The sequence below is a fragment of the Nicotiana sylvestris genome, chromosome 6 (assembly GCF_000393655.2).
Source record: "Nicotiana sylvestris chromosome 6, ASM39365v2, whole genome shotgun sequence".
In the NCBI taxonomy this organism is placed as follows: Eukaryota; Viridiplantae; Streptophyta; class Magnoliopsida; order Solanales; family Solanaceae; genus Nicotiana; species Nicotiana sylvestris.
Window position 1 is genome coordinate 203,503,634 of NC_091062.1, and position 72,089 is coordinate 203,575,722.

Here is a 72,089-nt window from a genome sequence, read left to right on the forward strand (position 1 = left end):
CCTAGTTATCAATGCGCACACCCAGATTGCATAACCAAGAGTAAGTGTAGTGTGGAAGGACCAGCTCTTATGTGTCCAGGTTCAGAGGGAGCTCAAGGGTCCCAAAGCAAGGCTCACACAAAAGGGGCAGAACCTAGTAGTCTAAGAGTATGTGTGATAGTGCTTGACATATAAGGAGTTGAGTTGGAAAACAGTTTTGAAAATAGTCATGTTTGAAGTGAGTTTGCAAAAAACAACATAACAGTTTCTTAGGGAAACCAGTTTTGAAAGGGGAAGGGGATAAGAGCAACAACAACACATATAGAACAAGTTCAAAGAGCAGTACAACTTCAGAAGTTAAAAACAGGGAAGTCGGGTTGGGGACACAGAGGGTCCAAATTAGAAACACATAGACATGGCTGAGAGATGCATATAGACCAGTAAATACAAACAACAAGTAGGGATTGATTGGTCTTCAGAACACAAACAATTACTTCAAAGAGTTAACAAGGGAATCTTGCTTGAAATTATAATGGTAATAAGGCATGGGACAAGGTATGGGAGTAGTCATGCAGGGGTCTATTACTCCTAATTAGTCATGACTTGGCATTAATCAAGTACATTGGGGGACATACTAGATGAGGGACATAACCAAAAACTCACGTAGACATGTTGGTTACATTTTGAACAAGAGAGGGCAGAACTTAAACATGCTGAGTAAAGCAGTAAACAAGAAGTGCAACTAAACAACATGAGTCATTAAGTTAATACAGAAAGAGACAGGGATTAACAAAACAATGGAACACATAGAGTTGAGTTTTAGAATTGAACTAGGAACATACCAGTTAAGGAAGTAAAGTGCAGAAAAAGTAAAGCAATCAGAGTTCCACAGTCTAGCCCTGGCTTTCAGCCGGCTAGACAAAGCAGTAGCACAAGTATTAGAGAAAGAAAAGAGAGTTTGAGTGTGTATGTATGTGTTCTGAACTATTGTTCGTGTGTTATGCTAAGAGAGGGTAGAATATTTATAGTTTTTGAAAACAGGCATGAAAATAAGGTAATAAGTACTGACTTAGTATAATTATATAAATAATACAAATCAGAATCAATTAAAGATCCTGACTTCCTTCAATTAGGGAGTGGGTACAAGTTATATTAAATAAGGAAAAGAATTGCTTGTAAGACTGATTTTACCATAATAGAAATAGTAAAAGCATGTAGCATGTAATAAGGTCTAAGTACAGAATAGTTTCAACATAAGAAAAGTGCACGTTAATTAATAGCACATAAACAAGGTAGAGTACAATTTGATTCTGAAAATCAATTCAAAGAATCACGAGTGAGATTGAAAATCATAGGGAATCGGCACCAACTAAGGAAAGTATCACAAAAGCGAGGAAGCAACTTCAAAAAATCAGTACAGAATTACACGGAAAATACACAAAACCAAAGATGCAGGTTTAAGGAGATTGCACAGAATCAACATAAATTATGTGAACGATTAATAAGACAAATGGTCGGACCCATAAATACCACGGGTTTTGACAAAATCAAAGAAACCTTAAGAACAAATTAAAACAGGAAGCACAAGAGCATATAGAACACACATAAAGCCCAGAATGTTCATGATAATTGTAAACACATCGCAAACAAATTCAAACTTCGAATCAAAACCAAAGGTATTAGGGTTTCTTGACAAAAAATGAATCGAGCAAAAAGGAAAGACTCAGGTAATGATTAAACATGCTAAAAATCAAAGTAATTGCTAAAATCAGAAAGAAATCGTTTTTACAAAAAGGGTTTTGAAACCCTAGTTTGGAAAATTAAGAAACCGTTTGAAATCGGAGAAATATATTGAGGAAAACAAGTGAAAACCTTGAGAAACCCATATATCCATCACAGATCTAAAAGATCGGAGGATTTATAGCTAGGTTGTTTTCAAAAAAAATAATAGAGACAAAGAAAAGATTGGTTAAAACCCATGGATACACCTAGATCGAAGACAAATCTGAAGAAAAGTAAAAATAATCTTAAGAGCTAGGGTTTCAAAGAACCCAAAGAGGATGAGAAAACATTAGATCGTTATCGGTTTTAGCTGGAAAAGCCATGGATCTGACTCGAACAGCCATGGATGGCTGGAAAGTAGCATAAAAGACCATGGATAGAAGTTGAGCAAAGTCTGGACTAGATCTCTTCGAGATCTTTCCACGAAATCATGAAAACGGGCAACCAAAAGACGTAGGAGACAAGTATACGTCTCAAACAGTCATAGGAGTCCATGGATTTAGTGAGGATTGAAGGGATTAGGGTTAGTTTGGGTGGCGACAGCTAGGGTTAGCTTTAGGTTTCAGAGAGAGTTGGAGAGGAGAGGGGATTCAAGGGAAGCAGATTGTGAGAATGAGAGGGTTTGGGGGGTCGTTTGGGATTAATTATGTAAGAGTGAATGGTGGCCATTGATCTCTGTGATCAACGGCTTGGGGTCGAGTTATAAAATTAGGTTTGGGCTTGGGTCCGGTGAATTTTAATTGGGTTGGGAATTGGGGTCTTGATTTGGCTATAATTAAAAGCCAAATTTGGCTATAATTTAAATAGTCATTTTTCTCTATTTAAATTATAAAAAATAGTAAATAGTTTTTGAAAACTAATTTAAAAGGATAAAATTATTTATAATACATAATTAATAATTTAAAAATACAAGATCTAATTTTATGCGTATAAAGCATAATTAAACCTTAAAATGGCTAATATTGAATTATGTGCAATTTAGCTTTAAAAATACTAAATAAAATTGTAAAAATAAATTTAGCCATATTTTGGCATAAGTATAAAAATACCATAAATGAATTATCAAAACAATAATTTTAGAAATAATTATTGAGGATTTTATGGATAAAAAGGAAGGAAATAAATCAATTTGAACCTTTAAAATTATGAAAAAAATAATAAAAACTTTGGACATGCTTATATATGCTATTTTGCATACTAAAAAATATACATAAAAAAAATAGGTATCAACACCTACAGGGCTTTCAGTGAGAGAAAATCGGAGGTGTTTTCAGTCATGTGCTTTGAGCATCCACTGTCCATGATCCATTGCAACCCGCTTCATCTCATTGTTCCCTGTGCATATAAATAATAGGTTAGATTTAGGAACCCAAACTAGTTTGGGTACCTTGTAATGAGGAAAATGGTGGATAAGAGTTTTTTTAGTCCATGCAAGCAATGTGCGATTTTTGCGAGTGGTACCTGGTCCCTCTTTAGTAGTCACTTTTTCAGCAAACACTTTATTTTTTCAAACAGATTGAACCCTGGCCTAGCAATTTTCTTTAAATTGTCCATTGTTCCCACAGTGGGTACAAAGCTAGTTATCAGGTTCAGTGACGTACTTGTTGTGAGGGTTGTAAGGAGTTTTATCCTTTCGGAACCCGATTCCCTGCCTGTTTCCACTATTGTTGAAGTACATGGCAGTGACATCGTCTGAGGACCAGTTTTAATTAAGAGATTTTTCAAGATCAATTTTTACTTTCTCCAATTCAGCTTGAAGTTGCCTATTTTTCTCGAGTTCACCACATAAACTAGTTTTCACATCATTTAATTCCTTTTCAAGCTTGATGTGTGACTCACTAGCTACTTCCTTACCTTTCTCAATACTTACAGGCCTATGTTCTGATTTGTCCCTCAGTTGTTTCCTCTAGGTCTGTGATTATCACCAAAAAATCATCCTTTTCTTGCTTAGTAACTGCAATTTTCTCTATTAGAGAATTCTTTTCTTTGCTAAGGTTCTCTATGGTTTCCTTCAAGTCAACAACCACTACCATCAAAACATCTCTCTCATTTACTACACTATCTATTTTTTCATTTACAACTTCTTTTTCTTTTTCAAGATTGCCTATGGTCTCATTTAAATCAACCATACAGATTACCAGATCATCTCTACATTTTTCAGCATTTCCTAGCTCTATGATTAGGGCATCTTTATCATTAACAAAACTATAAAACGTATCAAAACATTTTACAATGACATCTATTTCTTCGAAGAGTAGGACTTCAGATTTCTCTGAACATCCCTGAAATTTACCTCATCATTGTCATCCTCTTCATCCGTATCGGACTGAGCCATCAGTGCAAACGATGAATCATATTCCTTTGCTTCATTTTCCACTGCCATCATGGAGCTACTTCCTGCATCTGGTTCCTCTTCTGATTCACTTGAGGAGTATCCCCATGCAGCAAGAGCTTACTTCACAACATTGTCAGGTGCACCTTTTTGACTGAATCGTTTGTCAGGAACCGGATTCCTTTTTGATACTTTGTCAGAGTTGTGTTTGTAATGCTCTTGTTTTAGAAGTGGGCAGTCTTTGATGAAATGCCCTGGTCCGCACTTGAGACAACAATCATATCCTTTAGTGTTTCTGGTAGAACTACACTTCTTGGGAGTGCCTCCATTTCTACGAACCATTTTCTGAAATCTTTATGGTCTATTGGTTGATTGACTGTCACACCTCCTTTTTGCGCGCCCCCGCCCCGAAGGGTAAAAATGCGCGAGGGGAGTTTTTCCAATTTAAGTGACAATATTCGAAATGGGATTATTTATTTAATTCAGAGTCGTCACTTGGGAAAGGTTTGGCTTTTGGTGTCCCAAGTCACCGGTTTATCTTGAATCCCAAATCGAGGAAAATATTCGACTTTCCAAATGAAAGTCTGCGAACTAGAAATTCTAAATAAGGAATTCTGTTGACCCGAGGGAAGGTGTTAGGCACCCTCGAATCCCGTGGTTCTAGCACGGTCGCCTAAATTGTTATAATGGCTAAATATCTGATTTAAATACATGTTGTGACTTACGTGCTTTTGTTAAGTTTAAACCGCTTTTATTATCATTTATTTTTATAGAATTGCAACGTCGTGAAAATGCATCTCGAACCACGTCACAATCAATGCACCCGTAGTTGTTAACACATTTCGACTCCGTTGAGATTTGGATTTGAGTCACATAAATGTGCACCCTAATTTTAGGAAAGTAATATTATTAAAAACGTGCCTAAAGAGACTAACACGTTATTATCTTTGAGGAAGGCCATGAAATTCGCTTGAATGGCCCTTCCCGAATTCTAAGTATTTTTAATATATATACATTTATGAGGGCCCCGCAATTTGCATTTTTTATTTGGCGAGGCTCGTCTTGTTATTTTAGAAGGAATATCCTAAAGTGACTACATTTCTATTATGTTCGTCTCTAAAAAAATAGAAGAAAGAAAGTGTATGCTAATTGAATTGCATGCTTAGCTAATCCCGGCCTCTTATTAGTTATCTAATTGATTATTTACAAGGTGAAGAATGATGTACCTCATGGAACATACTTTAATTTGACAAAAGGAATTACATACGAGATTGACGAAATACTACACTTACTCCAAACACTCCTTAAGCTAAATTCAAATTAACTCACTTAAACAGGATTAATAGAATTCCTTATTAAAGGATGTTACTAACGGTGTTCAAAACTCGTCCTATAAACTGCCTAATGAAGTTGAAACTCGAGAATCTAAAACTGTATTGTATTTGGCGAGATTTAAAAGCCGTTCCCCCTTACATATTCAAAGCATGCTGAAGAACGAGTTTGAATTAACAATCATATTAAATGGTTGCATATTCCATGAATTATAGTTACATCCTGTATACCACTAAACGAATCACATATCGCGGTTTTAGATCAGCATAAGCTTCAATTAAGTACAAACTTACTAGTGTATTCTCTATTGAACTGCAAACTAAAATTTACACAACTTAACAACATTTATAAAAAGCTGTAAGTAAAACAACAGATGATTATAATTCCTTCAGATCTTTCAATTCATGCTTTTCATTGTTACATTAGTTACACCAATGTGGGACTCGAAATGTGTACCTGGGAAATGCTTACAATGAAGAAGCAGGAGAGTCAGTTGAGCAGCAGTGTAAACAAACAACAGCAGTAACAGATAAGTAACAGCAGAACAAGTTCCAGTGCAAGATGCAGTTATGGCCGATGGAAAAGGTAGCAAAATGACAGCAGCAAGCAGTGGAGTAGAATCAGAACTCCAGACAGACCAAATGCAGAAATAAACCAATGAAAAACACTCAACCAGTAAACTCAGTTGGGACTTGGAAAGATCAGTATTGGTTAAAACAAGTCGAAACAAGTGAAATCAAGACAAACAATGGGAAAAATAGTTTCTGATTTTTGTCTCTGTGATTCCTATCTCTCCTCCTCTATCTATTTGTATATGTCTTTTCTCAATATGTGTCTGTGTTATGCCTGTTTTTGTGGTCTCTCTCTGTTATGTGTGTATATGCCTCTCTCTCTCTTTTCTGAATCTATATCTGGTCCCCCTTGTTCCTTTCCTGGATCCCCCTATTTATGGCCTAACATCAGGCCATTTAACAGCCTGTTAAGAAATCAGAAACCCCTCCCATGTGGTCTGCTGTCTTTCCACTCAACTACTTAAAATAAGAAAAAGAAACCCCTCCCATGATATTCCCTGACAGCCCCTTTTAATCCACTTATTAAACTAAACAAAGGTATGGGCAAACTGAAAATGGCCTGACAGCACATGCTATCAGGTTATTTTAATTTCTAAGAAGCCTTAATGTACATCCTGTCCACAAATGCACATGCTATCAATTCAGACTGCAGCTAAACAAACCAATCCTTAGATTTTTCTGATTCAAATACATCAATTATAAGTAGCTATACTCAATTCCTAATTTGATTTAAGTAGGACTTCAGCAGAAAAACCAATCAAATTATTATCATTCAAAGCTGAACTTATGACGACGTATATCGACTCGACTATACTAATTGTAACACATACAATCGAAGCCCATGATCAGAAATCTAACAGTATCAACATGCGATTCAAATTGTACTGACTAAGTAAAAGTTGTACTGGGGGATTAATTAATCAGTCAAATTAAAGTTTGATTGATTGTACAGCTTATACATATACACATGATCAGCAAATGGAGAAAACTTGGCCAAATACAGAGGTCCGGGCAAGGTGGACAACACAGTCGATAAAAATTCAAAACATAAATTAAACAAAACATTTAGACATATGAACAGACATTCAATTACAACAATAACTCATGAACTGATAAAAAAAAAAGAAAAGCAAAAATACCTTAAAATCTTGAAAAATCAGCAAACCCTAGCTCGGATTTGAATCGACCTTTCTTGGGGTTGAACGGACTTTAATCGAAGTGTTCTCAACTGAGAACACTTCGATTAAGGTCCATTAGACGCTAATCATTTGGCTCAAACGGACACAGATCAGACATGAGGACTCCTAGGGCTCCTAAAGGCAGATTTGGGATTTATGTTTCCCTGGTTAGATTCGGACCAAACCAAGCATGGTTTGGTCACGAGGGAGGTCAGAGGGAGTGCATGGTATGAATCCGGGGGGGTTTGGTGTAAGCGAGGTCCGACTCGAATCTTCAAATGAAGATTCGAGAAGGTGGGAGGGGATTCGAGACAAAGGGACAACAGATCTATGTTCAGGGTGGTGAGGCGGTTCTATGGTGTTAAGGTGGGGGTCACCGGCGTCCATGCCGCCGGGATTAATGGTGAGGGGAAAGGGGCGGCTAGGGTTCTAAAGGGTTTGGGTCTGTGGTAAGGACGATGAAGGGTAGAGGGGTGTTTGGATGGGGCGTAGGGTAAGGTTATAGGCTTATATAGTTAGTGAGTGAATAGATCCTGGTCGTCGAATGAGATGAGATGAAGGGCCAGGATCTTTCAGCTGGTGGGGAACGGTGTCGTTTCAAGCGCAAAGAGGTTGGGTTGGTTCGGGGTTGAACGGGTCGGGTTTGCTTGTGGATATGGGGGATGTGATCTTGGCCGTTGATCATTCTGAGATCAACGGCCCAGATCAGGCATGACTCAAACGACGTCGTTGGGATACACCTGGGGCCGGACTGATCTGGACCGGATAATTTGGTTTGGGCTTGTTTTTATTTGATTTGGACTGGCCCAATCCGAAAATCCCTTTTCCTCTTTAATCTCTTAATCAAATTAAACAAATACTAATAAAAATATTAAACAACAATCAATCACACAATTAACAAAAAATAACATCACTTTATATTTTTTACACACGACACATATTTTTTATGTTTTGTTTGATAAAAATACAAAAGGGGAAGATCACAAATAACTACCAAAAATGCCACGTAAAATCCAAAACTTGTACAGCAAGACCATTTGCCATTATTTTTATTTCTTTTGGAGTGATTGTCATGTAAACAAAAATCACGTGCTCACAGCTGCCCCTCTTTGTTCGGAAACACGAAGAGTTTTCGTGCAAAGATAAAGTGAGCGGATATGAGCGAGTTTTGCCTATCGGAATACTCCGCGTGAAGCACTTTTTTTTTGGAAGATTTGACCGAATCTTCGCTTCAAAGATTTCCTACATATCCTGGGCTAAACAGGAATCAGGTCAATGTAGTTCGGGAAGCTTTGGTAGCTGGAACTACCATGGGATTGCAATGCTTGCCGTTACTGCTGTTGCCGTTGCCGCTGCTGCTTACCGACTCCCTTATTACAACCAAAGGAAAATTGAAATTGGACTAACTAAGTGTGCTTGTCAATTTCTAGTTACAAGATTCCTATCTATGATTCTTTTGCAACTTGATCTTGGGTCTTAGCTGATTTTGCTTGTAGACTTCGATCTGAATCTTGATGCTTGCAAGTTGTAGGTGCCTGTTTATTTCTGCGATATTGAGTGAGACAGGGTTGGTAGAATTCGGGACCCTGATTGAATCTTTGAGCGGTCCGCCCTTCGTCTCCCGGAACATCCTTTTTTCTTTTTCTTTCTTTTCTCTATTCTGGGTTGAGACTCATCTTGTGGGTCGCCCTGATCCATGCGTCTCGAGGTCAGACCTGCGGGGAAAAACAAACGGACAAAATTTTCTGCCCCAGTTCTACTAGGAAAATTTCGTGAGTCAGTTGCCAGGAAATTTATAGAATTGATGAAGGGATTGGAAAATTCTGGTCTACAAAATGCAACTCCGGGATTGGATCCCTAATATTGCCATAAGGTAAAAAATGCTCAGTTCAGGGTCGGAGCCCTAATGCTGGCTAAATGGACAAAGTTCAGTTCAGGGTTGGAGCCCTAATGCTGACTAAATGGAAAAAGTTCAGTTCAGGGTTGGAGCCCTGATGCTGACTGAATGGAAAGAGTTCAGTTCAGGGTTGGAGCCCTGATGCTGACTAAATGGAAAAGTTCAGTTCAGGGTTGGAACCCTAATGCTGACTAAAGGGAAAGTTCAGTTTAGGGTTGGAGCCCTAATGCTGACTAACAGACAATGCTCAGTTCAGGGTTGGAGCCCCAATGCTGGCGGAATGGAAAAAATTCAGTTCAGGGTTGGAGCCCTAATGCTGAATAAAGGGGAAAGTTCAGTTTAGGGTTGGAGCCCTAATGCTGACTAGAGGAAAAAGTTCAGTTTAGGGTTGGAGCTCTAATGCTGACTAGAGGGAAAAGTTCAGTTTATGGTTGGAGCCCTAATGCTGACTAAATGGAAAAGTTCAGTTTAGGGTTGGAGCCCTAATGTTGACTAAATGGAAAAGTTTAGTTTAGGGTCGGAGCCCTAATGCTGACTAACAGACAATGCTCAGTTCAGGGTTGGAACCCTAATGCTGGCGGAAATGAAAAAGTTCAGTTCAGGGTTGGAACCCTAATGCAGACTAAACGGAAAAGCTCGGTTTAGGGTTGGAGCCCTAATGCTGATTAAATGGAAAAAGTTCAGTTCAGGGTTGGAGCCCTGATGCTGACTAAATGAAAAAGTTCAGTTTAGGGTTGGAGCCCTAATGCTGACTAAATGGAAAAGTTCAGTTTAGGGTCGGAGCCCTAATGCTGACTAATAGACAGATTCTCAGTTCAGGGTTGGAGCCCTAATGCTGGCAGAAATGAAAAAGTTCAGTTCAGGGTTGGAGCCCTAATGCTGACTAAACGGAAAAGTTCAGTTTAGGGTTGGAGCCCTAATGCTGACTAAATGAAAAAAGTTCAGTTTAGGGTCGGAGCCCTAATGCTGACTAACAGACAATGCTCAGTTCAGGGTTGAAGCCCTAATGCTGGCTAAATGGAAAGAGTTCAGTTCAGGGTTGAAGCCCTGATGCTGACTGAATGGAAAAGTTCAGTTCAGGGTTGGAACCCTAATGCTGACTAACAGACAATGCTCAGTTCAGGGTTGGAGCCCTAATGCTGGCGGAAATGAAAAAGTTCAGTTCAGGGTTGGAGCCCTAATGCTGACTAAACGGAAAAGTTCAGTTTAGGGTCGGAGCCCTAATGCTGACTAAATGGAAAAGGTTCAGTTCAGGGTTGGAGCCCCAATTCTGACTAAACGGAAAAGTTCAGTTTAGGGTTGAGCTCTAATGCTGACTAACTGGGAAAGTTCAGTTTAGGGTTGGAGCCCTAATGCTGACTAAACGGAAAAGTTCAGTCTAGGGTTAGAGCCCTAATGCTGATTGACTGGGGAAAGTTCAGTTTAGGGTTGGAGCCCTAATGCTGACTAAAGGGAAAAGTTCAGTTTAGGGTTGGATCCCTAATGCTGACTAACTGGAAAAAGTTCAGTTTAGGGTTGGAGCCCTAATGCTGACTAAAGGAAAAAATTCAGTTTAGGGTTGGAGCCTAATGCTGACTAAATGAAAAATGCTCTGGGGATACTAACTGAACCGTTTTTTTTGAGTTTTCCTTGTTTTAGTAAAAATGTAAAAGAGAATTTTGTGGAAACTTCCCTTTCGAGTGGATTCCTTATTGCCAAACTGCTTCTTGCACTCATGTGTTTCTTTTCTTCTTTGGGTGACACCTGCTTCTTGCACGGTTGTCTTGGATCATACCTGTTTCAACTTTTCAAACAAAGAACAATCGTTAGCTCGGAAATGGCGGTTGGTTCGGTGACCTTGATTATTCCAGTTGCTTTGTTGCGATCTTATTTCTGTTGAGAAACTCTGTCATTGATTGGATTCAAATGGCAAAACCCTTTAGACTGCTCAGGCCTGCGTTTCCAGATTCTGTGATGATTTGCCTTGTAAGGCTTTGGTTTTTCCATCCGGTTTTGCTTGGGGATTTTTCAACGGGGATTTTATTGGGGATACCCTATGGGGGTTTGTACAAGGGGAAGCTCTGTGGGGATTTGTACAAGGCGGACTTGTTGGGGATTTGTTGCAAAACGGACTTGCCATGATTTGTTGGGGCAAGCTCGCTGGGGAATTTTTACAAAGGGAGGCTCTGTGGGGATTTGTACAAAGGGAAGTTCTGTGGGGATTTGTACAAGGAGGACTTGCTGGGGAAATTTCTCTTTTTTTTACTGTACTTTAAACGTAGTCAAACATCATGATTCATCAGGTTTGGACAAATGTACCAACGAAACGAGGTGTTTTCCTTCGTGAAACAGAATTCCGTGAAACCAAACCTACCACCTGTCCTTTCCGGTATATTTGGAACTTAGGGTTAAAAATGAAAGGGATTCGAAGAAAAACAAAGAAAGGAGAAAGCAAACTTCAGAAAAGAAGTGTCCCTTTCGGGACGAGAAAGACTTATCTGAGGAAGACAATGCTGACTTTAAATGGACATGACATGCTCTTTGGACTGGACGCCTGACCTTCAATGAACTTGCATTTCCTCCCGATCAAAAATGGATCTGTATTTTCCAAACCGGTGGAACTTTGCCGAGACCTCTTTGGGTGGAGTCGTTCTTTCGGCCAACAGCGTCCTTTGCGGGTTTTCGCTAGCTGACCTCTCTCATTTCTCTCTTTGTTGTCGCTTGATAGCACTCTTTGCGAGTTTCTACTACACAAGCTCTCTCATTTTGGTTTCTCTACTCCCGTCGCCTCGCGGTGCCCGGAGGTTTTCACCGACGAGACTCTCTCATTTTATTTCTCTCAATTTACAGTGTACCGGTCTCCATTCGTGATGCTTCTTGGCTTCCCGCTACCTTTGGTAATTGATTTGAAAAGCTTGTGCTTGGCAAAGAAAAGTAGATGATACTACGACTTCTAAGCCACTTGACGTGCCCCGGTTTCAATTTCAGGGTAAATGGGATTTTATTGTTGGTGTGACTGAACCTCAGAGAGAGGCTGCCTACGTATCTTTTCGGAATCAAGTCAAACGTAGTTCAGGCCTCGATCAATGTTTTGTTTTGTTTTTTTTCAATGTTTCAATGTATCCTTGCGAGTTTTTTTTTTTTTTTGTAACCAAAGAACTGTAACCGGCTCAAAGGCTTGTAGAGAGAGTTGATAGTGTTTGGGGTAGTGGGAATAAAACCTCCATCATTTCAAATGCGTCAGGATCGCTGGGGTGTCACTCAGACGTAGTATCTTTTGACTGCATCCGCATTCACTGCTGTTTTGGGATCATTTCCTTCAATATCACCCAGGTACAATTCTCCTTTCGGCAAGATCTTCCTGATGATGTATGGGCCTTTCCAGTTTGGAGCAAATTTCCCTTTTGCTTCTTGGTGATGTGGCAGAATGCGCCTCAGTACCAGTTGACCCACTTCGAAATTCCTGGGTCGGACTTTCTTGTTGTAAGCACGAGCCATTCTTCGTTGGTACAATTGCCCATGACAAACTGCAGCCATTCGTTTCTCGTCAATCAAAGTCAACTGCTCCAATCGAGTCTTAACCCACTCGTTGTCTTCGATCTCTGCTTCAACAATGGTTCGAAGCGAAGGAATTTCTACCTCTGCTGGTATCACAGCTTCGGTCCCATAAACCAAGAGATAAGGGGTTGCCCCTACTGACGTGCGTACCGTAGTGCGATATCCCAATAATGCAAAGGGTAGCTGTTCGTGCCACTGCCGGGAACCCTGGATCGTCTTCCTCAAAATCTTCTTGATGTTCTTGTTTGCTGCTTCTACAGCGCCATTGGCCTTGGGCCGATAAGGAGTGGAATTCCTATGCGTTATTTTGAATTGCTCGCATACATCTCCCATCAAGTGACTATTCAGGTTTGCTGCGTTATCTGTGATGATAGTTGCAGGAATACCGAAACGACAAATAAGATTTGAATGTACAAAATCCACTACAGCTTTTTTGGTGACCGACTTGAGAGTGACAGTCTCTACCCATTTGGTGAAGTAGTCGATGGCAACCAGTATAAATCTATGTCCATTTGAAGCCTTTGTCTCGATCGGACCGATGATGTCCATTCCCCAGGCAACAAATGGCCAAGGTGCAGACGTGGGATGCAATTCCGTGGGAGGTGCATGAATCAAATCACCATGCACCTGACACTGATGACACTTCCAAACGAAGCTAAAGCAGTCCTTTTCCATGGTCATCCAGTAATAACCTGCTCGAAGGATTTTCTTTGCCAAGACGTACTCGTTCATGTGGGGTCCGCACACTCCTGCGTGTACTTCGTGCATGATCTTTCTTGCCTCCTCGGTGTCAACACATCTTAGTAGATTGAGGTCCGGGGTCCTCTTATACAACAACTCACCGCTCAAAAAGAAACCATTTGCATGTCGCCTAATGGTTCTCTTTTAATCTCCAGTAGCATGCTCGGGGTATTCTTGTGTTTTCAAGAACCTCTTGATATCATGGTACCATGGCTGTATACTCGATCTTGTCTCGATTGCGTTGCAGTAGCCATGTATTTCCCTGATTTGGATTTCCAAGGGATTGACGTGGGCGTTGCCTGGGTAAGGTAGCATTGAAGCCAAAGTAGCAAGTGCATCCGCTAGTTCATTGTGACACCGCGGGATATACCTGAACTCTATTGATTTAAAACGCTTGCCGAGGTCCTCCACGTGCTGTCGGTAAGGGATAAGCTTGACATCCCGAGTTTCCCATTCACCTTGGGCTTGCCGGATAATCAGGTCAGAATCTCCCATAATCAGTAAGTCTTCGACATCCTGATCGATCGCCATATGCATGCCCATGATGCAGGCTTCATACTCAGCTGTATTGTTCATGCAAAAGAAACGCAGTCTAGCTGTGGCGGGATAATGCTGACCGGAAGGCGAAATCAAAATTGCCCCGATTCCTACACCTTTGGCGTTTACGGCTCCATCAAAGAACATCTTCCAAACATGAGCGTTCTCCGAGACCACTTCTACGGTGTTTATTTCTTCATCTGGTAAATAGGTACTCAATGGCTGATATTCCTCATCGATTGGATTTTCGGCCAAATGATCTGCTAGCGCCTGGGTTTTCATTGCCGTGCGAGTGACATAGACTATGTCGAATTTAGTAAGCAAGATTTGCCACTTGGCCAGTCTTCCGGTAGGCATCGGTTTCTGAAATATATACTTCAAAGGATCCAGCCTGCTTATGAGGAAAGTAGTGTGAGCTTGGAGATAGTGTCTCAGCTTTTGAGCAACCCATGTCAGAGCGCAACATGTTCTTTCTAGCAGAGTGTACTTGGCCTCGTAGCCGGTGAATTTCTTGCTCAAGTAGTAGATTGCTTGTTCTTTCTTTCCGGTTATGTCATGTTGCCCGAGGACGCAACTGAAAGAATTTTCCAAGACTGTCAGATACAAGAACAGTGGTCTTTCTGGCTCTGGTGGGACCAAAACTGGGGGATTTGAAAGATATCCTTTAATTTTGTCAAAAGCTTCTTGACACTCAGCCGTCCATTTGATCGCCGCATATTTCCTCAATAGCTTAAATATGGGCTCACACGTGCTAGTTAGTTGGGCAATGAATCGACTGATATAGTTCAACCTGCCCAACAAACTCATCACGTCTTTCTTCGTTCTTGGGGGAGGTAGATCCCTGATAGATCTTATCTTTGTTGGATCTAATTCGATACCTCTCATGCTCACTATGAAGCCCAAAAGCTTGCCCGATGGGACTCTGAAAGCACATTTGGCTGGGTTAAGCTTCAAGTCGTACTTCCTTAGTCTCTCGAAGAACTTCCTCAAGTCTTGGATGTGATTATCCTGCGTCCTGGATTTGATTATCACATCGTCCACGTACACCTCTATTTCTTGATGCATCATGTCATGAAAAATGGCAGTCATGGCTCTCATGTAAGTTGCCCCAGCATTCTTCAGACCAAATGGCATAACCCGATAACAGTAAGTGCCCCAAGGCGTGGTGAAGGCAGTCTTCTCGGCGTCTCCTTCATCCATCAATACCTGATGATACCCAGCGTAACAATATACGAAAGACTGGATCTCATGTTTGGCGCAATTATCAACAAGGATATGGATGTTGGGTAATGGGAAATTATCTTTGGGACTCGCTCTATTCAGGTCTCGATAGTCCACACATACCCGAGTCTTCCCATCTTTTTTCGGCACTGGAACCACATTTGCCAACCATGTTGTATACTGGACTACCCAAATCACTCCCGTTTTCAGCTGCTTGGTGATCTCCTCTTTAATCTTGTCACTGACCTCAGTTTTGAACTTTCATTGCTTTTGTTGAACTGGAGGACAATCAGGGTGAATTGGCAATTTATGAACCACTAGATCAACACCTAGTCCTGGCATGTCATCGTATGACCAAGCAAACACATCTTTAAACTCAAAAAGGAGTTGAATTATTGCGTCCCGCGTTTTCTTGTCCATGTGAATGCTTATTTTGGTCTCCCGAATTTCTTCAGGAGTTCCTAAATTAACCAGTTCGGTGTCATTCAGATTTGGCTTAGGTTTATTCTCAAAATGTTCCAATTCTCGGTTTATTTCCCTAAAAGCCTCTTCTCCATCATATTTTGGTTCTGGGTTCATTATTTCACAATTAAATAGCTCGTTGTGATCTGGGCGTGAAGTCCGCAAGCATGTCATATTTAAAGTCGCATTATTATAACTGAAAGAAAAGATAAAGGAAAAATAACAAAATCAGAACAAAGGGAAAATGGGAAAACAATGATGATTTTTTTTATTTTTCTTCTTGAAATTTGGAAGACAACAATGTTTACAAACTCAGGAATTCAAAACAACAATTAAAAGAAGAAAACATCCAAGTTATATCCTGGAGATAACTTGTGATGCAGGAAAGGTGGCAGGACAGGTCTACCCGGACTTCCGCCTAGTCGGGAATGGCGTGGCCTCCCAGTTTCGGAGTTTGGCGTTTTGCCCCATATATAGTATTTCGGCGGTGCTGGTGCCCTCTCCTGGTTGAACCATGTGAGCCTCGTAGAGCATTTCTCTCATTGCCCCACATATCTCCTCTATTTCCTCAGTCGTGAAAACCTCATCGTCTTCTTCTTCAGTGTATTTTGGTTCGACGAAAGTTTCATATAAATCCGGCAGTGGCCGAGGCAGTTTCCACCCCCCAATTCTTCCTTTTCTTTGCCCATTCTTCATCTTCTAGAGTGGGTTGAAAACCTATCCCAAAAAGTTTTTTGGCGGAAGGCAGGGTGATGGGTTCCGTTATTCCCTGCAATGTTCGTCCGAGCCCTTTCCCTGGCCTGAATCCGTGCTGGATCATCTCTTTAGTCACCATAACCGAGGCGTTAGACAAGAAAGGTTGGGGGCAAGGTCTTCCCTCTTCATGTTGCTCTGCTAACACAATCTCGAAAGCTTGATAGACCGTGTGTTCGCTCCCTTCTCTTGGTTCAAGATATGGGATGGATGGGTCCCGATAAATAGCATGCTCGTCTTCTCCATGGACCACGATCTCTCGGTCTTCGTACTCAAACTTCACCATCTGGTGAAGAGTGGAAGGCACAGCTCCTGCCGCATGGATCCAAGGTCTGCCGAGGAGGAAATTGTAGGACGTATCCATGTCAAGCACTTGGAAAGTTACTTCAAACTCCACTGGCCCTATGGTCAACACCAAATCTATTTCCCCAAGGGTGTCTCTCTTGATGCCGTCAAAAGCCCTTACGCAGACATTATTGGGGCGGATTCTTCCGGCCCCAATTTCCATTCTCTGTAGCGTGGAGAGCAGACAAATGTCAACACCTGAACCCCCATCCAACATTACCCGCTTGACGTAGTAGTCTTCGCATTTAACTGTTAGATGCAAGGCTTTGTTGTGTGCCGCTCCCTCTGGGGGTAAATCGTTCTTGCTGAAAGAGACCTGGTTAACGGCGAAGAACCTTTCTGTCATTCGTTCCAGTTGTTCGACTGAGGTTTCAACTGGCACGTATGCTTCGTTCAGGGTCTTGAGTAAGATCTTTTGATGCTCGGCCAACCTCATCAGCAATGATAGCATGGACACTTGCTCGGGGCACTTGCGCAGTTGATCTACCACTTCATAGTCCGGCATTTTTATCTGTTGGAAGAAAACTTCCGCTTCTTCAACGCTTACAGGCTTCTTTGGTGGGAAGCGTCTCCGTGTGGCGTTGTTTAGCTCTTGGGTGTTCGAATACCTTCCAATGAAAGTATTTTCCGGAAGTTCTCCCGTGACTTCTTTACCTTTGTACATTACCAACATCCTCTGATAGTTCCACGGTACTGTGGACGGGTTTGTCATCGGCTTTTGTGGCACGCGTTCGATAACCACTGGCTCATTCAGCCGAGGTGGTTGAATCGTCCCCCGGACCACATAGGCCCCCTTTGGCACGTACATAGGTTTTGCACTTTTGACCTCGAAGCTCTGCGGCTTCTCTACTCGACCTTGTGTGATGTAAAGAACTCCATTCTTCACAGGCACCGCCTTCTTCTCCACCTTCTTTTCGGGCTCGCACTTTACAGTACTGGCCTTTTCCCATTTTTCTGGTTTCTGGGCTGTTTCAGGCTTTTTCCCTGCGTTGACAATGGCGATTATAGCTTTCAAAGCAGGGTCAAATTCTTTGTCTTCGCAAATCATTCTGATCAGCGGCCCATTATTGTGAGCAGGTAATGGATTGTTAGTCACATTTGGGACCTCCTCGTCCCTTAGCACTATTTTTCCTTGCTCTATTAAATTCTCGACTACCCTTCTCAAAGCCCAGCAATTATTTGTATCGTGCCCTTCCGCTCCTGAATGATAGGCGCATCTAACACCGGCTTTGTAAGAAGGTGATGCCGGATTGTGCCTTATCTGAGGGACCGGCTGCAGGAAACCCAAATGGACTAGCTTCGGGAACAAAGTAGAGTATGGCTCACCGATAGGCGTGAAAGTCCGCCTTCTAGGTGGTTCCTGAGGGCGGAAGTTATTTTGAGGAGGCTGCGGGTTATAGTGGTTGCGGTATGGAGGCTGATTTCTGGGAGGTGGAGCTTGGCCTCGGTTGGCTTGTTGTGGCGGATGGACATAAGGCTGGGTGTTCATGACCATGTAGGGTTGAGGAGCATATGCCATGTTTTGGTAGGGGTAGTAGTGTTGTGGGGTCCTTTCTGGAAAACGGGGCCTGGGATTACGATATTCCCTTACTTCTGATGCTGCCATGGCCGTTTCCTCCTTTTTCTTTCCTCTTGCCATTCCTCCGGACCCTCTTTGGACGGTTTGGGAGGTTACCCTTATGGCTGCTTGACTCAAAATCCTACCTGTTTTCAAACCATTCTCCACCATCTCTCCAATCTTAATCGCTTCTGCGAACGGCTTTCCCATGGCTGACATCATGTTTTTGAAATAGTCGGACTCTTGAGCCTGGAGAAAAGTAGTGACCATTTCTACCTCATCCATGGGAGGCTTCACCCTCGACGCCTGCTCGCGCCACTTAATAGCATATTCTCTGAAGCTTTCTGAAGGTTTCTTCTTCAAGTTCGACAGAGAATTTCGGTCTGGTGCAATGTCGATGTTATACTGGAATTGTCTCACAAAATCTCTAGCGAGATCATCCCATATATGCCATCGGGACATTTCCGGGTCCATATACCATTCTGAGGCTATCCCTACCAGACTTTCCCCAAAATATGCCATTAGTAGTTCCTCTTTTCCGCCGGCTCCCCGCAATTGGTTGCAATATTTCTTGAGATGAGCAATGGGGTCACCGTGTCCATCGTACTTCTCAAACTTTGGGGTCTTGAAACCCACTGGTAGGTGCACGTGAGGGAACATGCATAGATCGGTGTAGGAGACGCTTTTCTGTCCGCTCAAACCTTGCATGTTCTTCAAACTCTGTTCAAGGCTTCTTATTCTTTTGGCCATCTCATTTTGTTCAGCAATTCTGGGGTTCTGATCCTGCCCAGGTGCAAGCTCGCACTGAGGCTGTGAATGAAGAGTGCTGGTGGCGAACCTAGTTGGTTCCATTGAGAAAGATGGTGCTTGGAATGTAAACGAGGACGAGTCAAAATTCGGCTTGTATGCAGCAGGTTGTGCCGTGATCGGGCAAGGTGGTGCAGTAAAGATGTTTGTGTTTACATCCGTTGTTGACACTTGGGGATAAGAATCAGAGGGCGATCCAGCAAAGAAGGCTGAAATGGCTGGGTACCCGAATGGGGTGGCAGGATAGCTTATAGGGACATTAGAAGTTCCGTTTGTCCTGGAGAATAACTCAGGGAATCCAGGGACGATGCTTGGTGGCTCTTTTCCGTTATTCCAGTCATCCAGCATTTCCAACATGCGGAGCCGCAGGATTCTATTTTCCTCCGCGGTTGCGGACTCGGGCGTGAGGACAGCCGAGATCAAACTCTCCTCGGAAACAGGAACTGTTGGTAAAGGAATTTCTGCAGACATTTCTATGCTTCCTTTGGACCTTGTGAAATAAGTGTGAGCACCGCCTCCTGACTTAATAACAGGTAATTGAACACTCCCTTTCGACCTCGTGAAGTATGAGTGCGAGGCCAGACTTTCACCAAACCAACCGCCTTTTCCAAAACCTGGAGGAACTCAACGACAAATGAACGGTTAATTCGAAACAAATAACAGATAGGCAATCTCACGTTGGGGCATGATGCACCTATATAGTTAAATGGATTCCTATATGTTTGCGACGAAAGCATGCGTCATTCCAGCTTCCCTTTTAGGATTCCCCTTTTTCTTTCCCCTTTTTATTATTATATTTTTTTTATGTTTTTCTTTCTTTTCTTGTTACTGTTTTCAATTTTTGTGGTTAAAATGCGACCGGATCCGATGAGGATTGCCTATGTATCACGATGCCACGTGAATCAGATCATTAAGTAGTTCAAAAACAGATGAATGTAAAAGAAACACACATTTTATTACTGAAATGATCTATTACAAGCAATATTTCGAAAAAAGGAAAAACAAAACTTGAAAATAAACATAGACTCAAACAGACTAAAACACCCTGATGTGAAAAAGGCAAACAGAAGATGTTAAGATACAGACTCGACCTATGAATACATTATGGTTTCGAAAATTTGTGCCCGCGGGGCATCGTTCGGCCTCGCCGCGGTCCTAGGTGTGAGATCCCTTTCAAGTTGTTCCAGCTCATGCATGGTCTGCTTGACATAACTCATCACTGCCGAGAGAATGGTAACACTGGGCATGTTCTCACAACGCAGACATCGTCTGATGATGGCGTGGGCAATGGCCCTGATCTTATCTCTGGTTTGCTTCTTCTCTATGAGCAGGCGTTTTATCTGATCGCTGCACATCTTGAATATCTAAGCATCCTGTATATACTGATTCTTCAGTTGCTGCATTTCTAACTTCATTTGGGCTAACAGGTCGTAACAGTATCTGATTTCAAATTGGAAATCCTCGGCTCATTTAGCTGCTTTAAACTCAAGTGTAGTCATCTCTCTCTTCATTTTAGCAACAGTTTTCTCGTGGTCACGTTTCAGTTGGTTCAAGTATCGACGATGCTTATCTGTTCTTGTACCCCACTGTGCTTTGAGCTCTACTATGACATTTTCAGACTCTTCTAAACCATCTCGCCATTCCTTGACTTCTCTTTTCAAACCTTTTATCAACTGCTTGTCTGATCGACTTCTGGGCTGTTCATCAAGAGCCAATCTCGATTCCTGGATTTGGGCCTTAAGTTCTTCATTCTCTTGGATCAATCTATTCTTTTCGCTTCGATCTGCAGCGATTTGTATGTTGTTATTGAATTTCAGACTGTTAATTTGTAGCTTCAAATCACCGATCTCTGCCCGATACCCCTTTTCTTTCGCTAACCAGTTCCATTGCCCTTGGGACGACTCAACGAAATCTTTGAGATGAGGTCTCTTAGCTGGTCTCTCGCAGGACAGGTCACCTATGAACCAAGCGTGATACCCTGGGTCAACTTCCCTTTTTGTTGTATCCACCACACAAGTGTTTGCTGTCAAATGTTGGCACTCACTCCAGATTTGGCGAACTTCCTCTTCGGGGAAATGACCATCCGGGCTGATTTCAATCACTTGAGTACTCAGATCTTCATCTTTTGGTACTATTTGATACCTCCCAAGTTGCCTCAAAACCCGATACGGTGCATAGGTTTGGATGCTTTTAAGTCCCATTAACAGAAAGTGGGGCCTAGTTGCTGGCATGTATAAGACTTCCTCAATGGGTAACCATCCGAGCGTCCACTGGATTTGGTTGGCAGTGAGAGTTCGGAGAAATGAGGTCCATGCTGTGACTCCCTCGGGTAGACTGAACCTTTTGATTCTTGTGTAGAATTCTCCAATACAAGTTTTTTCGGGCGAACTGTAACCCAAAAGCGGGGAGCGGTGGCATAAATGATCGGTCATCCACATTTGCAACAGTAGGTTACATCCTTCGAAAAAGTCGGCCCTGGCTCGGCAAGCAGTGAGAGCCCGGAAAATGTCAGCCATAATCATAGGTGCCAGAGTACTTTTATCTTGGGTGAGCAAAGTACTGACGACCCCAGTTACTTTTAGATCGATGTTTCCGTCTTTCCTTGGGAATACTATAAGACCCAAAAAGGCTGTCATAAAAGCTAACAGCATGTGTTCGTCCCACTTTTGTCGGTTGCCTCTACTACATAGTTTGAAATCTGGCTTATTGAACCCGCTCACGTGGCCGTATCTAGCATACATGAGGTGGAGACTGCAGAAACCTTTGGCAAGATCTGGATGGTGAAATGTTCGGGGTATTTTTAAGAAATCCAAAAACCGGTGTATCGTGACGGCTCTAGGTGCAATCAAGTATTTGAACCTTAACGGAGCTTCATCACCTCCAATGTATCCCGCTATTTCTTCCAACGTTGGGGTGAGCTCAAAGTCTGAGAAATAAAATACATTGTGCGCTGAATCCCAGCAAGTGACCAATGATCTAATAATATCACCCCGAGGCTGAATGTCTAGTAAATCCGGAAGATCTTTCAGATATTTCCTTACTTTGTCTTGCCCCTCCTTGACTAAGTCGTTCCACCATAATCGCAACTCAAAAGGGATCTTGGTCATTATTGAAAAGGGTTCGTTTTGTATCGTGCTCATCCTGCACATTTATTAGGGTGATTATGCTAATGAAAAGACTTTTATTAGACTCAAAATAAAACTATCTAGATTTTTTTCAAGATTTATTTTTTATTTTTTATTATTTTATTTTTTCCAAAATGACGAACTCGATTTCCAAAATGCGGCCTTTTAGTACTTCGAGAATAAATACTTTAAGGCTGCGAGGACCAACCGATCAAAAATGATGACCGAAAATGGCCGTTTATGCAATGTTAGCCTTCCGGCGTCCCGCTTGGGAATATTCGGCTGTTTTTACAAAAACGGCCTCACCCGACTCTTTATAAAAGTGGCGACATTTTGTCATTTTTTTTTGTTTTATTGGTTTCGGCTATCTTAGCAAAAGGTGGGGTTAAACCCGATGGGGGTTGCCTACGTATCTCACATCCGATGAGAATCAAACCGGCGTAATTCGGTCCGATCAGAAATAGGGGAAACAAATAAAATCTTTTTAAAGAAAAGAGGAATAACTATTTTTCTGGAATTTTATATATATTTTTATTTTATTTTATATTTTTTTTTTGAAAAGAGACTAAGGAAATATTTATACATTTAAACTTCTTTTTTTCATTTTTTTTGAAATTTCGAAAATCTTTTAAAGAGATACTACAAATGAAATCATAATTTTTTTTTTTGAATTCCCCCCCCCCTTTTTTTTATTTATATTTATTTTGGATTTTGAAAGTGATTAAAAGGAATAAATCAAACTAAAAGACAAACTTTGTTTTCATTTTTCTTTTCTTTTTTTAAGAAAATTCCGGCGAGGTTTCAACATTACTTGGACATTGGTTTTATTTTTCCAAAAATAAGTAATTATCTCCCTACGCTGCTATTCTTTTTTTTTTTTTGAAACTTTTGGAAACCGGTCAGCATGCAGATCCGAAGCAAATAGATGCGCAAAACAAACGGGATGCAGAAGGATGGTCTTTTCATTTCAGGTTGCCTGTCCTAGACGGATCCAACCCCTGTGTTGAGTCCCCTAGGTCGAATGCACATGATGCAAATAAACGTTCCTACTAGGGATCCGGCATGAGGTTTTGTTATACTAGGTTTATAACCTAGGTATATGTTCTAGACTGTGTACCCGAGCGGACGACTCGAGTAGAGGAGGGGGCAACTTACCGGGAACCAAAAGGCCATCCGGCTTCGTAACTTGTCCGTCCTCTTTCTTATTTCAGGTATTGACACTAACAGAATAGGGAGTCTCAACCAGTAAGCACATCCCCGGAGGTGAAGAGAGAAGGGTTTCGGCACAGTTTATATACAGTTCAGATAATATCAAAGCGGTAAAAGACAACATTTAGCACGTTAAAACATGTAATAAATATCAGATAATAAAGCCAAATATAACAATTATTCTAAGCTCGAATTCTTGAACCCTGAACCAGTGGTTCTGGGTAAAGATCCCCAGTAGAGTCGCCAGAGCTGTCACACCTCCTTTTTGCGCGCCCCCGCCCCGAAGGGTAAAAATGCGCGAGGGGAGTTTTTCCAATTTAAGTGACAATATTCGAAATGGGATTATTTATTTAATTCAGAGTCGCCACTTGGGAAAGGTTTGGCTTTTGGTGTCCCAAGTCACCAGTTTATCTTGAATCCCAAATCGAGGAAAATATTCGACTTTCCAAATGAAGTCTGCGAACCAGAAATTCTAAGTAAGGAATTCTGTTGACCCGAGGGAAGGTGTTAGGCACCCTCGAATCCCGTGGTTCTAGCACGGTCGCTTAAATTGTTATAATGGCTAAATATCTGATTTAAATACATGTTGTGACTTATGTGCTTTTATTAAGTTTAAACCGCTTTTATTATTATCATTTATTTTTATAGAATTGCAACGTCGTGAAAATGCATCTCGAACCACGTCACAATCAATGCACCCGTAGTTGTTAACACATTTCGACTCCGTTGAGATTTGAATTTGGGTCACATAAATGCGCACCCTAATTTTAGGAAAGTAATATTATTAAAAACATGCCTAAAGAGACTAACACGTTATTATCTTTGAGGAAGGCCATGAAATTCGCTTGAACGACCCTTCCCGAATTCTAAGTATTTTTAATATATATACATTTATGAGGGCCCAGCAATTTGCATTTTTTATTTGGCGAGGCTCGTCTTGTTATTTTAGAAGGAATATCCTAAAGTGACTACATTTCTATTATGTTCGTCTCTAAAAAAATAGAAGAAAGAAAGTGTATGCTAATTGAATTGCATGCTTAGCTAATCCCAGCCTCTTATTAGTTATCTGATTGATTATTTACAAGGTGAAGAATGATGTACCTCATGGAACATAATTTAATTTGACAAAAGGAATTACATACGAGATTGACGAAATACTACACTTACTCCAAACACTCCTTAAGCTAAATTCAAATTAACTCACTTAAACAGGATTAACAGAATTCCTTATTAAAGGATGTTACTAACGGTGTTCAAAACTCGTCCTATAAACTGCCTAATGAAGTTGAAACTCGAGAATCTAAAACTGTATTGTATTTGGCGAGATTTAAAAGTCGTTCCCCCTTACATATTCAAAGCATGCTGAAGAACGAGTTTGAATTAACAATCATACTAAATGGTTGCATATTCCATGAATTATAGTTACATCCTGTATACCACTAAACGAATCACATATCGCGGTTTTAGATCAGCATAAGCTTCAATTAAGTACAAACTTACTAGTGTATTCTCTATTGAACTGCAAACTAAAATTTACACAACTTAACAACATTTAGAAAAAGCTGTAAGTAAAACAACAGATGATTATAATTCCTTCAAATCTTTCAATTCATGCTTTTCATTGTTACATCAGTTACACCAATGTGGGACTCGAAATGTGTACCTGGGAAATGCTTACAATGAAGAAGCAGGAGAGTCAGTTGAGCAGCAGTGTAAACGAACAACAATAGTAACAGATAAGTAACAGCAAAACAAGTTCCAGTGCAAGATGCAGTTATGGCCGATGGAAAAGGTAGCAAAATGACAGCAGCAAGCAGTGGAGTAGAATCAGAACTCCAGACAGACCAAATCCAGAAATAAACCAATGAAAAACACTCAACCAGTAAACTCAGTTAGGACTTGGAAAGATCAGTATTGGTTAAAACAAGTCGAAACAAGTGAAATCAAGACAAACAATGGGAAAAATAGTTTCTGATTTTTGTCTCTGTGATTCCTATCTCTCCTCCTCTATCTATCTGTATATGTCTTTTCTCAATATGTGTCTATGTTATACCTGTTTTTGTGGTCTCTCTCTGTGTATGTATGTATATGCCTCTCTCTCTCTTTTCTGAATCTATATCTGGTCCCCCCTTGTTCCTTTCCTGGATCCCCCTATTTATGGCCTAACATCAGGCCATTTAACATCCTGTTAAGCAATCAGAAACCCCTCCCATGTGGTCTGCTGTCTTTCCACTCAACTACTTAAAATAAGAAAAAGAAACCCCTCCCATGATATTCCCTGACAGCCCCTTTTAATCCACTTATTAAACTAAACAAAGGTATGGGCAAGCTGAAAATGGCCTGACAGCACATGTTGTCAGGTTATTTTAATTTCTAAGAAGCCTTAATGTACATGCTGTCCACAAATGCACATGCTATCAATTCAGACTGCAGCTAAACAAACCAATCCTTAGATTTTTCTGATTCAAATACATCAAATATAAGTAGCTATACTCAATTCCTAATTTGATTTAAGTAGGACTTCAGCAGAAAAACCAATCAAATTATTATCATTCAAAGCTGAACTTATGACGACGTATATCGACTCGACTATACTAATTGCAACACATACAATCGAAGCCCATGATCAGAAATCTAACAGTATCAACATGCGATTCAAATTGTACTGACTAAGTAAAAGTTGTACTGGGGGATTAATTAATCAGTCAAATTTAAGTTCGATTGATTGTACAGCTTATACATATACACATGATCAGCAAATGGAGAAAACTTGGCCAAATACAGAGGTCCGGGCAAGGTGGACAACACAGTCGATAAAAATTCAAAACATAAATTAAACAAAACATTTAGACATATGAACAGACATTCAATTACAACAAAAACTCATGAACTGATAAAAAAAAGAAAACAAAAAATACCTGAAATCTTGAGAAATCAGCAAACCCTAGCTCAGATTTGAATCGACCTTTATTGGGGTTGAACGGACTTTAATCGAAGTGTTCTCAACTGAGAACACTTCGATTAAGGTCCATTAGACCCTAATCATTTGGCTCAAACGGACACAGATCAGACATGAGGACTCCTAGGGCTCCTAAAGGCAGATTTGGGATTTATGTTTCCCTGGTTAGATTCGGACCAAACCAAGCATGGTTTGGTCACGAGGGAGGTCAGAGGAGGGCCTGGTATGAAACCGGGGGGGTTTGGTGTAAGCGAGGTCCGACTCGAATCTTCAAATGAAGATTCGAGAAGGTGGGAGGGGATTCGAGACGAAGGGACAACAGATCTATGTTCAGGGTGGTGAGGCGGTCCTATGGTGTTAAGGTGGGGGTTATCGGCGTCCATGCCGCCGGGATTAATGGTGAGGGGAAAGGGGGCGGCTAGGGTTCTAAAGGGTTTGGGTCTGTGGTGAGGACGATGAAAGGTAGAGGGGTGTTTGGATGGGGCGTAGGGTAAGGTTATAGGCTTATATAGTTAGTGAGTGAATAGATCCTGGCCGTCGGATGAGACGAGATGAAGGGCCAGGATCTTTCAGCTGGTGGGGAACGGTGTCGTTTCAAGCGCAAAGGGGTTGGGTTGGTCCGGGGTTGAACGGGTCGGGTTTGTTTGTGGATATGGGGGATGTGATCTTGGCCGTTGATCATTCTGAGATCAACGGCCCAGATCAGGCATGACTCAAACGACGTCGTTGGGATACACCTGGGGCCGAACTGATCTGGACCGGATAATTTGGTTTGGGCTTGTTTTTATTTGATTTGGACTGGCCCAATCCGAAAATCCTTTTTCCTCTTTAATCTCTTAATCAAATAATACAAATACTAATAAAAATGTTAAACAACAATCAATCACACAATTAACAAAAAATAACATCACTTTATATTTTTTACACACGACACATATTTTTTATGTTTTGTTTGATAAAAATACAAAAGGGGAAGATCACAAATAACTACCAAAAATGCCACGTAAAATCCAAAACTTGTACAGCAAGACCATTTGCCATTATTTTTATTTCTTTTGGAGTGATTGTCGTGTAAACAAAAATCACGTGCTCACACTCACCACAAGCCACTTTGTCACTCTCTAGTTACAAAGAATTTAATCACTCTAACTTTTAATAATATTATTACAAGCCACTTTGTAATAACTCTATTACAAAGGCTTCATATCTCGACTAACTCTAGCAAAGACACAAACACAAGAGTTTATGATTTACAAAGGGTTTCCTACACAATGCTTCTAACTAAGCTAAGTAGGAGTTACAAATGAAGAACAAATAACAAAGACTCAACAAACCTAAGGACTTAAGATATCTTTAATCTTGGATCTGGTCCTTGAGATTGCAGCAACTTTGTTCTTGAGGGAGGTTGTGCCAAGCACTTGAGAGAATATTTTCTTTTGATTTTGTAAGTGTTTGGAAGAGTGTCTTGTGCCTTGCACTAGGTTTATACTACAAAAGACATCACTATGGTGATGTCAATTCATAATAGTGATGTCAATTCTTGATTAGTACATGCCTCTTCCTAATGGAAAGTGTCTGCTGCATTGTCTGCTGTACTGTTGTGTGTACTGTTGCAGGCAGTCACTTTCTGCAGTTGCTTTCCAACTGTATAGTTGACTATACTTCTGTTAGGGGGACACTGAGGAATCAGGTCCCTAATCTGGTTCTTGTAAATCTAAAGGCACACTGCCTACATTATTTTGAGTCGATTAACTTGAATGATTGTACCAGACATGCTTCAGATCCTTTATCTGGTTCTCTCATAAAGTAAGTTGTTTTACCTTCCTTTATTGTATTTATATGTGTGTGATATCACTTACAATGATGTAGGCAAGGTAGGTAAAGAGCCTTCCACAGAAAGTTGACTGTTGTACTGTTCTTGTGTAGTAGCGTATGCAGGCAGCAACTTTCCTGCTGGAGAGTTGACTTCATACAGTCTCCTCGAGAACTGGTAGGGACATGTTCCCTCAGTTGTTCCTTCCACTCTGGAGAGTTGAGTTATATCTAACGTTGGGTCCCAACCTGGAACCTTTCGATCTCAAGGTCTTGCAAATGTGTAACAGGTTCCTTATCTAGTTCTGGATGGTAAGTTTGTTACATCATCAAAACATAAAGTAAAGTACTTATGCCCAAGTTACTTGTAACCTATCAGTGAGGGATTTCCCCAGACTTAGGAGGGGTGTACCTCCACAGCCTCCTCAGCCACAATATGCCCCGCAGAGTTCCCAAGCTATGGTTCCAGCACCAGTTGCTACCCCACTTGCTCAGCCAGCTAGAGGTAGAGGTCGGGGAGGTAGAGGTTGCCCAAGAGGGGGAGGCCAAGCCAGATAATATGTCCTTCCTGCCCGTACCGAGGTTGTCTCCTCCAATTCTGTCATCACAGGTATTATCCTGGTTTGTCATAGAGATGCATTGATTCTATTCGATTCAGGCTCCACTTATTATTATGTTTCTTCTTATTTTTCCCTGCATTTAGGCATATCTCGGGATTCTTTGAGTTCCACTATTTATGTTTCCACTCTTGTGGGGGATTCTCTTGTTGTGGATCGTGTTTATCAGTCATGTTTGGTTGCTCTTAGTGGTTTTGAGACCAAAGCTGATTTATTATTGCTCAGTATGGTAGATTTTGATATTATCTTGGGCATGGACTAGTTGTCACCCCATTATGCTATTCTTGATTGTCACGCCAAAACCGTGACACTAGCTATGCCAGGTGTACCCCGAGTAGAGTAGAGGGGTACTTTAGATCACACTCTCAGTAGAGTTAACTCTTTCCTTAAAGCTCAGCGAATGGTTAAGAAGGGGTATGACGCGTATCTGGCCTATGTAAGAGATGTTAGTGTTGATACCCCTACAGTTCATTCAGTCCCAATAGTACGGGACTTTCCTGATGTGTTTCCAACTGATCTCCCGAGTATGCCGCCTGACAAAGATATTGATTTTGGCATTGATTTGTTGTCGAGCACTCAGCCCATTTTTATTCCTCCGTATCGTATAGCTCCTCTTGAGTTGAAGGAGTTGAAGGAGTAGATACAGTAATTGTTTGATAAGGGTTTTATTCGGCCCAATGTATCACCTTGGGGTGCTCCTGTCTTGTTTGTGAAGAAAAAGGATGGTTCTATGCGTATGTGCATTGATTATCGCCAGTTGAACAAAGTTACAGTGAAGAATTGTTATCATTTGCCTCGTATTGATGATCTGTTTGACCAGTTACCAGATGCACAAGTGTTTTCTAAGATTGACTTGCGGTCAGGTTACCATCAGTTGAAGATTCGGGATCCAGATATCCCGAAGACTGTTTTTAGGACTCGGTATGGTCATTATGAGTTCATTGTTATGTCGTTTGGGATGACCAATGGACCAGCAGCCTTCATGTATTTGATGCACAGTGTGTTCTGACCATATCTCGACTCGTTCGTCATTGTCTTTATTAATGATATTCTGGTATACTCCCAGAGTCGGGAGGATCATGAGTAGCACCTGAGGATAGTACTTCAAACTTTAAGGGAAAAGAAGTTATATGCAAAGTTCTCGAAATGTGAGTTTGGTTAGATTCCATGGCATTCTTGGGTCACGTGGTATTGAGTGAGGGTATACAGGTGGATCCGAAGAAAGTGGAAGTAGTGCAGAGTTAGTCCAAACCATCCTCAGCTACAGAGATCTGCGGTTTTCTTGGCTTGGTGGGTTATTACCGTCGATTTGTTGAGGGGTTTTCATCTATTGTAGCACCTATAACTAGGCTGACCTAGAAGGGTGATCCGTTCTAATGGATAGAAGAGTGTGAGGTGAGCTTCCAGAAGCTCAAGACAGCTTTTACTACAGCCCCAGTTTTGATATTGCCTACAGGTTCGAGGTATTATACTGTCTATTATGATGTCTCGAGGATTGTCCTTGGAGCAGTATTGATGTAGGACGGTAGGGTGATTGCTTATGCATCCAGACAGTTGAAGGTACATGAGAAGAATTATCATGTCCATGATCTCGAGTTAGATGTTATTGTCCACGCATTGAAGATCTGGCATCAACATTTTGTATCGTGTTCCTTGTGAGATCTACACTGATCACTAGAGTTTGCAGCATATGTTCAAGCAAAATGATCTTAATTTGCGCCAGAGGAGGCGGTTAGAGCTACTGAAGGACTATGATATCACTATCTTGTATCACCCGGGCAAGGCCAATGTGGTGGCCGATGCTTTGAGTCGACAGGCGGAGAGTTTGGGGAGTTTGGCTTATCTATCAGCAGCGAAGAGGCCCATAGCGATGGATGTTCAGGCCTTAGCCAGCCAGTTTGTGAGATTGGATCTTTCGGAGCCCAATCGGGTTCTAGCCTGCGCGGTCTCTCGGTCTTCCTTATTTGATCGTATCAGGGAGCGTCAATATGATAACCCTCATTTGCTCGTCCTCAAGGACAAGGTTCTTCACGGTGATGCTAGAGATATGAATATTAGTGATGACAGGGTATTGAGGATGCAGGGTCGGGTATGTGTACCCAATGTTGATGGGCTTCAAGAGTTGATTCTAGAGGACGCCCATAGTTCGCAGTATTCCATTCATCCGGGTGTCGTGAAGATGTATCAGGATTTGAGGCAGCACTATTGGTGGAGGCGGATGAAGAAAGATATAGTTGGGTTTGTAGCTTGGTGTCTCAATTGTCAGCAGGTAAAGTATGAGCACCAGAAACTGGGTAGGTTGTTTCAGCAGATAGAGATTCCGGAGTAGAAGTGGGAGCGGATCACCATGGACTTCGTAGTTGGGCTCCCACAAACTTTGAGAAAGTTCGATGCCATTTGGGTGATTATGGATCGGCTGAACAAGTCCGCGCACTTCATTCCAGTGTGTACTACCTATTCTTCGGAGCGGTTGGCGGAGATTTATATCTGAGAGATTGTTCGCCTACATGATATTCCAGTTTCCGTCATTTCAGAAAAAGGTAATCAGTTCACATCACGGTTCTGGAGGAACGTACAGCATGAGTTAGGTACTAGGGTGTAGTTGAGCACAGCTTTCACCCCCAGACGGATGGAGAGTCCGAGCGCACTATTCAGATTCTTGAGGATATACTATGTACATGTGTGATGGAGTTTGGAGGTTCTTGGGATCAATTCTTACCACTGGCAGAGTTTACCTATAATAACAGCTAGCAATCCAGCATTCAGATGGCACCGTATGAGGCCTTGTATGGTAGGCAGTGTAGATCCCCAGTGGGTTGGTTTGAGTCGGGTAAGGCTAGATTATTGGGCATAGACTTGGTTCAGGATGCTTTGGAGAAGGTTAGGATGATTAAGGATAGACTCGGTACAGCCTAGTTCAAACAGAAAAGCTACGTGGACCGGAAGGTTCATGATGTTTCCTATATGGTGGGAGAGCGAGTTCTGCTTCGTGCTTTGCCTATGAAGGCGTTATCATATTTGGGAAGAAAGGGAAGTTGAGTCTAAGGTTTATTGGTCCTTTTGAGATATTGCGACGTGTTGGGGAGGTTACTTATAAGCTTGCCTTACCTCCCAGCTTGGCAGGGGTTCATCTGGTATTTTATGTTTCGATGCTCCGGAAGTATCACGACGATCCATCACATGTATTGTATTTCAGTTCAGTCCAGTTGGACAAGGATATATCTTATGTTGAGGAGCCAGTGGCAATATTGGACATGCAGGTTCAGAAATTGAGGTCAAAGAACATTGCATCAGTGAAGGTTCAGTGGCGGAGTTAGCCGGTCGAGGAGGCGACCTGGGAGACCGAGCAGGATATGCGTAGCTATTACCCTCATCTTTCTACCACTTCAGGTATGTCTCTATGCCCATTCAAGGACGAACGGATTTTTTAAGAGAGGGAGGATGTAACGACCCGACCGGTCGTTTTAAGAATTAATGTCCCGATCCCTTATTAACTGCATTCCCCATGTTTGTTTCTTCTATTTTGATTTGCCAGGATGATTTGTTTTGAGTTTCGGAGTGTTTTAGGACACTTAGTCCCTAAAAGAGAGTTTAAGCTTTAGAATTTGGACCGAGTTGGAGTAGTGTGAATACGGTCTCAGAATGGAATTCCATCGATTTCGTTAGCTCCGTTGGGTGATTTCGGGCTTAGGGGCATTTTTGGATTGTGTTTGGATGACCGTAGCTTATTTAGGCTTGAAATGCTGAAAGTTGAATTTTTGAAGTTTCAGGTTCAATTGTGAGATTTTGATCTAGGGGTTGGAATGGAATTCCGAGAGTTAGAGTAGCTCCGTAGTGTTGAGTGTGACGTGTGTGCAAAATTTCAGGTCATTTGGACGAGGTTTTATAGACTTTTTGATCGAAAGCGGAATTTGGAAGTTTTGGAAATCCTTAGGCTTGGATTGGAGAGCAATTTATGGTTTTAGCATTGTTTGACGTGATTCGAGGGTTGGAATAAGTTCGTATGATGTTTTAGGATTGGTTGGCATGCTTGGTTGAGGTCCCGGGGGCCTCGGGTGAGTTTTGGGTGCTTAACGGAAGTTGACTTGGACTTAGGAAAAATCTGAAGTTGGCTTATCATAATCGCACCTGCGTGCATGGGACCGCAGGTGCAGGCCCGCAGAAATGATGGAGAAGCCGCATGCGGCTGGGCGTTTGGAGTTCTGAAGTCGTAGGTGCGAGAGCTGGAGCGCACCTGCGAGACCGCAGGTGCGGTAGAAGAAGCGCAGGTGCGGCTTGGTGCTTTAAATGAATTATCCTAGATGCGCACCTAGGACCGCATGTGCGAGTCCGCATGTGCGAGGAAATGGCCGCAAGTGCGGAAACCCTGGGCCAAAACCTATATAAGGTTTCTGTCGCGATTTTGGCCTATTCTTTCACCATTTATCCGCGAATTTGAGCTTTTGGGAAGTTTTTGAGAGAGGATTCAAGGGAGCTTCAAGGAGGTAAGATTTTTGGAACCCAAACTCGTTATTATGGTATTTTTCTACTGATTTGGCAAGAAATTTATGGAAAATAAGGGGTTAAATTTGGGGGTTTAGGGTTTGAAATTAGAGACATGGAATTGGGGATTTGAGGGGTTGTTTGTGGTTAGATTTTCGTGTATTTGGTATGTATGAACTCGTGAGAGTGTGAGGATTCTAGTTTTGCGAATTTTATCCGATTTTGAGATGTGGACCCGGTGGACGTTTTAGGCGATTTTCCTAATTTCGCGTGTTAGCTTCGAATTAATTAGTGTAATTGGTTACTTGAAGTTATATTTACATTATGCAATTCATTTGAATAGATTTGGGCCATTTAGAGTCGGGTACTCGTGGCAAGAACGTGATATCGAGTTGATTGAGCCGGTTCGACGTAAGTGGCTTGTCTAACCTTGTGGGGGGAACTCCCCTTAGGATTTGATATTGTTGATATATGAAATGTCTTGTACGTGAGGTGACGAGTGCGTACATGTGCTAATTTTTGGAAAATCCGGTTTTCATCAAGTAACTATAAATGTGTTTTTTTTCTTCCTTGTTGTACATTATTTGCAATTTAAGCCTACTGTTAGGTTAGGGAAGCATGTCTAAGTGACTTAATTGTCTTACTTGTTCAAACTGCTTTATTTGAATTCTGTGCAGCATGCTAGGTTAGAAATACATGTTTTACTTGGTATGATATTTGATTGATTTGAATACTCTTCGTGTTGCTGCTGTGTGTTTACTTTGGGACTAGGGGACGATATCCCGGGAGATATCCCTGCTTGTTTACTTGGGGACTACAGATCGGTATTCCAGTAGATCCCCCCTGCACATTTATGATTGGGACAACAGGATAGCATCGATTAGATTCCCCATACTGGATATTTACTTTGGGACTACGGATTTGGTATTCCGGGAGTTTCCCTTGCATATTTACGTTTGGGAATACGGAACGATATCTCGGGAGATTCGCTATTGCTATTTCTGTGTACTGAGTTAGATTCTTTCTGTGTTTTTATTCGTCATAGACTGATAGCATTACATTGTCGTATTCTATAATGTTTTACCTTATTTTTCATCTATAATCAGTAGGGCCCTGACTTTCCTCGTCACTACTCGGCTGAGGTTAGGCTTGGCACTTACTAAGTACCGTTGTGGTGTACTCATGCCCTTCCTGCACATATTTTTCATGTGTAGATTCAGGTTCTTCGGCTCAGCCCTACCCATCCTTGAGGCGAGGCAATTCTTCAGAGACTTCGAGGTATATCTACCGCGTTTGCAGACTGAGGAGTCCCTCTCCATTCTCTCTTGTAGTTACAGCCCTTCTTTAATGTATACATTATGGAGTTAGGGCACTATGTAGTATCCATAGCTTGTGATTTCATGAGATTCCGGGTTTTGGGAGATCTTTTCAGTTGAGAGTGAGTATTTGTATATGTCGAGCAGCATCTTAAACATTTTCATTATGTTTATCTGCAGTTTCTATTAGTTTTTATTTGTTGTTTTCTTTTTTCACAAATTGTTAGGCTTACCTAGTCATAGAGGCTAGGTGTCGTCACGATAGTTCACGGAGGGCGAACTAGGGTCGTGACAAGGATTTACCCAAAACCTTCTTATTTATTTAGTTCAACCTAAAGTCTAAATCTTTTTGGTCGAACAATTTGGAGCTGTCTATAGGGATTTTCTAGCCAAAATCTTAGTTCTCTCTAGATCTAAAACCAGCCAAAGTATCACTTCCCGGTTGACATAGCGTCACCATCTCAATATAAACACCAACTTGAAAAAGTGGTAGACAAGATTATAAAATAACCAAACCAATTAGGGTCAGATCCTTGCATGAAATCGAAATTATCTCTGATATCTATATATAATCCACGTCTCGTTGTAGCGATGGGTTTGGTACATCGTACGAGTACTCAAAGTGGGATTACAGCCACTACGCACTTAGCACGTCCACAATCCTATTTGTTATATTAACATTATATATCGATCTATACTTCCACCTCTTAGGGAAGGACGATAGCCTGCTGTGTGATTCTTTGAAATAATCGGCTTATTCTGCCTTATTTTTGTACCTATATGCTTAGTGAGTAATTTATGTACCGAGTATAACTTATGTTTTCCTTATTTTCGTGCATATCAGACGGGATTGGACCGGGACCCGAGATCGAGATCCCAACGGGCAAAAAGTATGTTCAGCCCATAAAAAGCCTAGATGCAACTAACGGCAAAGCCAAACACGAGGCTACCAAATCTCAAATCGCCATTTGAGTACGGGATAAAATGAGTCGTCCTACAACGCCCTTCTCCCTTCGCCGACTTATCAAGTTAAGGTAACAGGCAATTTAGTTTGGGCTTAACTTGTTGTTTTTCTTTTTTTGATCGGGACAGGAACACGAGCATTCTTATAGGTGCGCGAACAAGGAACAAACGCCACCAAACACATCAGGACAACGTTCCGCACCACACTATCCCGTAGGTGACGGTGGAGCAAAACCCTCCACACCGTACCATATTACTAATAACGGACAAATGGCTTACAATCTCTCCAACACAAGCAGAACATAAGCACAAAAAGTATGCACGGCTGCTCGCCATGGCAGTTATATGCCGGTTCAGTCAACTAGATATTACGAATCATGCCCTAACTTCATTCGAAATTAATCGAGTCCTAGGGTGTCCAGAAGCACAAGCGACAAAATTCATCGCCCATCCCACCAAAGAAGGGACTAAATAGACTGGGACTCACCCCGATGTATAGTACTCTCCAATAAAAGAAAAATTAAACAAATCAGGACTCACCCCGATGCACGCATAAATAATGCAGCAACGAGAAATGTTCACCAATAAAAGTAATGCAACAAGCAAATCTCACCATCCCACCAAGCCCGCATATCGCCAAGTGAAAGGAAAGTTCGACTTCGCTCGAACTCATAATGGGTTACAATTTTGCCTTCACTCGAATTTACACCCTTACGGCCATCGACCATCGCCAAGTGAAAGGAAAGTTTGACTTCGCTCGAACTCATAACGGGTTACAATTTTGACCTCACTCAAATTTACAAGCTTACGGCCATTGGCCATCGCCAAGTAAAAGGAAAGTTCGACTTCGCTCGAACTCATAACGGGTTACAATTTTGACCTCACTCGAATTTACACCCTTATGTCCATCAGCTATCGCCAAGTGAAAGGAAAGTTTGACTTCGCTCAAACTCATAACGAGTTACAATTTCTACCTTGTTCGAATTTACACCCTTACGGCCATCAGTCATCACCAAGTAAAAGGAAAGTTTAACTTTGCTATAAATCACAACAGGTTACAATTCCGACCTCGCTCGAATTTACACCCTTACGGCCATCGGCCATCGCCAAGTGAAAGGAAAGTTCGACTTCTCTCGAACTCACAACGGGTTACAATTTCGACCTCGCTCAAATTTACACCCTTACAGCTATCAACCATCAGCAAACGGAAGTCTAATTTCGATCTCGCTCGAATTAACAAGTCAAAGTTCGACCGCGTCGAACTCATAACGGGTCATAATTCGACCTCGCTCGAATTCATGCCCCTATGGCCCCTGGCCATCGCCTGGCGTTAGTAAAATTCGACCTCACTCGAATATACAAGTCAAAACTGACCTCGCCCAAGTTGGCAAGTCTGAATTCGACCTCGCTCGAATATACATATCAAAACTAACCTCGGCCAAGTTGGCAAGTCTAAATTCAACCTCGCTCGAATATACAAGTCAAAACTGACCTCGCCCAAGTTGGAAAGTCTGAATTCAACCTCGCTCAAATATATATGTCTGACCTCGGCCAAGTTGGCAAGTCTGAATTCAACCTCGCTCGAATATACAAGTCAAAACTGACTTCTCCCAAGTTGGCAAGTCCGAATTCGACCTCCCTAGAATATATAAGTCAAAACTGATTCTGCCCAAGTCGGCAAGTTTGCTTTTGACCTCGCTCAAATTTACAAGTCAAAATTGATTTTGCCCAAATTGGCAAATCAGAAGTCAACCTCGCTCGAATTTGCAGATCAAAAGTGACTTCATTCGAACTCACAAAACAAGATCTGATCTCAGACGGATCAAGCGAACTAAATTCGACCTCATTTGAATTCCCAATTAAAAATCAGGGACTCATCACGGGGAAACCCGAAGATCTTTTTCAAAAAAAATAGAGAGAAAGAAAGTCAAAAGATATGTAACCAAAGGCAAAACGAGTATTCTATTCAAAAAATGTACATGTGCAACAGACAATAAAATAACAAAAAAACAACTAAGTACAAAAGCTGCAAAAATATTTCACTCGGCATCATCTCCACCGCCGTTCTCCCCAGCATCGTCGTCATCAAAAGGAAGCCCATCTTCAATCTCAGCACCCTCACCAACCTCCGTTGTCGTAGGGTCATAACTAAAGGCAAGATGAGCCTCGCGTGCCTTTGCCCGAGCATCTTTAAAAGTGACCTCAGGAACGCTCCCCGCCTCCCAAAAGCCCTTATATATATATCGTTGGGCCTCGGCATGAACCCACAGCTAATACAAGCGTCGGGGGACAGCAACATGGGCAGATGCTTGAGGGCGGGCTTGAGCCAATAACTGCGCCTTCTCAGCCTCGAGAATCGTAACTCGATATCCTAGGGTTGAAGCTTCCCGATAAAGTTCACTAATCCACTCCTCGAGTCGTGCCTTCCTCAGTATGGTCGTCTCCCTCTCGGCTTCCCGCTCAGACCTAAGGATGCTGATAGTGTCTTCCAATGCCACCGCCCTTTCCAAAGGCGACACTCGAGCCCCCTCGACTCTCTCCAACTCGGCCACCTTCTTTTCTAGCTCAGCCACTTTCTCCGTCCATTCTACACTTAGATCGGCGACTCTAGTGGTGTTTTATTCAAGCTCGGCTCGCAAAGACGGCACCTTCGCCTGAAGGTCTTCGTACTCTGCCACAACCCCTTTTCCCACTTCAAGCTCCTTGTATTTAGCATTGAGTAACTTCTCGAGCTCGCTGCATCTGCGGATAGACCACATTAGTTCCTCGTCCCTTTTCTCCAACTCCTCTCTAACAGATTGAGTATTGCTACTATGTTTTGATAAATATAGTAGTAATGAATAAAAGGGATATCAAGCATCTTTCACTTGGTACCAACACATTTACATATGATCGTATGGTTAAAAACAAGTTGTTGGCAGTTCTAGTTGTGACTCTTTTGACTCTTGTGTTGACTTAAGTAGTCATCCAGTGGTTCAAATCAAGCTATTTGTGATTCTCAATCTTAGCTAGGGTTGTTGTAGGTCCTCGACTATGTTCTCTTTAGCAATCCAGAAGCATGAGAGGTGAGATATTTAGTTACAAGTCTAAGTACCCGTGCTAATAGTCTAGAACTTGCCCCGAATGTTTGTCTAGGCAAAATTCTAAGTGTAGCTTGGCTTGAGAAATGATTGTAGGCTCTGCTTGATCCAAATTGAAGTTTGAAATCTTCCATATCCTACCAATGTGATATCCCTAATCAACCCCTTTGAGCCGAAGCCCTTTTCCTTTCAATAACCACGTTACACGCCTTTATCCCTTTTGTAATGACCCTCTCTTGGCACCCAATCTTTCTTTAGCGTTCTTGAGAAATAATTGGCAAAAACGTAAGTTTGGGGGAGAGAAGAGGAGTTTAAAAATGATAAAATGTATAAAGAAGAGAAAGAAATAAAGAAAATGGAAGGCAAAGAAAAGAAAGAAAGAACAAAAATTCCAAAAAGAAAGTGAATTAAGTGAAGAGTGAAGGGAATCCAAAGAAAATAAGGAGGAAAGGCTGAAAGTAAATAGAAAAGGAGAAAAATGAATGTCATTCTCAAGAAAGAGTGACGTTATGTCTCTTTAATTCCCCCGAGGAAGAAGAAAATGACTCAAAGAGTCGAGAAAGTATGAGCCAAAAAGAAAAAATTGAGTGCTTAAGGAAAGATGAAACAATTCTATTCCAACAAGTCCTACATTGATCCAAAAGCATTCATTACATCCCGCAAAAGCCCTACATGATTTCAAGTTGAGTGAGTTTATATTAGTGGTGATTTACATGAGGGGCAAGCTTATGGTATTTAAAGCCGGACTTGTGACATTCTTTTGAGAGAGATGAGCGAATTTTTCACAATCCTTGCTTCGAGTATTACATTCTAAAGTGAGATTTGCTAATGGAGAGTAGAGGAGGAGGAGTTTGGGATCCACAACGACCTACCTAAAAGAGCGAGCTTCCTTGATGAATAGAGTTAACTCTTGATGCTCTGGTGTCACACTAGAACTATTGTACTCAAAAAGTCAAACCATTGCGTTGTTGATAATTCATATGTGTTATGGGCAACTGTTGGTCCCAATTGATGTGTAATTGATTCACCTTAGGCTAGCTGAAATATCCCTTTTTCTAATGGAGGTGGGAATTGCCTTATTTGCTTGAGGACAAGCAAAAGCTTAAGTTTGGGGCAGTTGATAAGTAGGGATTTTGACCGCTTATTTGCTCTCTTTTACTTGTGTTTTAGCTCAAAAATGCTTAAAGGTATTTCTGAAAACTAACGAAATGTGCTTACTTACAGGAATATTGGGAAACAGGCCAAAGAGGTCAAAATCAACTAATAAAGGAGTCTAAAGTGAACAAGAACCAAAACAAGGCAAAAAGGCTAGCAGTGCGGCCATAGAAGGGAGATTCAGAGAGTAGTGTTTTGTCCAACTTAGGGAGTGCGGACCACATTGAAATTTTGCAGCCGTAGGAGATCAAGTGCGACCGCATCCATTATTATGCGATCCGCAGGATCGAAGATTCAGAGAGCTGAAAAGTAAAGGAGTGTGGATCGTATCACTTTTGTGCGGCCACATAATCTTAAACGAGGCCGCACCCACTTTTATACGGACCGCAGAAGCCTGAAGTTCCAAGCTCAAATTCCCTAGATTGCAGACCGCACGATAACTGTGCGGCCGCAGAAGCCCATTATGCGGACCACACCAGAATTATGTGGTCGTGCAACCTTCGCAGGGGCATTTTTGTCAGATATTTTCAGCTTAGTATAAATAGAACTTTTTGTCATTTTTAGGTTAAATTCGATTTTCAGAAGTGCACCTGAGCCGTTCTCTTTACATTTTAGAGTAATTTTGTACTAGATTAACTTATCAACATTAAATTTTCTTTGTTTAATCAATTATTACGCATTCTATCTTAATTTCTTCTTGTATTTCTTTATTTTTCATGAGTAGCTGAATCTTTAGCTAGGGTTGTGGCTCAACCCTAGTGTAGGTACTAAGAGAGTATTTAAATTTAGGTCTTGTTTGATATTGGTTAGTGATATTTAGCCTTGTTTATGCTTGAATTCTAGAATTAATGGTTGCAAATATTGATTCATGCCTAGTTTACCTAGTCTTTACTTGAGAAAGAGAGACTAAGTTTGGGAAAACTTGGCTAACAAAGAATTGGGGTGAACTCAAAAAATTGGTAGCCCCAATTAAAGGGTCAAATCTAGAGCTAGTAAGATCCGACTTGAGCATATATCATTTGATTTGTGCAAAACCCATTTGGGCTTGAGAAAGTCAAATTGGGCAAAATCACTCAAACTACCTAGAGGTATAGAGTGAGCAATTGCGTGTGATTGCTATACCGCGATCCCAATTAATCAAACTTGCCCTATAGTTTATAACCTGTTAGGTAGCCACCTAGGTGGAAGTCACGACCCTAGATCCTTTACCATTTGAAAACAACCAAAACCAAAAACATTATCTTCTAATTTATTATTTGCAATCATTAGTTAAAATAGAAATAGAAACAACCAATGAATATGTGGAAGTACAAATTGAGTCACATCATACAACTACTCTAGTTATATACCTAATCCCAATTCTAAATCCCTGAGAAATCGACCCCGACTCGCGTTGGGTTTTATTATTGTTTCGACCGCCTCACTACCTATAATTGTGGTGTGAGTTTGGGCGAGATCACCATGTTTCGAGGAGGTTTTTTTTATAGTTGGGGCCGTCTCTTCCCCTACAGATATGGAGGCTCCCTTACCAAGAGATTTTGTGATGTTACAGCGAGGGGCGGTGACCCATCTCGCCTTAGGGAGGTGCTGGGCGTCGTGCCTTCGTCTGGCATTTCACAAATTTCACTGATGATTGGAAGGTCACTTATTATTCTCATTCTCTCTTCTCGGTTACCTGCCATGTTAGGATTTGTGCACACAAAGAAAGGAGATCTTGTTTTTGCTTGCTTTTTAATTTTTTTTACGTTTGTGACCCGTGCTAGTTGTAGATCTAGAAGGAGCCAAAGGATTTAACTAATAAATCCTCACATTCGACGCCAAATTATTTGAAAAAAAATATAACTCTTGGTTCAAATAATTAAATTTTTGTGATTATAGATTAAACTTAGTTAACAATAATATTTCTAGATGTAGCTTCCAAGGGTGTGATAAAGTCGTATAGATTTGGTCGAATAGTGATAACAGTATGCAATAACTATTCCAAAAAGCATGAACAACAATGTAACATTTAATGGCAATGATAAACAATAAATGTCATTTAAGTAAAAGGAGAATCGATTCACCTAATAAAGGATGAACTAGATGGTTATTCCTCCTGAAAATGATTAGCTACAGACAAATCCTTGAATGCTTGAGTTATTCTCGGATCTGATGGAAAAGTATGGAATAACACAGACAAGAATCTTAGTGAAAAGACGGTGTTTATATCTTAGTGAGGGAGAAAGAGAGAGAATCTTTTTTGTCAAAGTGTATTTTTACAAATGAATATCACATGCCTCGTATCATTGTCTCCTTTTATTTTATATATATATATATATATATATATATATAAGACATATTTCTAGTAAACCCTAATAGTACAAGTGCAGAAAATATCCACTAGAATAATCTCTTTAATATTCTATTTCGAAAACTAGCTGTTACAACTTCATCAACGGGTGCTCAACCTCGACTATTATTAACATCTGACCACAGCTCTCGGCGATTCTTCGGCTATGAGTCTTGCTGCTTCCTGGTTCACCTCGGCTAACGACTACTCGAGAATTCTTTCTTTAGTATTATCTTATTTTAAATATTCTATGGCCGATTTTGACCCATACAGGTGCACTATTATGAAGAGGTGAATCAAGAATTTATATTGACGAATTTAATTATAGTGTCTACCATGAACCCACTATATTTTTGAAATTATAGGTTCAAAATTATATTCTTTTTGAAATTTTATTGATTTTCACTTATATATTTATAATTCGTGTCGAAAATAAGACTGTCTGGAGTGGGATTTGATCTGCCATTTCGCTCGTAGAGGTGCACCAAGTAATTATTCTTTAAGCATGAGTGCACGCACATATATTTTAATAGTTTTGAAGAAATATAACATTGTTATGTATTATTTAGGGAAAATAGTATGGGTTCACGTGAACTCATATACATTAACCTAGATATGCTCCTGCCAATATGTATATAACTTAACTTATATACACGTTGATAGTGTAAAAATTATTACTATTTTAACTTATAATAGGTGATCTATTTTATTTTCAAGGTTCCTATCAGTATCACTTTTTATGGAAACTCGTAATTACATGCCAGTTTGACTGAATAATGAATATCATTACGTTGGTGAGTGTACTTTAAACGTCGTTAGCGCGTACGCACCGCAAGTAGATTGTGAGGAGGAGATTAAAAGGCATTTTTGGGAAGGGTTGGATGACATTGTTCGTAGTATTCCGCCTTCCGAGAGGCTATTCATAGGAGGGGATTTCAATGGCCATATTGGGTCGTCTGCAGGTGGTTATACGGAGGTGCATGGCGGCTTTGGTTTCGGGGAACAGAATGGAGGGGGCATCTCACTGCTGGATTTTGCCAAGGCATTCGATCTAGTGATTGCAAACTCGAGTTTTCCGAAGCGAGAGGAGCATTTGGTTACTTACCAAAGTTCGGTGGCGAAGACTCAAATTGACTATCTCCTCCTCAGGAGATGCGACAGAAGGTTGTGCGAGGATTGCAAAGTTATCCCAGGTGAGACCCTTGCAACGCAACATAGGCTCTTGGTGATGGACGTTAGTATTATGATAAGAAGGAAACAGAGGTCAGTACGAGGCCGCCCGAGGATTAGGTGGGACGCCTTGACTAAGGTTAGAGCCTAGGAGTTGGAAGGAAGGTTGTCGGCAATGGGAGCTTGGAGAAGTAGTGGGGACGCAAACACTATGTGGTCGACGACGGCGGACTATATAAGGAAGGCGGCGAGAGAGGTGTTAGGGGTATCTTCAGGCCGCACCGGTGGCCACAAAGGAGACTGGTGGTGGAATGCAGTTGTACAAGGTAAAGTGGAAGCGAAGAAGGTGGCTTACCTGCGGTTAGTGGGGAGCGCTGGAGAGGAGGAGAAGAGAGCGAACATTGCGAGATATAAGGTAGCTAGGAAGGAGGCAAAGATGGCAGTGACGGAGGCAAAGACGGCAGCTTTTGCTCGTTTGTATGAGGAACTAGGGAACAAAGGCGGGGAGAAGAAGTTACTCCGACTCGCTAAGGTGAGAGAGAGGACGGCTCGGGATTTGGACCAAGTGAGGTGCATAAAAGATGAGGACGGCAAAGTTTTGTTGGGGGATGACCAGATAAAGAGGAGATGGCAGACCTACTTTCATAAACTTCTAAATGAGGAAGGGGATCAGGATATTGTACTAGGTGAATTGAGGAACTCAGACAGCCCCCATGAACTAAGTGATTCTCGGGACATTGAGGTCGATGAGGTCATGGAGGCAATGCGTAAGATGAGAAGGGGCAGAGCTACCGGACCAGATGAAATTCCGGTTGAGCTTTGGAGGTGTGTGGGTAGAGCAGGCTTGGAATGGCTTACTAAGTTGCTTAATGTTATATCCAAGACTAATAGGATGCCCGAAGAGTGGAGGTGGAGTACAATGGTCCCGTTGTATAAGAACAAAGGCGATATCCAGATCTGTAACAACTATAGGGGTATTAAATTACTAAGTCATACCATGAAAGTCTGGGAGAGAGTGGTAGAAATGAGAGTGCGAAGGACGGTGTCTATTTCAGACAACCAGTTCGGGTTCATGCCGGGGCGATCTACCACAGAAGCTATCCACCTTATTAGGAGGATGGTGGAACAATACAGGGATAAGAAGAAGGATCTCCACATGGTGTTTATCGATCTAGAGAAAGCGTACGACAGGGTTCCTAGGGAGGTCTTATGGAGATGCTTAGAGGCTAAAGGGGTCCTGGTTGCCTACATTAGGGCGATTAAGGACATGTATGATGGAGCTAAGACTCGGGTTAGGACAGCAGGAGGAGATTCAGATTATTTTCCGGTTATTACGGGGTTGCACCAAGGGTCTGCGTTCAGCCCTTTCCTATTTGCCCTGGTGATGGATGCTATAACGCATCATATTCAGGGGGAGGTGCCATGGTGCATGCTATTTGCTGATGACATAGTCCTAATCGACGAGACACGACGCGGCGTCAGCGAGAGGTTAGAGGTTTGGAGACATACCCTTGAGTCCAAAGGTTTCAGGTTGAGCAGGACGAAGACGGAATACCTTGAGTGCAAATTTGGGGCAGAGCCGACGGAAGCGGGAGTGGAAGTGAGGCTTGATTCTCAAGTCATCCCTAAGAGGGGTAGTTTCAAGTACCTGGGGTCGTTTATTCAGGGGTCCGGGGAGATCGACGAGGATGTCACACACCGTATAGGGGTGGGGTGGATGAAATGGAGGTTAGCGACGGGAGTCCTGTGTGACAAGAAAGTGCCACTGTTACTGAAAGGTAAATTTTATAGGGCAGTGGTTAGGCCTGCTATGTTGTATGGGACCGAGTGTTGGCCGGTGAAGATCTCACACATCCAGAGGATGAAAGTTGCAGAGATGAGGATGTTGAGGTGGATGTGCGGGCATACAAGGAAGGATAAGATTAGAAATGAAGATATTCGAGAGAAGGTGGGTGTGGCCCCCATGGAGGACAAGATGCGGGAAGCAAGACTCAGATGGTTCGGGCACATTCAGAGGAGGAACACTGATGCACCAGTGAGAAGGTGTGAACGACTGGCGGTGGTGGGTACGAGGAGAGGTAGAGGGAGACCTAAGAAGTATTGGGGAGAGGTGATCATGCAGGATATGGCGCGACTTAGGGTTACTGAGGACATGGCCTAAACAGGGAATTGTGGAGATCGAGCATTAAGGTTGTAGGTTAGGGGAAATTTGTGATGTCTTTTTACAGCGCACTAGAGTGAGACTAGCCAGTTAGGAATTAGTCTTAGGATGTTATTGATCAACTACTGATGATGGGCTTTATCTTCTGTGTATTAATACTTTACATATTCTCGTATTTCCTATATCTCTTATATTGCTGTTACTTTGTTTTTATGTGGTATTTATGTTATGTTATGGATTTTATGGTATTTTATGGTGTTTTATTATGAGTCTATTGATAGTACTAATATAGTGTCTCTTGTTGCCTCTTTGAGCCGAGGGTCTCCTGGAAACAGCCTCTCTGCCCCTCGGGGTAGAGGTAAGGTCTGCGTACATATTACCCTCCCCAGACCCCACTTGTGGGATTACACTGGGTTATTGTTGTTGTTGTTGTTGATATAACTCTCAAGACAGTTGGGAAAACAATATCATTTGATATCCTTATTCTGTTATGTAGGAATATATTTTTACATTTGTCATAAAATTCTTTAGAACCTACCCATGCAAAGAAATCACAAAGATTCGCGACGATCTAAAAATGAGATTTTTTTATTTCTATATACTATTGGAAATTTTATTATCCTAAATGTTCCTGTTTAGTAAATTACCCTACCTATATAAATTTTGTTTATAAAATATATACATTCCACCTTAAAAGGCTCCTAATCCATTATTAGTACCTTCAATTAAGAGATTTAGTTATATCGTGAAAAGAGAAAAGAAAGAGAAAGATCAGTGTCGAAAGGATTAAAATAGTACGTAAAATGACGTGAATCTATGTGGATCCAAGTCCTCATTAGGCTCAAATGACACGGACTTCAGAAGACCAATACTAGATGAAAACACACGCATTTTGATTTGAATCTGACATCCATTTGTCTCCTTAATGATCAGTTCTCTCTTATATATGATTAGATCTTGGCTCTACATAAAATTCCAATCACAATCAGTATCTTAGATAGATATTTGTAGAAGACAAATTAAGGGGATAAGAGTTCTTGTAAAGAGCTTACCTTAGAGTAGTTGGTGCGAAAATGATTTCCGTTTCAGATGTTGTCTGTCAGGAATAATAATTCTTATGTCTTTATATATAACACTACTTGCTTGAATGATTGTGTTGACTAAAAAGAAGCTGCCGAAAGAAAAGAAATTGTCGATTATCCTCAGAAATTTTTAATATTGAATTGCCTGTAATCCAATGCCAATATTATTGTGTTGTGAAGAAGTAGTCTCGCCATCCTTTTAACATTGTATAAGTTTTGCGTTATGCTAGTTTAATATAGAAGTATCACTTACCAGTTCTAAGGAAAGTAGAAATCCAGAACATGTAGTGGTAGTAGCTGTGAGAGTTTGGAATTAAGCTGCAAAGACCTATACGTTCTTTCTATTCTGTTCTAAACGAACTTCGATACAACTAAACAATTTTTATACAATTTTATAAACGGAAAAGGGTTTGATATATTCCTCTACTATTGAAAATTGTTTAAAATTATCCTCCGTTATACTATTGGCTCAAAAAAAATCTACCGTATTACCATTGGAACACATATATCCCTAACTTAACAGACTGGACACGTGACACCCATCACTGTTGATGTCGTACTAATCTTCGTTGAAAGGGTAAATAGCTTTTCATCAAATTCTTAGAAATATCACTAGAAATTCCATAGCCCTTTTGAAAACCCAAATCCTTATATCTTCCAGAACTTTCTTTATTATGGCGAGATTGTGGAGAGTGGCTGTGGTAATGCAAAAACCTAATTTTGCTAGGCAGAACGAAACTTCTATTTTGGGAGTTCAGATTCAATTAAATTAAAAGAGGGTCGGGTTATGGGTACCAGGTAATGGGGCGGGTCATTTTTAATTTAAAATCGGATTGACCAAGCTTTGGATGGGTGTCACGTGTCCAGTCTGTCAAGTTAGGGATATATATGTTCCAATAGTAAGACGGTAAGGGTTCTTTTGAGCCAATAGTATAACGGGAGATATTTTTAAACAATTTTCAATAGTAAAAGGATATATTAGACCCTTTTCCGTTTTATAAAATATATCTTTTGTATATTTTGTATCTGATTTATACATAGTAAAAATAAATTTTATACAACTAATTATATATTATACAACTTATCTACAATCTATCTACAACTTTCATACATTATTTCTATTCAGTTATATACAACTACAATATAATACCACTTAAATACAATTTTTATACAATATGTCTTTTGTATATTTTGTATCTAATTTATACATAGTAAAAATAAATTTCATACAACTAATTATATATTATACAATTTATCTACAACTTTCACACATTATTTCTACCCAATTAAATACAACTACAATAACATACAACTTAAATACAAATTTTATACAATATGTCTTTTGTATATTTTGTATCTGATTTATACATAGTAAAAACAAATTTCATACAACTTATCTACAATTTTTATACATTATTTCTACTCGGTTATATACAACTATAATATCATACAACTTAAATATAATTTTTATACAATGTTGTTCAACTTTTATACAATAGTTAAATGAATAAAAGAAAAATATATAAACAACATAATACAATTTTTCTACAATTTTACTATAATTTCTACAGTATTATGTATGTCATGTCTTCTTCTTCGAGTTTCAATCTGAAATTCAGCCAAAACCAAGTCTAATCTTCACCAAAAACCCTCAAAATTGAGATATAAACTCCAAATCATATTCCCAATTATTTGCAACAACACTCAATTCAAACAAATAATGATTTTGAAAATCCAAATTCGAATTCAAAGCTTTTTAATGGATGTCAATGATGGAATTGCTGCTCTCTTTTTCTTTGCTTTACATTACTGAAATTTGGGATTGAGAGATAGAGAGAGACGTAGAGAGAATTCTCAATTCTTTGCAACAACATCCAATCCAAACAAACAATGTTTTTTGAAAACCCCAAATTCGAATTCAAAGCTTCCTACCTTTTTAATGATTGTCAATGGTGGAATTGCTACTCTCTTATGCAAGATACGTGGGGGAGGGGGTGAGATGTGGAGAGAGAAACGTGGGGGAGTGGAAGATATGTTAGAGTAATTTTAGGACACTAATTATTATCATTAATTCCCTTAAATTATACATAAATGGTAATTGAGTATATAAAATATAATTATAGTAAAACTTGTGTAGGGAGGGTAATATAGTTTTATATAGTGTATAGGAATGTAAAAATTCCTATAGGATTAATTATTGTACGTGAACCAAGTAATTATTGCACCATAGGAGTCTTTGAGCATGAGTGCACACACATATATTTTAATAGTTTTGAAGAAATATAACATTATAATACATTGTTTACCGTATACAATAACCTAGATACGCCCCTGCCAAGGTGTATAACTTAACTTATATACACGTTGATAGTGTAAATATCATTACTATCTTAACTTATAATAGGTGATCTATTTTATTTTCAAGGTTACTATCAGTCTAATATCACTTTTTATGGATAGTCGTAATTACATGCCAGTTTGACTGAATAGTGAATATCAATATGTTGATGTAACTCTCAATACAGTTGGGAAAACAATATCATTTGATATCCTTATTCTATTGAGTAGAATTATATTTTTATAGTTGTCATAAAATTCTTTAGAACCTACCCATGCAAAGAAATCACAAAGATTCGCGACGATTTAAAAATTACCCTTCGCCCATTGGACGGGCCTATAAGCTATTCAAGATATTGGCTCTTGTTATCCTGACAGAATCAACCCATAGTTTAAACACATAAATTGTTGTCCCATAAAGGAAAAAAAAAAACAGAACCTGGGTCCAGTGGTGTTCTATATGTCGAACATTGTTACAAGTGTTTGCTATTTAAATATGTTTTAAGGTGAAATTGACTCTTTTACAGCTCTAAGGCAGATAATTGGAATGAAAAATTTACAGGGTAAAGAGTTCAGCTTATAAACGAAGTTAGTATCTTTAAACTATAACATGAAAAAGAGCAGGTTTATTAAATTCAGTTATTCTTTTTACTAGGTCCGATAATCACTTTATTCAATATTACGCATTTAGGATTACGTGAAATATACTATCCTAATATTCTTCAATTTGACCCATAAATATGCATGGAGTTTCAATTCTCCTAACTCCATCATTCAATAGGCCAAAACCGCTACATATTTTGTTTATCTAAAGATTTGAAACAGAGAAACTATGTCTTCATGTCCAACCAACATGGCCTCAAATTCCAGTACTTCAAACTTCGATGAACACCGATGGGTTATTCAAATCCGTCGAACACTTGATGAAGAACTTGAAGAAGATACTGAAATCCCAGTGAGCATCTACAACGTTCCAAAATCGCTAATGGTCAGCGATCCTGATTCATACGTGCCACAATTAGTAGCAATAGGCCCTTACCATTATTGGCGTCCAGAGCTTTATGATATGGAGCGGTACAGTTGAATTGTGTTACCATTTCATTTAAATACTTAAACCACTGGGGCTGCCCCTTACGTGCTGTCTTATTCTTTTTCATGGGCCAAACATGTCTTTGATACTGGGTGAACTTAAACACTGGATCTATGTTCGCTCTAATGCAAGTTGAATTGTGTGGTCATCTCATTTAAAAGATTAAACTGCTAAAGAGAACACATTTTTAATTATTTAACTATTTTATGTCTCGACAGGTATAAACTTGATGCTGCCAAGAGAACTCAAAAGCATCTCGTAAGTCTGAAATTCCATCATCTTGTGGAACAGTTGATAAAGTTTGACCATAGAATTCGTTGTTCGTACCATAAGTACTTGAATTTCAGTGGGGAAACTTTGGCCTGGATGATGGCTGTAGATGCCTCTTTCTTGCTTGAGTTCCTTCAAATCTATGCCACCAATGAAGGTAAGCTTCTAACTAAAGTTTCCTCAAGAATGTCACATTTGGTTGATGTTGCAGGGCGAAAGTCTACGCATAATGCTATCCTCAGAGATATAATTATGCTTGAAAATCAAATCCCCCTATTCATACTAAGGAAAATGTTGGAATTCCAGTTTCCATCTTTAGATTTTGCTGACAACACACTGCTGTCTATGCTAATGGGATTTTGCAAGGAGCTTTCTCCTTTTAAAATGGTGAAAGAATTCCAACAATTCCAACTCACAGAGTGTGCTCATATCCTAGACTTTCTATATCAATTCATCGTGCCAAAATTAGAAAGAACTTGTGAAATAACAGAAGACGATCGCGAACAAACTGACCTGAATCCAGGAGAAAATAGTTCCTATGCAAAATCAATTAGCCACGTTGGACAAGTATTTCGTGGAGTTTGGAAGATCCTTTTGAAAATAAACAGAGGCCCTGTGCGTCTTTTAAAAAGAATAGTATTTTCCAGACCTGTTAAATTGATTTTTAAGCTGCCCTGGAAACTACTCTCTAATCTTCCTGGAATTAAACTATTTGCACAACCCATAGCGTATATGTGCTTCTCACAAGAAAAAGAAGAACAGGACCCTGAAAAAGAAAGTGAAAGTAATATCAATAAACCCCCTCTAGTTGAAGAAATAGCCATACCATCTGTAACAAAACTTACTAAAGCTGGAGTAAGTTTTGTAGCCACCAATTCAGGAATCATGAGCATAAATTTTGACGGTAAAAAGATGAAATTTTATTTGCCTATAGTCAATCTTGACATTAATACAGAGGCTATCCTGAGAAATTTAGTTGCATACGAAGCATGTAACGCATCAGGACCGTTGGTTTTTACGTGTTACACTGAATTAATGAACGGGATTATTGATACAGAAGAAGATGCAGTGTTACTTAGAGAAAAAGGAATAATATTGAACCGTTTGAAGAGTGATACAGAGGTTGCAAACTTATGGAATGGGATGAGTAAATCGGTGAGATTAACAAAGGTACCATACTTAGATAAAGTGATTGAAGATGTGAATGGATTTTACAATAGAAGATGGAAAGTCAAGATTGGAAAAATAATGAAGCATTATGTGTTTGGATCATGGCAATTTCTCACATTCATGGCTTGCATTATGTTCTTGTTTTTGACGACTTTACAAGCATTTTGTTCTGTCTATAAGTGTGCTCGTATATTTAATATTCAGAACTCTGGTGATTGATTTTTCTTCCCTCTTTGTGTGAGAAGTTTGATTGTTTGATTTGGTTTCACTTGGAATTAAAAAACACTTGTGTTTGGGAAAAGACGGTGCTGTAATTTGTCTAATTCAAGATGTTTGTTGTAATTTCATTTTATGTCTTTATCTCATCCTAGCAATCTTTTTCCTTGTGGTTTACGAGAGTGGTGATCTTTTAATTGTGATTAGAATTGTCAATGATCTATTAATTAATATATAAAAGGAGAAGCAAATCCATGATGTTATGTCAAGTGTCAAAACGAAATATCAACATGTGTCATGTTTTAGGACAAAACTCCACTAAATTTGGAAATTCAAAAAAAAATTAAGATAGAAAAAACTTACAAAATTTAAATAATTAACCAATTCAGTTATTCACATCATGGATTCCCACGTTTTTGTGCCGATACCTTTTAAAACGGAAAACTAAAAAAATATAATTACTCCAATTCCAAAAAATGAACTCCCACCTTTTATCATTAGTTTTTTAGTTAAATTATTATAAACCTAAAAATTCGAATAAAAATTTTGTTTACAGAGAATTTTACATAGAAATAGGAAGAAAGAGGAAAAAGAAACATCCACGATCATCTTTCCAAAACGTGGGCATCAAAAACGCTGGTAAAATTTTTGAAACCTTCAGCAGTTAACTACAATATGAAACCCATGTTTTTTGGCCAGTTACTCTAAATTATGTATTAAATCGGAGAATTAAAAAACTAACATGTATCCAAGATTATCATCCTTCTAGGTTTGTCTACACTACTCAAGCTTTTTGTGGTTGCTTCAGAAATGCTCGAAACTTCTCACATCAAAATCTGATACTATTGTGCTTAAATTTACGAACCATGAATTTTGGATTAGGATATCTGCCAAAAGACTCAACAACTTCTTACGGAAGAATCAGTTCTACGGCACTTTGACATGGAAAATAGAAAAAACTCGCAAGAAAAGTAGAATATGCATATGCAGTGGCGGATCGAGGATTTTAAAGTCGTGGATGTTCACTGATAAAAAATTTGAAAGAAGAGGAAAAAAGAGTTTAGTTATGGGTGCTCAATCAATATTTACCTAAATATTTTTATAATTACCTATACAAATTTACTAAATCTTGTCAAAGATAATGGGTGCTTGAGCACCCCAAAATTAGCATGTAGATCTGTCCCTGTGCATATGGAATCAGAAACGACCTAAATATTCCTCGGATAACAGTGGTATGAACTTTTATCACAATTTATCAAATTTCAATACAAAATCATATGCTATTGTGCTTAAATTTGTGAACACTAAAAACTGATCATGACATACGAGAAGAGACAAATATGTATATTATGCAGTCCCTTAGTTACAATACAATTGTGCTATATTCCTTTCTTTTTAATTACCTGATTCGTTTTTTCTACTAGACCATAATAAATCTGCCCATAAGTTTTGATCACGTCCTTAATTTTCTTTAACTTATTTTTGTTGAGAAATAAATAGTGAAATTAGACTTGCTTTAGTTTACATAATTATTATTTGTTCATTCAAACCATATATTGCACTAGGACGCGATGACGTAAAAGATCTATTTTATATTTGAGAATGTTAAATAAAAAAGGGCAGCCCGGTACACTAAACTCCCGCTATGTGCGGGATTCGTGGAAGGGCCAGACCATAAGGGTCTATTATACGCAGTTTTACCCTACATTTCTACAAGAGGTTGTTTCCACAGTTAGAATGTCAAATAATAAATTTGAAATAAGTTATATATATTAACAAAAGTAATTTATAAGATAAAACAAATACATTACTCGAAATCAAAATTTAAAAAAAATGCTCTTTTATGTTTAATATCATATACTTATTTTGGACTAAACGGTTTCTATGATGGCTTTTATCTTTGACAAATATGTTTCTTTCTTAAGATGATATTTTTACTGAATTGTGTTTTAGAAGCTCTTACTCTTAATGCATGCTCAGTTCTGAAATTTCTGATATTCTATTATTCACAGTATTGCGCGCCATGAATAAAAAAATTATCTCTCTCTGTTGGCATGCCGAAATCACGATCCGCTTGTGTCGTTGCAAAGATAACTTCTTTAACTACAATATATACAAAAGTAAGGTCTAGATTTTTTGTAGATTTATACATATATTCTTTTGAACTTAGTTTTTAATGTATGTCATTCTACTTTTTACAGCATTACACGCCCTGACTAAAAAGATTATGTCTCTATGCAGGCACGTCAAAATCGATATCCGCATGTGTAATTAGAAAGTGAACTTCTTGAACTAAAAGGTATACAAAAATCAGGTCCGAATTCTTTGTAGATTTATGCAAATATTTTATGAATTTTGCTTTGAATTTCTGTCAATTTGCTTTGCACGTTCTGACTGAATTTTTTTTCTTTTGCTGGTGCATCATCTCTTCTTCTTTTTTTTTGCAGCATAATATCCTTTATTTAACACTTTCATTTTATTTTTTATCGTTGTTCTACAGAATTACAACATGATTTTGATATCAAGCTACCATGGTGCACTTCAAAGATCGAGAAATTCCATTTCCATACCTTAAGATTACGGTTTGTAGAAAGGATCCAAAATGCCAAAGTATTCCGTTAGACATTCAACTTTGCCTCCCTAATCCAAATGCCAAAGTAATCAGGTAAAAAGAAAAATAAGTTTGATTTTGTGAAGATGCATGACATAGTCCGTGATGTTGCTATATGGATAGCTAATTCCTCTAGGAATGAAACACATTTCTCTTATTCAAGTTAGAATTGGGTTGATTGAGATATCACATATTAAAATATCAGCTTCTGCCAAGAAAATATCTTTCATAAACAACAAAAATTAATGTCTACCTGATTGCTTCATGGAAAACCCAAATAATTGTTAAAAGGGAAATTCGAAAATTTCTCTCTCTTCAAGGTTTATTCTCTTCAACTTTTGAAACTGAGGTCACATCTTTTGATATGGAGGAAAAGTTTAGGCGACCAAAGTTTGCAATTTCAAGTAGTCTTTCTAAAATATGCATTGTGCAGCTACAATTAATTCTGACAACTACTCTAAAAGGAGAAGGACCTCATGTTGTGGCAAGTGGTCTTGAAATTAATAATCTTGGAGCTTATTTCATGCGATTTCTTACCACATTACGAATCATTACTTCAATATTGTTTTTCAATTCCTTAAGCGATGAAGATGAAAAAGCATTAAAATATTGCAATCTATGCAATTTCAGCGCTCAAACTAGGTGATATTTTGTGTTAACAAATATCTTATTATGTTTTTAATGGTTGACCATCATATATCTTTCCATCAGTGCTTGATGTTTTGGTACCAGTTCAAAGGAATATTTTGTTCTTTGCATTTAACAAAAACTTAGTTAATATGTACCAAATATTGTATAGAATCTGTTGCCTTTCTGAAACAGTCCTAATATATGTCATAGAATCTTAATATTGCCAATAATCTAAGGTTCCGTTATCTTCCTTAATAGCTTTTTTATAATGGATATATGTGTTTTCTCATGACTTTAATGTATGAATATTCAATATATTTACATGTTCAATAAATAATAACATTTTCATGTTTCTTTGTGTCTACCGTATTTTACAAGTAATATTTTTTTATGAAAAATTATATTTAATATTCTCTGCGCAATGCGCGGGTATGAATACTAGTATATTCTAAGACGATTGACCATGCAAATAATGTTAAATTTTTGAATCGTCTCAAAAATAATGTTAAATAATGTTAAATTTTTGGACCATTCTAAAAGTCCTTAATTATATTGAGGGCACGAGGAAGACCTAAGAGTCCCATTTCATCAATTCATGAGACTTGTGATAGTTACACGTAATCGATGTGCTAATTTATTTATCGGAAGAAAAAGATAAAATGAAAAATGAAACAAAACAAGAAGATTTGCTTTTTCCAAAAGTTTCGAGGAAATAGATGAAAATAATCTTATGTTTCATGACTAACCACTTGGTAGTTTTTTTTTTTTTGCAGCAGACTGTTTTCCTGGTGTTGAATAAAGAGAAATTTTCATAAAGCACTATCTTTTAGTAGTAATTAGTCATCTATAGATATTATTTGCTATATTACGGATTATAGATACCTTTTATTTGGTTATAAGATGTATTTGATGTATTTAAGCTATTGTATTCATGAATACAGTAGCAAAAATATGCGTAAATCAGGAAAGTCCAGCTAATCAGTTGTTGTGTTCGAGTGTATTCGACTGTATTCATGGAGTAAAACATGGGATTACAGCTGGACAGATTATTGTATTCGACTGTATTCACGGCATGAAACAGGGGATTACACTGTTTTAAAAGGGAAAGTGAATCAATTAACATAATAGACTCCTAATATAACTCAACAAACTCAATTATAGCATACAAATTTTGTATTTTCAGTTATAAAAAAGATTCTCAACCGAAAAATACCCCAAAACCATAGCAATCTTCAAAAATTTATATAATACATCTGAATACGTAAATTATATTAATTAAAAAATATATGAATACATTCATGGCATATAGCGAGACAGTGAATACAATGAAATACATAGAATATAACGGGCTACATTGAAATACAATGGGAAAAAAAATAGTGAATACAATGAAATATATGGAATACAACGAGATGCATTGAATTACAATAAAAAAAAGACAATGAAATATATGAAAATACATTTGAATATATTAACAGAAAATCAAGTTACTAAGCCCCAAACTCTGTCGTCTTTATTCAAGAACAAACCCTAATTTTCGGCGAATCTTCGTCGTTATGCCATCGGAATCACTGTCGCTCTATGATGGTTCCAAAGGCAGTGAATTTTCACGCGATTTAATGGCGGCGGCGGCACGAAAATGAGCTTGACGGAAAGCGGAATGTGATGCCGTGGATAATGGTTGTTGACGGACGTTGTTGTTCGAGAAGAGTGGAATTGGTGATTAACCAGATGAATGAATGAGGTTCGAACGTATAAATAGTGATTCCATTTTGACCAATTCATTGGAGGCTTAACTACATGAGCCATTTCTGTTGCAACTGTGTTAGCTTTTCGAGTGGGAAGAGACGGCTTGAAAAGCTTTATTCAGGAGCTTATTTGGAAATGGGGGAAGAGAATGGGATGTATCAAAGTAGAGAGAGAAAGAAAATTGTGTAACTGATTAGTGTATTTAGTGGCTTAGGGCTACGAAGTAACCAAAATTAAATATTTTGCTATAAACCTTAAAAGGTGTCACACCTCCTTTTTCACTACACCCCGCAAGGGCGTAAAGGAGTTTTTCCAATTAAAGGACAAACGGAACGGGATTTATTATTAATGAATTAGAATCGCCACTCGGGAGATTAATGGTGTCTCAAGTCACCGGTTGAATCCCGAACCGAGGAAATTTATGACTCTGTTTAACAGTCTGCGCACCAGAAATCCGGATAAGGAATTCTGTTAACCCGGGAGAAGGTGTTAGGCATTCCCGAGTTCCGTGGTTCTGGCACGGTCACTCAACTATCATCTTTGGCGTATATTATCTGATTTTAACAATTATGAGTCTATGTGCCAATTTTAACTTTTAGTCGCTTTTACTATTGTTATTTTAAAAGAGAATTGCAATGTCGTAAAAACATGTATCGAATCATGTCACATAAATGCACCCGTAATTGTTGACACATTTCAGCTTCATTGGGATTTGGATTTGGGTCACATAAATGTGCACCCGAGTTTGAGAAGATAAATTTAAAGGCGCACTCTAAACTAATGCGTTATTATTTTGGGAAAGACCGTGAAATTCACTAAAACGGCTCATCCCGAAGTCTAAAAATTAGTACAATATTTATTGAGGACCCCGTAATTTATTGTTTTTACTCGGCGAGGCTCATCCTATCATTTATTTTAAAAGTGCAATCCTAAAAACAAACTATAATTTTCTATTTTTTTCTATTTTTTTTTAACAAAGAAGGAGATTCTAACTAACTTTTGCACTATGTAATAATTAGAGGACATGGGTCTATTGAGCTCATATATATGTCCGTATAAATAAACCCTTATTTAAATATGTACTCAGAAATAACCAACTATAGGTCTGGGCCCAGGTCCAAATGAACATGCCGTCAAATCTAGACCTGGGCCGTTTGTGGGAGTACCGAAGCCTCGAAATGTCCCGAGTAAGCTACCGACTTCGACTTCAATTCTAACTGAACGCAGAATCACTAGAGCAGATTGAAATTATTTAACAGGCATTCCACAAAATAAAAAAAATCGTTTATTTACTCAATTTAAAGAAACAATTGATCATTTGAATCTCATATTAAAACTTGGCTTATTCTAACTGTTTAACTAATGATGATTCCCAATAGGGATCGAATTTTAACTAAACGATCTGATTATTTGATTTTAATAATATCCACGAGCAAAATTCAAAGCCATCTTATTAATACAGCATGTTTCATTTGATTAACTATGGCCATAAAATATTAACCCAGTATTAATACTTATACCATAACAATGAATCCCAGACCATAAAACTTAAAATGGTCATCATGCTGATGTCAAAATTAATTATATCCTAAAAAATGATTTAGTGGAATATACATATGAAAGCAAATTGAGATTCCATTAACCAATACCCGTTAAGTCATTTTGTTAGTTATAGAACTATCGTGCTTCCGTGAATCACACCTCTAATTAACTTAACAAAATTCTGGTTCCAGAATCTTAATATAACAGTCCAGCGTTAGCCTTTAAGTTTAAATAAACAACCCATCAATCTATCGGAGCTCAGAATACATGAATTTCATAGGACAAATACATACTTCACAAGCAAATTTATTTTACATGTGTAACAGAAATTTCTACTATAACTATGCAACAGAAAACTTGCTTCATTTCATCCCAATAATCGAGAATTATACAGAATGTGTACCTGGTATGAACACAAGAAGAAAAGGGGAAGATCAGTGCAGAAACACAGCAGTAAACAATACAACAACAACAACAGCGCAGGAGTACACAAAACAGCTCCGTAACAAATAGCGGCAGAAAACCCAAGAGCCAGATTCAGATACCAAACAGGAAACTTGAAAACCAAATAGAAACCCAAAAATTCAAACGAAACAACACTCCAAAACCAAAAGAAAATCCAGGAAAGTCAATCCGAAAATCAGTAGTACCAAATGCAAACTATGAAAGCAGTAACAGAGTTCTGATTTTCAGCCTAAAAGAAAAGCTTCACTTTTAGTTTTTAACTCTCAAAGAATCAATTTTTAGTTCTGAAAAATCAATTCTTTCTTAACTTAAACCTTGAAAAAAATTTCTTTTCTGTTCCCAGAATCTTTCTCCCTCTCCTTATCACTCTACTCTTCTTTAAATCAGTCCCCAACCCTTTTATACAAATCTGCCCCTCTTTCCAACTTAGTGTCTGACCCCTTTTCCCTATTCAAATCAAATTTTTCCACTAAATCAGCACTAAGTCTGAATTTTTCACTTAATAAACTCCTCATTTCCTTTTGTCCCCCATTAATACTTAATTAATTCATTACTCTAATGGTATTTTAATAATTTAATGGACAAAGCACTTAAACCAACCATTTCTTCCTGTTTTCAATTCCCAAACTAACCCTGAAAATCCCTTGATATTACTGATTTCCTAAAGGTAGCTATTCAAATACATTAAGACTTAATTTTGAAATCTATTTAACTAACAATTAACAAAACTGTTTTGATTACAGCTATAACCAAACTTATTGACTGCTAAATGAACAAAGTCGAATTCCAATTGAAACAAACTGAACTGAATTTAAATCAACACACAGAACTTAATAGAATCATTTAAACTGAAATTGAAACATTGAATCAATATGCACATGAATGCAAGCATCAGGAATGCAAGTTCATTTTCATCCTAATGACAATGCCCTAAAACTAAATGGCCACGGATCAAACACACACAACAACATTTGACGAACTTTCTGATTTAACAAATAAGAACGAATTAATCGACGAGAACTAATTAACTGATTACCTAAAACAAATGATAACAATCAATCAAAATAGATAAACAAGCTGTTTCAATCAGCATTAACAGGAACATGGACTTATACTAAAACAACTAATCGACGAACTTAATCGAATCGATTACACACATTGTAACTCATAGCAATTATAACAAACAGAAGCAATGCTAGAATTTGATCACATAAACAGGTCTAGTGGAGATGAGACAGAATTAATTAAAAGAAAAATACGAAAATTATACAGATTACTACAACATGCAATAAGATATACATAGAATACAAAAGAAAGACAGGAAAAATACCTTTGAATCTTCACCCCAAAATATGTCCTAATCTTGTACCAGATTTGACCTTTTTGAGGTCGAACGGACCTTAATCGAAGTATTCTAATTTGAGAATACTTCGATTAAGGTCTATTAGACCCCAACCCTTCATTTAATCGGACAAATTCCATGATTTGGAATTTTAGAGTTCCATTTTTTTCGGATTTAGGGTTTGATCATTTCTGGGCAGATTTGAAAGGAATAAAGGGTGGTTTAGGGGTGAAGGAGGCCTGGGGGTCAACTAGTTATGAATTTGAAACAGATCTGGTAAGTTCATGTTTGGCTCGAACCTTCAAAAGAAGATTCGAGGCGTTTCAGTAAGATTCGAAGTAAAAGGTTGACAGATCCATGATGAGGGTGGTCAGGGAATGTTGTGGTGTTAATTTGGTGGTCATCGGAACATGTGGAGTTTCAGACGAACTCTTCGATTGAAGATTCGAAAGGGTTGGTGATGATTCGAGATAAACGGGTATTGGATTTGGATTGGGGGTGGTTGGGAGGTTCAGAGGTGTTATTTTGGTGGTTGGCGGCATCATTGCCGCCGGGTTTCAGGTGAGGGGGAGCTAGGGCGGCTAGGGTTTGGGGGGTATCGTCTCAGAGACGATGATGAACAGGAAGACGATGAGGGGGGTGTTTGGTTAGGGGGCTGGGTTAGGAATTCAGTTTATATAGGGGAGGGGTGGTCTGATCTGGGCCGTTAGATCAGGCAAAATCAACAGCCTGGATCAACTCATTTAATTGAACGATGTCGTTTGGTTTAAGTTGGGGAATGGGTTGGCCCGGGGGTAAAGTGGATCGGGTCGTGGGGGGAAACTTGGGACCGTTGGATTAATGAAGATGAACGGTTTGGATTTGAGACGCCAAACGGCGTCGTTTGGGGTTATCTGAGACCAGGCCATGGATTGGGTCATGCATTGTTATTGATTTGGGCCGAAATTCATTTTAACCTTGTGGCCCAATCCGATTTTTATTCAATTTTTTGAACTTTTTTTTTCTTTAATTCCTAATTTTAAAACAATTCTTAATTAATTTGTAAATATCCAAATACAACTACACACCTATTAATTAACACACAAATTAAAACCTTAAAATAAAATCACAAAATGACAACAAAACGTATATATATTATTTTATTGTTTTAGAACCAAATGACGTTTTAATTAATTTCTACATGCATAATTAAATCCTAAATATGCACGCAACATGTATATATTTTTTTTTTCAATTAACTATAACAAGGTAAACATTTACGGACAAAACACCAATAATTAACCAAAAATGCCACATAAATCCTACAAAATTCCACATCAAGAGAATTTTGTTTTATCTTTGATTTCTTTTGGAGTAGTTTTCGTGAAGCAAAAATCACGTGCTCACAAAAGGTATCTATAGAATATAATTTTTTTAAATGGTATTTATTTAAAATAAATAAAGTCTTAACATTTGCTATAGGAGGTAAAAATTTCTTGAAGAAACCGGTTAATGAGGGCCCATGGTGGGGATTAGTCAGCACCTAGCACAGAATGGTTGCCCACGCGTCACTATTTTGGGCCCAAAAGAGTTGGTTTCGAAGATTTCTCACTACCATGCCCTTTGTCTTCTGATTTTACACGAAGTTAGACAACAATTACTCTTTGAGAAAGCAGATACATATGCCTAAAGCCTTAACTTTAGATCGTCTCGCAATTATTGTACAAAGTTTAGCTCCAATCGTCTTCTAACAATCAATCAAACGGTTGTAAATTGTAATACTTTCTTTCTTTTCCTCTCTTCTTAGTTTCTCACAATAGGCAAAAAACATTTCTTTTCACACACACAAAAAAAACAAATTAAATTGTCAGTTGTCACAAAGTTCTAAAATATTGTTGTGTCTATCCTAAGTGGTCGAATTTTACAGTAAAAATAGAACGGTATAGTCAGTTTTCGGACTGGTCATTCAAAAATAGCCAGCACTTATGAAGTTAATGAAAAATAGTCACTATTTTACTGCAACAGAGACCGGTCCAGCATAATATACTGGAGTTCAGTGCACTTGTGTATGAACTCCAGCATATTATGTTGGACCGGTATACTTTGCTAACTCCAGTATAATATACTGGAGACTGGAGCACCGATACTCCAAACTCCATTATATTATACTGGACAATTATATTTGCTGGAACTCCAGTATATTATGCTGGAACTCCATCATATTATGCTGGAGTTCCAGCATACTTATCATGGAACTGGGTTAGGAATTCAGTTTATATAGGGGAGGGGTGGTCTGATCTGGGCCGTTAGATCAGGCAAGATCAACGGCCTGGATCAACTCATTTAATTAAACGATGTCGTTTGGTTTAAGTTGGGGAATGGGTTGGCCCAGGGGTAAAGTGGATCGGATCGTGGAGGGAGACTTGGGACTGTTGGATTAATGAAGATGAACGGTTTGGATTTGAGACGCCAAATGGCGTCGTTTCGGGTTATCTGAGACCAGGCCATGGATTGGGTCATGCATTGGTATTGATTTGGGCCGAAATTCATTTTAACCTTGTGGCCCAATCTCTATTTTTATTCAATTTTTTGAACTCTTTTCCTTTTTTTTTCTTTAATTCCTAATTTTAAAACAATTCTTAATTAATTTGTAAAAATCCAAATACAACTACACACCTATTAATTAACACTTACAACAATTAGCACACAAATTAAAACCTTAAAATAAAATCACAAAATGACAACAAAATGTATATATATTATTTTATTTTATTAGAACCAAATGACGGTTTAATTAATTTTTACAGGCATAATTAAATCCTAAATATGCACGCAACATGTATATATATATATTTTTTTCAATTAACTATAACAAGGTAAACATTTACGGACAAAACACCAATAATTAACCAAAAATGCCACATAAATCCTAAAAATTGCACATCAAGAGAATTTTGTTTTATCTTTGATTTATTTTGGAGTAGTTTTCGTGAAGCAAAAATCACGTGCTCACAGCTGCCCCTCTTTGTCCGAAAACACAAAGAGTTTTCGTGCAAAGATAAAGTGAGCGGATACGAGCGATTTTTGCCCGTTGGAACACTCCGTGTGAAGAATTTTTTGAAAATGATTTAACCGAACCTTTGCTTCAAAGGTTTCTACATATCCCTGGCTAAAAGGGAATCAGGTTAATGTAGTTCGGGAAGTTTTGGTAGCTGGGACTATCATGGGACTGCTTTTTGTTGTTACTGTTGTTGCTACTGCTTCTCGATCTCCTTATTACATCGTACCAAAGAAAATAAGAAGCTAGACTAAGCTATGAATTACTAAATCTTATCTATCTTCCACTTGCTCTAGCTGTCTTGCTTTCTTGTCGGCTTGTGTTTCTTCTGGTGCTTTTCTTTCGAAAACTGCTGGGGATGACACTGGCCTTTTGCCTTTCTGAGAACAAGTTTTATTATTCCGTTCTGTCTGCTGGGGACATTGCTTCCTACATTAAAGCTTGTTATGCTAGGGATTTTTGTTGTACCCCTCCTCATTACTGACTTCTGTTTGATCTTGAAATGTACTCCTCTGTTCTGCAGGCGGGCTCCTGACTTCAACAACTTCCTAAAAATTTTAACACCTCCATTCTCCAGGCGGGTTCTTGACTTCTTCAACTTAAAAATATAACAACCTCCATTCTACAGGCGGGCTCCTGACTTCAACAACTTCTTAAATTTTAACACCTCCATTCTCCAGGCGGGCTCCTGACTTCTTCAATTTCCTCAAAAATAATTCAGCCTCCATTCTCCAGGCGGGCTCTGACCTCTTCAGTTTTCTTAAAATAATTCAGCCTTCATTCTCCGGGCAGGCTCCTGACTTTCACAACTTCTTAAATTTTAACACCTCCATTCTCCAGGCGGGCTCCTGACTTCTTTAACTTAAAAATAATACCTTCATTCTCCAGGCGGGCTCCTGACTATAACAACTTTGAAAATGTAACACCTTCATTCTCCAGGCGGGCTCCTGACTTCAACAACTTTCTCAAAATAATTTAGCCTTCATTCTCCAGGCGGGCTCCTGACTTCTCCAACTTTGAAAAATAAATCAACCTCCATTCTCCAGGCGGGCTCCTGACTATTCCAACTTAAAATAATTCAACCTTCATTCTCCAGGCGGGCTCCTAACATCATCATCAACTTCGAAAAATCACACCTCCATTCTCCAGGTGGGCTCCTGACTTCAATAATTGCTTCCTTCCAAACTGGTGCTTTATTCCTCTGATAACTGCTAGGAATAACACCGACATGTCATTTTCTTTCTTCAAAGACTATTTCCTTTAAAGCTTAATGCTTTCACTCCTCTGAAGCCTGTCGGGAATAACACTGCTGGGGAATTATCTTCCTCCTTTTAACAGTGGTGGTGATGATATTGATTCAAAGGTCATTGCTTTTACCACTTTGGGTTATCTTGCCTCTTCCAAGATTGCTTCTCTTTTAAAACTTGTATCTCCCTTCTTATATACTGCTGGGGATTTTATTTTCTCAAAAATTGTGTTATCTTCTCTCTTTCCAAATGGTTATGTGATTTCAAAAGAAATTTTCGGGATGAAAGAAAATTTTCTGCCCCAGTTTAATAATCTTCTTTTGTGACCCTGCTTCCTGCTGTCAATAATATTTCCTTTTCCTGCTTTAAATCAAAGAAAAATTTGTTAGTTTAAAACGTGGTGAGTGGTCGTGCCACTTCTGCTGGGGATGGTTTTCCCCTTTTCTTTTCCCTGCTTTGCTATAAAACTTGTTGGGGATGATATTATTTGTTGGGGCTGATATTCCTGCTAGGGATGATTTTTCTTTTATCTTCCTTCTCCGCTCTATGTTGTCCGACCATTGTGGAGCTTGGTCGAGAATCTGTCGGAGTTGTTCCTATATCTCACAAATCTGCTGGGGATCCTCTTGGAATTTGATCCATAACTTTTAACTGTTGCTTTTCTGTTTTTTCTCCAACATCCCCTGGAAATTTGGTCCTTTTGAGATCTAGACTCATTCATCATTTGGTCTTGCGACCAACTTCTTTTTGCTTTGTCGACTTATCTTTGGCCTGTCCTATTCGTATTTTGCTTTGTGCCATTTTGGAAACTGGTAGTAAGCTCTGAAAATCCTTTTAAAAAACAAACTGCTGGGGAGGTAAAGTCTTTAAACCAAGAAACGAAAAGGTGATGATTTCAAAATAGAAAAAAGAAGAAGTCTTTCTGAACCAATGCTGGGAAAAAAAGAAAGAAAAGAACTTATCTGAATGATATAACTGATCCTAATGATCATGTCATGCATTTCGGATTGATCAACCTAGTCTATTTGTATTAATCAATCTTTCGGATGGCCTCATTTTGCTGGGGATAAACAGGCATTCAACTTTTTGCCAAATGCGGATTCTTTTCGTCAATCTTGTCTTGTCGCCTCATAGTGCCCTTCGAGGGGTTTTCACTAATAAGACTCTCTCGTTCCTCTCAACTCCCGTCGTCTTATGGTGCCTGTGAAGGTTTTCACCGATAAGACTCTCTCATTTTATTTTATTTTTTTTCAGCTTGGGATTGGAGTGCTGCTGATATGACTCTCTCTGTTGGGGATTCTTTCGTCTATCAATTCATTTCCGGTTTACGGTCCTCTTCTTTGCTGGGGATCAGAGTGTCGTTCCCGACTTCCATTTGCATGACTTGGCACTTCTCGAATACTAATCGGGAGGTCTTTTTTGGACATCAATATGGGTTTTCGTGTCTAGTTAAAAGAAAAGGCTATCAAAAATTCAAAAATAACTTTGATGGGTGAAACACTACAACTCTTGGAATCAAACCTTTTTTGAAACTTTAAAACATAACTTCTGCCCCAGTTTTCTTGCTTGGGGAATTTTTATTTTTTGTTACATTATGACCGAGCCGTGAGGCGCCTACATATCCTTCTTTGAGGAATCAGGTCAAACGTAGTTCCCAATTCCTTTGTTTTTCTTGTGATTTTTCTTTTGTCTTTATTATCATTATTTTTCTCTCTTCTTTTTCTTTCATTTTAATTATTGATTCCAAAAGAGGGATGTGAAAGAATAAATAAGTCTCAAAAGGGTAAGCAAAGGTTAAAGTGTTTGGATAGAAGAAAGAATTGCCTCTGTCATTTCATTCTCCGATAGATGTCAACCACAAACAAACGACCATTACAATCAAAAGAGATCATACATAATATCTCTTAATTGTGTCGGAATTGATAGCCATGTCGATGCATTTCCCTTCGATATCTGTTAAACGTAAAGCGCCATTGGACAACACTCTGGGTACAATTAATGGTCCTTTCCAATTCGGGGCGAACTTGCCCTTTGCTTCTGCCTGGTGCGGCAAGATTCGTTTCAACACTTGTTGCCCCACTTCAAATTTTCTGGGGCGCACCCTCTTGTTGTAGGCTCTTGCCATTCTCCTTTGATATAATTGGCCATGACACACAGCTGCCAATCGCTTTTCATCAATTAGGTTCAACTACACCAACCGGGCTTTGACCCACTCATCATCATCAATCTCAGCTTCAACCACAATCCGAAGGGATGGAATTTCAACTTCTGTCGGTATTACTGCTTCAGTTCCATATACCAACAAATAAGGGGTTGCACCTACTGAAGTCCGGACGGTAGTGCGATAACCCAACAATGCAAATGGTAATTTTTCATGCCATTGTCTGGATCCTTCTACCATCTTCCTCAGTATCTTCTTGATGTTCTTGTTGGCTGCTTCAACTGCTCCATTCGCCTTGGGACGATATGGGGTGGAATTGCGGTGTGTAATCTTAAACTGTTGACATACTTCTTTCATCAAATTGCTATTAAGATTAGCACCATTATCCGTGATGATCACTTTTGGGATCCCAAATCTACATATTATATGGGAGTGAACAAAATCCATCACTGCCTTCTTGGTTACCGACTTGAAAGTTTTAGCTTCAACCCACTTAGTGAAATAGTCGATGGTCACTAGAATGAACCTATGACCATTGGTAGCTGCCGGCTCAATAGGTCCAATAACATACATGCCCATGCAACAAATGGCCATGGCGCTAACATTGTATGCAATTCTGTCGGATGAGAATGAATCAAATCTCCGTGTATCTGACATTGATGCATTTCCGTACGAAATTGATATAATCACGCTCCATAGTGAGCCAATAATACCCTACTCAAAGAATCTTCTTCGCTAATACATATCCTCTCATATGTGGCCCACAAACTCCAGCATGTACCTCTTTCATAACTGTCGTGGCTTGACTGGCATCTATACATCTTAGCAATCCTAAATCTGGGGTTCTTTTGTACAACACTCCTCTACTGAGGAAGAATCCATTTGACAATCGCCGAATGGCTCTTTTTTGATATTCGGTGGCCTGCTCCGGGTATATCCTCATCCTGAGGTACTCCTTGATGTCATGAAACCATGGCTCGCCATCCATTTCTTCTTCTATCATGTTGCAATAGGCACGCTGATCACGAACCTGGATATGCAACGAGTCAACATGAATTTTGTCTGGGTGGTACAACATAGATGCTAAAGTGGCTAAAGCATCGGCAACCTCATTGTGAACTCTTGGGATGTGTCTGAACTCCACTGATCAAAATCGCTTGCTCAGATCGTGCAAACATTGTCGATATGGTATGAGTTTCAAATCTCGTGTTTCCCATTCACCCTGAATCTGATGCACCAGGAGGTCCGAGTCTCCCAAGACCAAAACGTCCTGGACATCTATGTCTGCAGCTAGTCGCAGACCCAAAATGCATGCCTCATACTCAGTCATGTTGTTGGTACAATAGAAACGCAACTGGGCTGTAACAGGATAATGGCGTCCTGTTTCAGAAATAAGTATCGCTCCTATTCCAACACCTTTCGCATTTGCGGCTCCATCAAAGAAAAGCTTCCAACCTGGTTCCTCAGTTAATTCCAACTCATCTATATGCATTACTTCCTCGTTAGGAAAATACGTCCTCAATGGCTCGTATTCTTCATCAACAGGATTCTCAGCCAAGTGATCGGCCAGTGCTTGGGCTTTCATGGCCGTCCTCATCACATAGACGATGTCAAACTCTGTGAGTAATATTTGCCATTTCGCCAACCTCCCTGTGGGCATAGGCTTCTGGAAAATATACTTTAGTGGATCTAAGCGGGAAATGAGATAAGTGGTATATGAGGACAAATAATACTTCAATTTCTGGGCCACTCAAGTTAGGGCGCAACATGTCTTTTCAAGTTGAGTGTACTTAACCTCATATACTGTAAACTTCTTGCTGAGATAATAGATGGCTTGCTCCTTCCTTCCTGTAATGTCGTGTTGCCCCAACATACACGAATTCCAAGACCGTTAGATAAAGAATCAACGATCTCCCTAGCTAGCTCAGGTGGAACCAATACAGGTGGATTTGATAAATATCCTTTGATCTGGTCAAATGCCTCCTGGCATTCCACCATCCATTCTATCGCAGCATCCTTCTTCAGTAGCCGAAAAATGGGTTCACAAGTTGTTGTGAGTTGAACAATAAATCTGCTGATGTAATTCAATCTTCCCAACAGACTCATTACTTCTGTCTTGTTCTTCGGCGGTGGAAAATCTTGGATAGATTTGATCTTTGACGGATCCAGTTCAATACCTCGCCGACTGACGATGAATCCTAACAACTTTCCCAATGGAACACCAAATGCACATTTGGCCGGGTTAAGCTTAATATCATACCTTCGAAGTCTTTGGAAAAACTTCCTTAAGTCTGTTACGTGGTCTTCCTGATGCTTGGACTTTATGATCACATCGTCTACGTATACCTCAATCTCTTTGTGGATAATGTCATGAAACATAGTGGTCATTGCTCTCATGTACATCGCCCTAGCATTCTTCAAACCAAATGACATTACCCGGTAGCAATAAGTTCCCCACGGCATAATGAAGGTTGTCTTTTCCGCATCTTCCTCATCCATCAGAATCTGATGATACCCAACAGAGAAATCTACAAAAGATCCGATCTCACTTCCGGCACAATTGTCGATCAAGATATGGATATTGGGTAAAGGAAAATTGTCCTTTGGGCTTGCCCTGTTCTGATTGTGGTAATCGACACACACCCTAATCTTCCCATCTTTCTTTGGCACCGGCACCACATTAGCCAACCAATCAGGATATCGAGTGACACGAATAACCTTTGCTTGCAGCTGCTTGGTTACTTCCTCTTTAATCTTCACACTCATATCCGTTTTGAACTTCCTCAATTTCTGCATGACGGAAGGGCATACCGGGTCAGTGGGCAATTTATGAACCACTAAATATGTGGTTAACCATGGCATGTCATCATATGACCATGCAAAAACATCTTTGAACTCAATAAGTGTTTTGATCAATTCCTCCCTGATATTTGGTGCAATGTGGATGCTTATTTTAGTTTCTCTGATATCGTCGGCATCCCCTAAATTGATGGCTTCTGTGTCATTTAAATTGGGCTTGTATTTTTCTTCAAGCTGGCTTAACTCCCTGTTTATTTCCTCGAATGCTTCATTCTCATCGTATTCCGAGTCATTATCATAATCAACCTCTTGTATGGTTAGTTCAGAATCAGATTGATCTTTTAGACTAGGTTGAAGATCCGTTGTACATGCCATGTCGTTAGAACCAGTATGAAAAGAACTGTTTAGAAAAAGAAACGAAGGAAACAAAATTAAAAATAACATATAAAATAAGAAATAAAGAAAAACTTTTTGCTTTATTGAATTATGGGATAACAAGGTTTCACACTTTATTGAACACAATAAAAAAGAAATCTGGATTACAACCCTGGAATAATCCAGAATATTGAAAAGGAAAATCAGAGCCAACTACCAGGACTCCCTCCGAGTAGGAAGAGGAGTAGCTATCCAATTGTTGACATTGGCCTTAGGACCCACAAACTGTATGTCTGCCTTACTGGAACCCTCTCCAGCTTCTATCATGTTGACATCTGCGAACATTCTTTCAAAGCCCTCATTCAAATCTCTATCTGGCCCTATCAAGGGTCCAAAGACTTCCGGGACTGGCAACTTTCTGCACCCTGCTTTGACAAATGATCTAGACAGGCGTGGGATTGGCTTAGGAAGGACCCAGACTCTCTTCTTCAATTTGCGGGCCTGTTTTACATCCGCTGCGGTAGATTTGAATCCCAACCCAAAAGTATCCAAGTTCTTAGGCAAGGAAACTGGCTGGATCATTCCCTGCAGATCAATCCCCAGACCTTTCCCGGGTACAAACCCACTATTCAACATTTTTGAGGCTATCATGAAGGTTGAAGTTGTGATTCTGGGAAGTGAAAGGCCCCCACCCTCAGGAATTTTGTCTACTGAGACTGCGTCGAAAACCTGATAAACCCATGGGCCCTTGTCATCGTCGGTTTCTATGAAGGGCACAATAGCATCACTGACGGCATATGTGCCGTCATCCCCGTGTACCACAATCTCTTGTCTATCCCATTCAAATTTGACCATTTGATGCAGCATAGAAGGCACTACTTTAGCTGCGTGGATCCAGGGTCGTCCCAACAAGAGATTGTAAGACACTGCCACGTCTATCACTTGAAATTCCATGTGAACTCGACTGGACCAATGGTTAATTCCAGTACGATATCACCCACTGTGTCAGTACCGCCCCTATAAAAACCTCGGACACAGACGCTGTTTTTGTGGATCCTATCATCAGCAACCTTTAGTTTGTTCAGAGTGGCCAAAGGACAGATATTGGCACTTGACCCATTATCAATTAGTGCTCGAGTGACCACCGATCCTTCGCATTTTACCATCAGGTAGAGTGCTATGTTGTGTTCAGTACCCTCTACCAGTAACTCATCATCAGAGAATGTTACTCGGTTTACTTCGAAGATTTTTTGCGCTATTTTCTCTAAATGGTTCACTGAGAGCTTGTCCGGGACATAGGCTTCGTTCAGAATCTTCATTAAGGCCTGACAATGATCGCTTGAATGGATTAACAAAGATAGCAAAGAAATCTGGGCCGGGGTCTTTCTCAACTGCTCTATAATTGAGTAGTCTTGTGCCTTCATCTTCTTTAAAAACTCCTTTGCTTCTTCCTCTGTTACTGTTTTTTTTATTGTTACAGGATTGACCCTTCTCAATTCTGTGGGAACAAAACATCTTCCCGAACGAGTCAGTCCCTGAGTTTCGCATACTTCTTCCACCACTCCTTTCCCTTATGCATCACTGTCACTTGACTGTAGCTCCACGGCACAGCTTTCTCACTTGTTATCGGCAACTGTATGACTGGCCTGATAACGACTGGTTCCATGTGGACCCCCTTCACCACCAATACTGGTGTGCTTGATACTCCCTGCAGCACTGCCTTGGCTGGCTCTGGCTTCTTCGCAGCAACAGACGAATCTTTCCCCATTACCACAAATGGTTTATCATCTGCCTTTCCCATCCGTAACACTGCCTTTCCACTGGTCGAATTTTCGTTCAGACTGGCACGAATCATCATTACCATTTGTGAGGGTGTTTTATGTTTCCCTCCTTCATGCACTATCTCGATCATGTGGGCCTCATGGTGCACCGGCAACGAGTTTTCATTGATGTTGGGTGCCTCTGGTGCATGAACCTCAATCCTATTTGTATCAATAAGATCTTGTAAGGTAGTCTTCAATTTCCAACACTTCTCAGTATCATGCCCCGGAGCTCCTGAACAATATTCACAGCTTACTGAATGGTCCAGATTTCTGGGAAGGGGATTTGGCAATTTGGGTTCAACAGGATTTAATAAGCCTATCTGTCTCAACTTGTGGAACAGAGTAGTATAGGTTTCTCCCAACGGAGTGAATGTTCTCAGCTTCTGTATCCTTTCATTTCTGAAAGCCTGATTTCCACGGAAGCTTGACCCTGAAGGATTCCTATAGGCCTTTGGTAGTGGATATGTGTTTTGTGGAGGGGGATATGTGTTTTGTGGAGGTGGATATGTATGTTAGGGAGCCGGTGCACACCATTGCGGACGAGCCAGAGGTTGGGTGTAAGTTTGGGCGTGATGGACGAAAAAGTGGGGCTCTTGTGGTGGATAATAGGGTTGTGGAGGATTGTATGGATTGTGTGGATAGTTTGGGTAATAGGGTCTGGTTTGATAGCGAGGGGCTGGACCTCTTGACTTAGACCAAGTACCTGTTTCTACTGTTGCGACCTCCTCTCTC

The 72,089-nt window shown here is 39.6% G+C and overlaps 2 protein-coding genes across 2 annotated transcripts; both read left to right on the forward strand.

Annotated features, from left to right (window-relative positions):
• The first annotated feature begins 26,707 nt into the window (after positions 1 to 26,707).
• Positions 26,708 to 29,395, forward strand: LOC138871943 (uncharacterized). The gene is made up of 6 exons (XM_070149869.1): positions 26,708 to 26,765; positions 27,943 to 28,132; positions 28,253 to 28,316; positions 28,429 to 28,450; positions 28,842 to 28,984; positions 29,153 to 29,395. The coding sequence occupies exons 1-6, from the start codon at positions 26,708 to 26,710 to the stop codon at positions 29,393 to 29,395; spliced, it is 720 nt and encodes a 239-aa protein (XP_070005970.1).
• Positions 29,396 to 49,630: 20,235 nt separating this feature from the next.
• Positions 49,631 to 51,660, forward strand: LOC104213538 (putative UPF0481 protein At3g02645). Its single transcript, XM_009763055.2, has 2 exons — positions 49,631 to 49,904; positions 50,139 to 51,660. The coding sequence occupies exons 1-2, from the start codon at positions 49,663 to 49,665 to the stop codon at positions 51,577 to 51,579; spliced, it is 1,683 nt and encodes a 560-aa protein (XP_009761357.1). The 5' UTR covers positions 49,631 to 49,662; the 3' UTR covers positions 51,580 to 51,660.
• Positions 51,661 to 72,089: the final 20,429 nt, after the last annotated feature.

What these genes read in the sequence shown, in the direction of transcription:
- LOC138871943 (XM_070149869.1), top strand. Translation starts at nt 26,708, where the DNA reads ATGCCGCCGGGATTAATGGTGAGGGGAAAGGGGGCGGCTAGGGTTCTA. An exon ending in TTATCTGGTTCTCTCATAAA is followed by an intron (nt 28,133 to 28,252) that starts GTAAGTTGTTTT and finishes GTTCTTGTGTAG; the next exon opens with TAGCGTATGCAGGCAGCAAC. An exon ending in TACAGTCTCCTCGAGAACTG is followed by an intron (nt 28,317 to 28,428) that starts GTAGGGACATGT and finishes AATGTGTAACAG; the next exon opens with GTTCCTTATCTAGTTCTGGA.
- LOC104213538 (XM_009763055.2), top strand. Translation starts at nt 49,663, where the DNA reads ATGTCTTCATGTCCAACCAACATGGCCTCAAATTCCAGTACTTCAAAC. An exon ending in GAGCTTTATGATATGGAGCG is followed by an intron (nt 49,905 to 50,138) that starts GTACAGTTGAAT and finishes ATGTCTCGACAG; the next exon opens with GTATAAACTTGATGCTGCCA.